General features: G+C 34.8%; 3 protein-coding genes across 5 annotated transcripts; 2 read left to right on the plus strand and 1 right to left on the minus strand.

The window, feature by feature from the left end:
* Positions 1–3,060: 3,060 nt before the first annotated feature.
* On the plus strand, positions 3,061–4,709 carry LOC128181690 (galectin-3-like). 2 transcript variants are annotated; one of them, XM_052850177.1, is made up of 3 exons: positions 3,061–3,199; positions 3,828–4,346; positions 4,645–4,709. In XM_052850177.1, the coding sequence occupies exon 2, from the start codon at positions 3,830–3,832 to the stop codon at positions 4,319–4,321; it is 492 nt and encodes a 163-aa protein (XP_052706137.1). In that variant the 5' UTR covers positions 3,061–3,199; positions 3,828–3,829; the 3' UTR covers positions 4,322–4,346; positions 4,645–4,709. The 2 variants fall into 2 exon arrangements, with proteins under 2 accessions (XP_052706137.1, XP_052706138.1); XM_052850178.1 differs by having other exon boundaries at positions 4,650–4,709.
* Positions 4,710–8,933: 4,224 nt separating this feature from the next.
* On the plus strand, positions 8,934–12,389 carry LOC128180788 (uncharacterized). Its single transcript, XM_052848935.1, has 7 exons — positions 8,934–9,061; positions 10,232–10,406; positions 10,648–10,684; positions 10,932–11,101; positions 11,347–11,483; positions 11,750–11,942; positions 12,237–12,389. Exons 2-7 carry the CDS (start codon positions 10,232–10,234, stop codon positions 12,311–12,313), a joined length of 789 nt encoding a protein of 262 aa, XP_052704895.1. The 5' UTR covers positions 8,934–9,061; the 3' UTR covers positions 12,314–12,389.
* A 219-nt stretch (positions 12,390–12,608) lies between these two features.
* On the minus strand, positions 12,609–39,421 carry LOC128180787 (endothelin-converting enzyme homolog). Of its 2 annotated transcripts, none has more exons than XM_052848934.1 (21): positions 39,183–39,421; positions 28,965–29,025; positions 26,680–26,869; positions 25,465–25,677; positions 24,580–24,836; positions 23,816–23,995; positions 23,108–23,227; positions 22,772–22,858; positions 22,279–22,427; positions 21,932–22,029; positions 21,594–21,712; positions 17,014–17,112; positions 16,744–16,821; positions 16,359–16,459; positions 15,615–15,725; positions 15,435–15,502; positions 14,889–15,013; positions 14,624–14,689; positions 14,323–14,418; positions 14,161–14,237; positions 12,609–13,978 (listed from the first exon to the last, which is right to left on the minus strand). In XM_052848934.1, exons 1-21 carry the CDS (start codon positions 39,209–39,211, stop codon positions 13,879–13,881), a joined length of 2,424 nt encoding a protein of 807 aa, XP_052704894.1. In that variant the 5' UTR covers positions 39,212–39,421; the 3' UTR covers positions 12,609–13,878. The 2 variants fall into 2 exon arrangements, with proteins under 2 accessions (XP_052704894.1, XP_052704893.1); XM_052848933.1 differs by lacking the exon at positions 39,183–39,421 and adding an exon at positions 38,543–38,880.
* Between the last annotated feature and the right edge of the window lie 11,502 nt (positions 39,422–50,923).

A 50,923-nucleotide genomic window follows, 5' to 3' on the forward strand; every position in this document is an offset into this window, starting at 1 on the left:
TTTTGTCAGCTCAGCTTATGTTTTCTTCGGCTTTCAATCAAATCGAATACAGTCTCTACCCAAGCAATTTCTTTGTTATATTAGTATATTGTCCAACATTCCAAAATTGCGTAGGAATAGCTCTCTCTCTCTCTCTCTCTCTCTCTCTCTCTCTCTCTCTCTCCACTAAATCTTACATCATCCAGTGATAATACATGCATGTATGATTGATAACGTAGGTTTCATTTGTTTTCATGTATTTTGGATTGTATTCCGATCCTTTTTATTTCGAGTTTCAATTGCTGACACGCAATTGTATAATTGTGCATACATATACTGCGCATTTGCCCCACCCACGTTGTTTAAATGTACTAAAAAATCTTTTGAAATTTGTAATATACGGGTTCGGTGAGAATTGACATGGTTCAAAGCAAATTCTGCAACAGAAATGAATGATTGCTGTTTACAAACTACGTATTTTGAAAGTCTTGCGAGACAATTTTTGTATATTCACTTTTTCAGTTTTCGGCGTTTTTCCTTTTTGAACTAGAACTAAAAATTAAAATCTGAATTTGAATTTATTATAATTCTTTTTATATATTAAAAAAAAATCCAATGGTTACGTATCAGTTACTCTTTCCATGATTTTGAGTTAATCAGTACTCTATCTACGGTTTATCATAAGTTAATCACCAGCCACTGTCAAACCTCTTTTCAATTATGATAAATCGTATATGTATAAGTATATGATTTTCATGAATCACAGTAGGTGAAATAGTGGTGTATCTGTCTATCACCGAAGTACCACACCCCTTCACCGGTCCCATCACGTTTTGGCACTACCATTCACTCGGCTAACCTCGGCCGATTCGTATCTCATATGTTTGATGTAGGTAAGGGAATTATCCGAGGGTTGCCGAATGCTTTCCTTTTACACAAAATTCTATGGTAGAATTATTTTGTTCTGATACGGGCACGTAGCATCAAGGAAAGAAGAGTCCTTAAAACACATCAACCCCCCCCCCCGACTTTTTTTCGCAGCAGACATATTTCTTGAACTTATAAAAAAAATGTATCGATTCATGGGGTTGGTCCCCACTTTTTTAGGAGTAACAAATTGAAGTGAATAAGGAAATCAACAGTGAAAGTGAAGCTAAAGGAACTATACGCACGCCCCCCCCCCTTCCGGATTAGGATTTTTATGATTTTGAGAAATTCCTTCTTTCTTTTTTTTTGCTTGCCAGGAATTTTTGGATGAGGCTGTCTTTCAATGCTACGTGCATATAGTGGACGCATTCTTACCTTTTCTGTGTTAATGAATGGGGGCATGCCATGCCACGGAAACAGCGTTTATCATTCTTTAATTTTCTTTTCCCTTTTTTTCACAAAGCTTGAATATTAAAGATATTTCAATGAAAGTTCGAAAGTGTAATTATATGTACATTTACATTTTAACTTTTAATGTTTCATATCGGTTTCCAGTACAATCGTATTTTATAGTTCTAGAAAATGATTACAACAAACATATTAAGATGTATTGTCATTGAATGGAATACAGTTGTTTTGGTGATGAAATGGCTCGCTTTTCTGCAATCAATCAAATTAAATAATTACCTGTTAGAAAGGTAAAAAAAAAAGTGCAATCATGATTTGAATAATATACAAAGTACTTGTCACGTCAACAGTTTTTTTTTTGGTTTGTTCTTTTTACCTTTATTGTATTTTACGAAACTTTGGGAAGGAATTGCTTACATTTGAATATTTCCTAGACATTTTTTAAGTCGTATCTAAGAATGTATTCCAGAACATGTCTTTGGACAGTCTTAAGATATTCTTATAGTGGGTATGTAGAAGGAAAATGTTTAAATGAGTAAAAAAAAAATTAAGGATACACTTTGTGTCCGCCTAAGCTCTCTTTATTTATTTTTATTTTTTTATTATTGTTTATTGAAATTTGTTCTAAAAACAAAAGCAAAAGTACTTACTTTATAATTTTTCCACATAGTTGTATATGATCTTTAAATATAAGTAGACATGCACATTTTCATACAGCTCTCTTTATTTTGATTGTGTGTGCGTGTGTGTGTGTTGAGGGAAGGGGAGTAGTACATTTCAAAATTAAGTTATTTATTTTGAATTTTTTTTCTTCACACTAATATACTAATTGGTTTATAACTTTGTAGAATTATCATAAAAAATTATATTTCCAATTCATTTATTCGTTATTCTATCTATTCCCCGAATAGTACACAAGCGCACCAATTTTCATAGACGCGCAAGGTAACACATTTTGTTGTTCGTTCTCTATGATTTATTTAAGGAGTAATTAAATCGGAATGACTATTCATTTTTGCAAACTTTGAATACTTATATTACATAATGAAAGAAATTTTGATAATATACGATGCAATTTGTGGTTTTTTTTATTTTAAACCACACAGAAAAGCACACTTTTTTTAAACTAAATCCTCATATGATTCAATGGGACACCCCCCCCCCCACCACCACACACACACACATATTTTCATAGTAAAGAATTATATATTTACAATTTCAACTGTTTTTGTCTGTGATAACATTACCAATTAATTTTAAAGCCTATAGCCCAACAATTTAATAAAAGATGAGCGACACAAAAAGGGTGTGTCTTGAATCATATCCGAAAAAGGCATTGGCTGCGCCGCGTAGTAATACATAAGATGTGCTACATGAAGAAATAGTGGTTTTAAAATGTTGTTTTGAAGTACTCAAGTTGGAAATAATATGAATTTACGTAATAAAAAATCATTCTTTGAATACTATGAAGTGATAATTTCGATCAGGGCGTGGTCAAATCTATCATAAACTTTATTGGATTTGACCACGCCCCGACCGAAATTATCACCTCATAATATTCAAAGAATGATTCCTTATTACTTAAATAAAGCTCCGTCTCTTATTGAAAAAGTTGTTCGCAAAAGAAAACAAAAGTTAAATTTAAAATCTCCTGGTTTATACAACCTCAATTAATAATCATGAATAGTATAACAAGGGTTCCGGAAGCACAACTTGGTCATAGGAGCTGAATGGATTGTTATGAATGCAAAATTTGTCTTGATGAATCGTGCGTCATCCATCACAGCGCGCCGTTCCAGGGTGCACACACCGCCCTCGTATAAAACCTCATCGCTCTTTTAACGGTTGTTCTTTGGGCCGAGGGATTTGTTCACAAAGCTGTCAGGTAGGTAAAACGATTGAATTTTGATTTCTATCATTCAGCGATGTAAGAAATTATGAAGATTATTATGATTTTATTACTGATATTAATACTAATTCCTTTTTGTGAAAAAAAAATGATTTCCATTCGGAACACTATAGTTATTTCTTACTCTGTTGTATTTTAAAGCGATCAAGAACAACTAATGAGCGTTTTTTAAGACACATTGTTGTATATTATCATGTGAATTTTGTATATTCTGCCACCCAGTAAATTTAAAACTTGTAGGCAATTTTTATCATTCACACAATTTTTGCCCGAATTTGCTTGGTATACCCATTACTTAAATATCATTTTCACAACAAAAATTTTCACCCTTCATGTAATGAAAACTTACATTCAAAATGTCCTGAGTAAACGTTTTGCTTGTTGGCATTTGTAAACACCATCTGAAACCAGTGAAAATCCCCTTCAAATTCAATACAACCGTAATGTATGAAACGATCTTATATCATTGCCCTGCATGTTGCTACGAAATAAAAGTCAGTGATCAAAAGCATTTAGGTATGAAATCCATGCATCTAAAAGAAAAATACCAAAGACTGGTATTCTAGTGAGATCCCTTCTTTGTTTAACGTATATACTTCCACAGGTATGGCAAGCAGTTCTTTCCTCGCTCTGCTGTTCGCAGTTTTGGCGACGGCGAAGGGACAAAGATATCCAGACGGCTATCCAGATAGCTATCCTGGAGAAGTAGGCCCATATCAAGGGGATGGTCTAAATCCAGTTGATGGCCCATATCCAGGTGATGGCCCATATCTAGGTGATGGTCCAGTTGTCGGTGGAGCAGGTTTATATCCTGGAGACGGTCCATATCCTGATCCATATCCTGGAGACGGTCCATATCCTGATGGTGAGGGTGTGTATCCAGGTCCCGACATCTATCCAACAGATGGATACCCCACGGATTACGAGGGAGGTTACAACGTCAGATACGGAAATCCCTACAAAGATCCCCATGTGAGAGATCCTCGAAAATACAGACATGGATATCAATATGGCCTCTCTCCAGAGGATATTGCTTTCATTATCAGAGAGAAGGCTTTCCCAGCAAACATGCACATTGTGCCGAGAACATTATACTGAACAACAGGCTACGGTATGACACTAAGTGAGTATAATACTCTCTCTCTCTCTCTCTCTCCCCCTCTCTCTCTCTCTCTCTCTCTCTCTCTCTCAATATTTATTTAATGACATTTCAGCGTTGTTGGTATCATTTACTTTAATTAATATCTAGTAGAGTTTCAAATTTAATTTAAATTTCAAATTCATTTAATGACATTTCAGCGTTGTTGGTATCATTTACTTTAATCAATATCTAGTAGAGTTTCAAATTACAATTAATATTAAACATTTTCCATTAACATTTTCGGTTCTTCATCCATCTTTAATTTTTTTCTTTTTTCCAGAGTAGACGTCCAAAGAAAATTGTTTATTGGTGATTTTTTGTCAAATAAACTTATTTATATTGCCATGTAAGTTTGTCATTTTTAAAACTGAACTTTTAACCCGAGAATTAAACTTGGGTCTTTTAGGACTTAAAATTCAGTAGAAAATTTAATAAAGCTATTTTACCCTCTCATATTTGCCTTATTTGGCTAAAAATCTTCACTACCTTTTATTACTTTGACAATTTTGAAATTTAATTTTTTTTATAATAATCAAATCAATTTCATGTGTGTCATATTGAATATGGACGTAATAATTCTGCCAAGGTGTGTCTAATACAGATATTTGTCCATATTTTGAGAACTACGCCGTATTAGTAGGATGTCGGTAATTGTGTTAATTGATTACTAAGATCATTAGTAAAGTCACAAATAAATTATCTGTTATCCGGACCGCACAACCGCCGAAGTGCATCGCTACGTCTCGAAGAAATGGATCACGTGCGGAATGAACTGTTTTTTGTTAATTTGTCTCTTGTTGTTTTTTAAAATAGCAACAGAGAATTCTTAGGTCAGTGCTTTGATAAACAAAGTCACACTACTACATACAAACTGTGTCTTAAACAATTATTTTTATTGTTTAGGTGCGTTTTTTTGTATGTAAACAATTAAAGAGTTTTTGCCAGTGTTAAAATAGCTGTCCTTATATTTAATTATTTCAAACATTGCAAATTTTATAAGAAAAACAAGAAAAAACCCCTCCAAAACCGATAATTTTGAGGCATAAATTACATTTTTGAAAATTATACCCACCATCTTATAATTGCGTTGAAGACACGATTCAATAGACTTCAGTTTAAACAATATTTATTCATTATAAATTCAAATACATTAACATGGTGATAAATACAATTGTTAGTTTGAGAAACAAGCTATATTAATCCATTTCTTGCATACACTGCAGAAATGAGAGGTGTAATTGAGACCTAAATACAAGGAATAAAAATAGAAAATTTGTCAAAATTGGAAACACTTTTTAATGAGATTATGAAAAAGTCAACAAAATATCACATGAACAGAATATTATAATATATGATTGGTGTAACATCATAACAGAAATGTAATATTATATACAATCATGTGTTTATGTTACCAGGCTGCAGCTAGCAGCCACTAACCCCGTAGAAGCTTGCAGCCAATAAGGAAATCCATCAAAGTACTGAAAGTACTCGAACAGAAAAATTATATTTTACTTTATCATCGGCACATTTTAATTAATATCAAGAAAATTTATGCATGAACATTTTGAGCATTGACAACTTCGAAGGCAGTAAAGCTCGCCTTGATAAAATTATCAATGCGTTTGTGTCTAATGAATTCAATTGAGTATTGGTATTTGTCTATACGTATGCTTAAAAATTGATCCCCAAGTCTGTTTACTTTTCTCCAAAAATAACATGCAAACCAAAACATTAGAAATCCTAGAATGAATTTGGGATTATGTTGTATCAGCCATGTTTTGACGTGAACCTTCGAAAAAAATTACAAGAGAATATTTAGCTACCTGGTGTTTATGTTCATACATTTCCATACAGAAGGAAAGGTGCCTTATTTTTTTTTTTACACAAGTACTGTGTACATTTTCCGTTAACACATTGATTTTATTTTTGTGGAAAGGTTTAATTCAAAACATAACTAGCACATCATAACAATACCATCAGATTTTTGGCCGAATTACAAAAGTCATTGTCATAAGTATAAATGGTGGAAATAAGATACACAGACAATTGAAAAAAGGTGTTAATAAATATTAATCCATTACAATATATTTCAAAGTTTTGGGTAATACGTCAATATCTTTGTATTAATCGAGTATTTCTTATCACAAAAATATTTACAAGGAAAATAGCAACATCATACGTGATATTATGGTTGCTGAATTTTTTACTCTCATTGAGAAGTATAAACCTTTGTACGGAATGGAAAATGTTGATTTTCTACAATACTATTAAAATTAGATACTTAAAGTAATAAGTTAGGATCTGTAGAATTTGCGAGTGCGTTTTCTACTATTGTTATTTTTCGTACTGTAGCATATTTTGGACAACGTAGAAGATAATGATCAATGTTTTTTACTGACCCACACAAACAAAAAAAGGGATGGACAGATGTTTCTGTTTAACATGTGGAGTTTTAAAGTACTACATTCTAAACGTAGTGGAGAGTGGATAATTTGACATATTCAAGACCCTTTATGATAGTATACGGGAATAGTTATGTTGTTTTTGTTTAGATATTTTTAAAGTTTCTTTTGGAAGGATTGTTTTAAAAATCACACGAAGAATGCAAATTCATGAACCATTTATCAACACTGAAGGCAGCCCCATGGCAGTCGAGACAGTTATATTAAAGTACGTGTATTTGTACATCAAAACTTCCAATACCCTCTCTAGCCTTGCACATCTGAAAGAGGGCTGGTGGTCGTGGACGCATTTAGAATCTATGGTCTCCTTGAGATGATGAGTCCTGTATTAGGACATAGGAAGACATTCAAATTTCTGAATGGATAGGATTTTTTCATGTTAAATAATTATTCATACTTGAAAATCATTCCTTAAAGAATTTGATCATGACTCCTGGTGAATAATTACTAAACTGGGTACTCTTCAGTAGAAGGTGTTGTTAAAATAAGATCTTACTCTGCAGTTTAAGCAAATAAATATAATCACTATCAAAAAAATAAATATAAATTTCTTTTAAAAATTAGAAATTAGTTAACAATGAATACCGAAATTGCAACAAAACATACATGTAATATGATTCGAAAATCAATTCATACATGCATATGAAAAGGGTCAAGACAAAATTCGACACTGATACTATCGGCGATCGTCTTATCTTCAGAATAGGTTCTCTAAATCATAATTCCCTCTCTCAGTGCAGTCGTCCTTCTCTGTGAATCATGTGCACCTTATCTTGTCCGTGGTGTTGTTGTTGACCTTGTATACATGTAAGCATTATATCAAGGCCATTCACAGTAACTGGTAATTCCAAAAACGTCAAAAATATAAAATAATCACGATGGGAAAAAAAACCGCTGCTATTTCACCAAAAAAATCATCCCCCCTTTACAACGCAGACCAGCAAAATTTGAATGACATCATGAAGATTAAGCTTTAAAAGTAAGAAAAAAGGAATAATTATATTGAGATAAAATTAACGTTGAGATGACAGGTACATGATAATCTGGCGACAAGGATAGGACTTTATTTGATTTGATAGTTTACAGTGTTTTGTAAAATATAGACCATAGATCACCGGTAGGTTTCGATGTGACCAGTGCTGGAGTGTGGAGATTAACCTTTCAAGATGTCTAAAGTAATGTTGCATCATCATTTTAAAACAATTCTGATGAGTTCAATTCAGTCACTTTTATTAAATGTCAATGAAGTGCAAACGTTTGGATCATTTGGGCGGACTTATGAGGAAAACAAGTGTTAAAAAAGCGAAATATTTGTGATTGTTGAAAAAACATTAATTTTTAAGAAGTCTTATGGTGGCATATTTCTTCCTCTTGTCTGCAAATTATTTTTTTTATCAACTATGTCGACATACAAGATAAATATGTTGACATGATAGATAGTTATATATGTTAACATGCAACATAACTACATGTTTGTTGACATGCAAGAAAATTGCAATCAATTACTAATTATTTAAAAAAAAATACTTCAAAAAGCTCAAATAGCGCCCAAAGGAACATCAAACATGCTAGATGCTTTTTATTTATGTCGACATGCAAGTTATTTCAATGTGTATGTTAACATGCGAGATAGATATTGGATATAGATAGATATTGGCATGCAAGTTATTTGAAGCAAGTCAACATATTTATTTTGGATGTCGACTTATTATATACAAAAATAACATGAATACAAGGGGCAGAACTATGCTACTATAAAGTCTCTATGGTAAACAATACATTTTCCCATATCTTATTTTTCCTTGCAATTTCAATTCAAAATTATTCACATAATATCGCATTTACATATCTTGACCAAAGTAAATAAATAAAAATGAACACACAAAATTAACATCGAGCCAATTGAAATACTAAAACTTTGCTTTTGATGCCAATAATTCATTATTCAATACCATTCAATATCAAAGACAATTAATATAAACTCAAATACCCATTTCAATAAATGACATTAGGAAATAGAAATAATGATAAATTCAGAAATTAATACAGATCATTTCCCCTGATAAGTATTCTTGCATTCCAAAGAACTATTCTCGATAATCTGTAGGAATCACACAGTCTGTCGATGCACCGAGAAAGTATTTCTTATCAGACATTACATCACACCAATAAATTGTGAGATAGGAACAGCGGTCCCCCCGTCCCCTGGTCATTCTCCGACAGAAGTCAAACAAGGTAGGTTGTACGCAACAGTTGGTGCCACAAAGACAGTCTGAAAACTACGTGTTGTGCATGATTAAATACATTGTTTAATTGAGTATAAAAAAGTTCGAAAAGCAACATATAATACATCTTGAAATTTGACTTTGAAGTACGAAATCATTGGAAAATGACGTGATCGAGAATATAATAATCATGTTTTAAAATTAATAAAAATGTGTTTTGTATTCCAAAACAAAATTTTGGAAGTTACACCTTTAATGTAGAATCATACACTTAGTTGTTTTTGAAATGTACTGGTGCGTTTTTAGTTTTAACATTAGCCGAGTAAAAACAAGGTTACATTAGGACAGTATGGGCACTGACATTGATAATATTGTTTTGAACTAGCTTTCATATCATATAAGTATTGTCCTATCATAGTAATTAGTGCCACATTAGAAACTATCTTTCATTGCAGTTAAAAATGTCACAATTATTATATTTATTTGAACATGATGATTTTGTACTCTTGTAGCTTTTATTTAGAAGAGCGGATACAATAAATTTTTCTTTCTGAACACGCAAATGATTGGTTACAGAGTAAATAAAAAACTAATTTATATATCAAAATATATCAAAAGTACAAACTATATAACTTGCTTTTTAAATCAAATTCAAGCTCAATTTTAATCCACCAAACATCCAGTGCTACATGTGTTTTCATTTTACACATCCTCCCGATGTTTAGGTACCTGGGCGTGATGCGTTTATTGCTCATTTATATATTTAATTTCATGCATGACTTGGTTTACACCGAGATGTTGAAGTACCTGAGAGTGATCTGTATACGGTTTTTTGTTCATTTACATATTATCTTAAATCTTATGCACGACTTGGTTTACACGCAGATATTTTAGTATATACAGGTATACATGTACCGGTATATGGATACAATTCAACTTTACAATAGTGGGTGGAATGCCAGGCAAAAAGTTAATCACATGACAGAAAATAATAACGAATCAATATAGCTTATCATATGTAATATTTATGCAAACTATTTGCAATTTATAGAGGAGCGTGATCTGTTGGCGGTTTTTTTCTTCTCATTTACACGTTTTATTTTATACATAACATGATTTACACATGGATGTTTAAGTTCCTTGTTTATATTCATATTTTGCATGATTGTTTTACACGCAGATGTTCAAGTACCTGGGAGTGTTCTGCATGTGTTTCTTGCTCAGTGGCGTTCGGGGTAACTTCCTGGACGACCTGAAACACTTTGGGGACCAGGCCCTCCACTCGGCCCTGGATTCTCTGTCCACTGATGGCGTCAAAACCCTCGTGTCCAGCGCCGTCAGCGCTGCCGGAACAGGTGAGCAGATAATACCGACAACAATTATATGGAAAATAGTCTGTTGAAAATTTCTTTTCTTTACGATGAATAAACTTTGTGGTACTGTACTCCATTGTGCAAGTGAAAAACAAATATTCGTATCCGTAGTACCACGATGTTTCTAGATCATTTCCGCTTCTAAAATTTTTAAATAAATCTTGCAGATAATGCAATAATACAATGTTACTGACTTTAACTGCTCTTTTTTCTTTGATTTCAGCTCTCCTCTCCTCTCTGCTCGGAAAAAGAACGACCGCGTAAGTAATGACGTATTAAGGGATACTTTATGCATTAGGAAAAAAATCACATATCTTTGGTTTGTTTCAAACATCGTATCATTGCCTTATGGTCTTTTGGTAGCAAGAGCTTTATTCATTTTCCTTGATAAAATAAATAGTGCAGTTGCAATTTCTGGATGTACTCACAAAAATGACCTTGCGCACTCTGAAATCAATATAAGAACAATTTGCTACTCGCAGAAATATAACCCTGCATTTTTTACAGCGATGAGATGAACCAAGCCTTGGAGATCCTGAAACAGGATGCGGAAACAGTTCGTCAGATCCTTCATACTTACGGCGGTCGTCTGCAGACTGTGTACGACAAAATCAAGGACCTGAGCTTCCTGGATCAGAACGCCCCCGAGTTCCTGAACGAGATTACCAGACTCAAGGGTACCAAATCAAATCAAACCATTCTAAAATAACATTCATTGTTAACTAAACGACATTTTTTTATTTATTCCCTTGATACGGTTTTAAGTGTAGTTGTACTCTAGATATCTTTTGTTTTTGCCTTTATACTAGTATTTAATATAATCTTATGATATAATAGTATAGAGTTTTAGTATAGATTAGTAAAGCTATATAGGATATGACAAGCACTATTGTAACAAAAATCTGTGGTACTTTTTAAACAGGCCAGTACAATGCCGTTCTGGACGCCGTTGTAAGTAAGTTCATGCAGAAGATGAGCCAGCTTCAGCACTCCAGAAAGAGGGCTCTACTGGACGGGTTCGCCCAGGCTTTCCAAGGCACCGTTGAGCAGCTTAAACAGGTGAATTATTGTACAATTGCAAAGACATATCTAAAATGGGAAACACTCCGTGCGCTTGATGAATTGTTGCTTCTTTACAAAAAATCCTCGCCTTTGTTTTCCAAATTTTCTTCTAATGAGATATTATGTGTAAAAAAATACCAGTAAAAAAAATACCAATCAAATTTTGATGTTAGGAAGGATTTCTAATTTTTTTTATTTTTAATGATTACTGATTATCTCATCAAACAAAGTCAATGCTTTATAATTAACATTTCCTCGGACAGACATTCGGTGGAGTTGCTGACTTGTTACACGGAAGTGGAAGTGGTCTTCTGGGACAGCTCACCCAGCATCTGAGTGGAGCAACTGGATCTCTGGCCACTCAACTGTCAGGTCTGAAGGAAACCGCCTCTCAGCTGTTGGCTTCCGGTCAGGAGGCATTAGCTGGAGTGCATGAAACAGGGGCCGCCGCTGTCGGTGAGCTAAGTTGCAATTGCAATACTATTCTTTTAGCAATATTTTAGAATAATTAGCGCAAGCTTTTTTCAATCAAACACAAAACAGCACAAAGCAAAACAAATCGGAACGTTTCCTATGTGTAAACTCTCCCAAAAGTCATGGATTTTTTTTCGCCCAATGTTAAAAAACGTAAAAATCAAAAGGTCTGTTGAAAGTTGGATCATCTGTAGAAAATAGTAAATTTTCAATCATAACAAATATGTTGTGTGACAATACGAGTCTTCATGTATTTGTACTTATGTACACCTACAGATCAACTCCACACTGGACTGACCGGAGCCGGATCTCAACTCATTGATCAACTGCTGCATCCCGCAGGAACCAAGTGAACATCTACATCACAATTATAATGTATCACGTTATAAATTCGATTAAAAATCCAAAATAAACATTTACCATAAATCACCACAGAATGATTTTGAGAAATTAAAGTATAGTACATGTACGTAGAGTAATCGTATCTAAAAATAGTATATTGAGTGTTAGCTAATTAGTTTTTAATTATTATCCTCCATTAAACTTTCACGGGACTAACTAATGTTTAATATACTCTACTTATTTTTAATATGTTTCCTTGTCAACGAGTGTATAACCCATCTCCATTTGAAAAAAAAGAAGACAAAATATCTTCATCATTCTTTAATTATTTCCAACAAACTCTATTGCATAGGCAGCATTTCCAATCCACCAATTCTTAAATATTAAAAATAACCCAACCACAGATCGGTTTATCTACACATAGATAACAAATCTCTATAAATGTAGACATTCTTCCAGGGATACGTGTACAAAAATAGGCGTAAAAATCTAGAACCACAAGTTCTGAAATCTCTAGCACATCACAACATTCAACAACTACTACCAAAATGAGGATAGCAGTGCTAAAAAAAAGTGAACAAATACTCGAAGGGTTATGATATACAGTCAATAGTAACATCGTAACATTCATAAACAGTCATTTGTTAAAATATGAAAACAAGAATACATACATTTTACAACTGGAAAATGCATTTCAAAAAAATCAACATGGAATGTTTTATCTTGTGACGTCACAATAACAAAATACGATAAATATGACACTTTAAATAACAAATATCAGTAATTATTATAGTTTCAATCTTAAGATAAGTTATTAACGAAATACAAATTAATTTTTAAGATTGATTGGCCATTACTCATAATACTGCAAGCTTTTATCCAGTCCAATAAAACTGGTAAGCAAGGAAGAAAGCAAATATCACAACATAATTATCTAAGAAAAATCACAGCTATTTTGATGAACAAGCAATTCTATTGAAGATAAATCACAGCTTTAATGGAAACAACCATCTGCAAAATATGGCGCAAGAAATCACTTCTTGATCAGCAAGCAAAATAATTTTGCATAGCGCTACAAAACATACAAAGGCCGAGACACATTGAGCACGTGCAAAACACGTGATTTCCTTTCACCTTCATACACAAAGGTATGTGAAAATGGGTAAAGAAAATCAACTCAGGTTTAATCCTCATACAATCCGCGGACTTAACGAATGAAGGATGTTTTTTATTCACAGAGCAAGCATTGTGGTCACAGGCACTTGTCTTCATAAGATAACAATTTCTATTTTAAAAAATGTAGAGCTATGTAAAAATTTAAAAGTTTAAAAGGTGTGCCAAAAAGATATACGAGTGCTATGTGACATACGCAAGAAAAATTCATTCAGGTATGAATGAAACACTCGTCATGGAACCTCTTGAATATTTTATGTGAACAAATTGTTCAATAACACGGCTGCCCATATTTGTTTGTTTTTTTCTTGTCTCTTTTGATATTTCTGGAATTTGACAACAAAAGCCGAGTTGTCCGCCCTCCTTCATGTAATGCCCAGTCAGCGGTCAGCGTTCGGTGCCATCACCACACCTCGCACTTGACCTGTGGACTGTACTCGTTGATAAACGGACAGTCAAAGGCCTTACCGAACGTGTTGGAGTTCTGCAGGCTTCCCTTTACTCTGTAAAAACGAAAATCAGATTGATTGTGAAGTCAAAGCTGTTTCCATTCCTAAGTATTTAAGTTTCTATCACCAAATATTCACAATATAACATATTATTTGTATCAAACTTTGGAAGAAAATAAATCTCTTCAAAATTCTTCAGTTAACATGTGTTAATCCAGTGAATGCTGTATGCTCACCTAAGGGGACCCGGGGCATGTCTGTCGCTGAGTAGATAATTTCTAAGACCGGATTGTTTCCACTTGGTGCAAAACATCTAAAATTATTTTTATAAACCAAATTAGTGTCAATGAAGAGCTTGACTTTGATAATATCAGTGGTGTTGTAGAGGCAAAACGTACCTGTGCATGACTCACAAAAAACATCTGTTTGTCAGTCAAGCCCACACCCGGAAGGGGCGGGGTTTCCCCGTGTTGTTTCTCCCATATTTGGAAGGCCTACAATAGTTTTAAATGTGAGTATAAAATATCTTCCATACATATTTGTCAAGTGTACGACATAATGTATCAATTCACAACGGTATCACAACGGTATCAAATTATGTAAGAGCACATCACAGAAGGTAAAACGTGTATTACAACATCAAAGTACAATTATAAAGAATACCCTACAAAATATCGGGGTATGTAGATAGTGCCTTACAATATAAGCAGCTCTTAGTCCACCATTGTCCGCTATGTTTTCATCTAGAGTCTTCTCGCCATTAACCTGAAATTGTTCAAGGATACTTACAGTATGGAAACTAAATACAGTAAAACTCGGTTAGTTCGAACAAGGAGGCATGTATATACATAGTGTAATTAAGGATAAGTCGATGATTTGTTACCCCATCTTCTTAGCAGTTCATTGTAAATGTTCCCGATGATAAAGAATTGTATAACGATTTCACAGACCCGGCAACTGATACCTGTAGTCCTTCCAGCTTGAAGCCATTGTACTGGTCTTTCATACATGTTGTGGTTTCCCGGAAAAGTTCGACCGTGTATGGTTCCCACCAATCCTTCAACTTCCCCTTACTGTCGTACTGGCGACCTACAATAACACATATTAATCAAAATCGGGGGGGGGGGGTGCTCTTTAGAAAAACTTGAAATTCTTCGACGGGAGAATTTTTTTTTTAGATTGTCAAGATTTTCGAGTAGGTATGTCTTCTTTCAAAAACGACGATTCATGTCTGCATAATATATACGTCGAGTTATAGAATAAAAAGTAACTAACCAAATACTTAAGTAAAATACATTTTTATACCTGTCTTGGCAAACCCATATTATCACCAACTTAGGTTTGAAAACTTTTTAAAATTATCTCTTTTTATTAAAAGTGCACACAACAGCTAAAAAAGACCTTTTAGAGTACACACTCAAAACATTTGTGAAACATAACCCTGTTGTACAAAAAATGACAATGTCCATAATACTGTTAACAGTACATCAGTGCGTTATTAACTGTTTACCTGTAATGTCAAACGCATGCGTGATTTCATGTCCTATAACCGCTCCCATTGCTCCAAAGTTTAACGCCCTACAAAAGATGAATTTGTAGAGAGTGAAAATTTAATACCAAAAAAGAAATATATTCTCACAGATTTTAATTCTTATTGATGTAGTGAGATATTGGGAAAGTTAGAACGTACTGAGGCCCGTTGGGCGAGTAGAAGGGCAGGTGAAACATGGCGATAGGGAACAGGATGTCGTTCTTCTCGGGTGAGTAGTCCGCCTCCACCGTCACGGGTGGCTGAATCCAGCTGTAATGTCCACAAACACATAACATGAGCCAACATTCAATGTGTGAATATTGTTAAAATCTAGGTTTACGTCACGGCTTGTATGCATTTTAGATACTGACAACTGCCTGGTCCCACAGAAACAAAGACTGTCTTATAATAGGATTGACAGTATGTTCCAAATTCGATATTATCATTTAAAGTCGTCATCTAAAATGACGTTAATTTGAAACCTTCTACCGGACAATCCATTCCTCATAACACCCAAACGAATGTTTATTTGGATAAGTTTCCTGATAGTTTAAGTTCTTTAATCCAAAAAAAAAATCATAATCTTTTTTTATATGAAGTTGCGTTGCAGATGGCAAAACAAGATAATCATTGCATTGCTATGTATGGGGTAGCTCCAGTTTATACAATCTTTTCTTATCCATTTCGCAGTTTTGATGAACAACACATTTCCGTTTGAGTGATGCTTTTCAACTTATCATTTCTTTGAATGTTTCTCTTTGTTTACGCCTATCTTTCAACCAGACTGATTTCTGAATTTATTCCTGGTAATAATCATTTACAACCGTAATGCGCATTGAAAGGTAAGAACAAACGATACCTGGTAACTGATTAATTTTAGAAAGTTTCCCTCTTTATTCTCACCTGTGTCTGTCCACCGCTTTATCATACATTTCCACGCTCTTGGTCACGCGGAAAGACTTCATATTCCTTATGTTGATGAACCAATCATCGCTCACCTCAAACTACAAAAGATTCGCCCTCTTGCGTGTAGAATTTTGCGTTATGTACAGCTTTATCAATTACACACTTCACTTCTGAATACAAATGTTGGTCATTGTAATTGCTTCTGTGTGATTGTACGTGGGGTTTATCGGTGAATTGTTATTAAATATATATTTCTAAACTTCAATTTACGCAATGTAATTTTCATTCATTTACATTTTGAAATAATAGCAAAGGTATTTTTTAACCTTAAAAGTATTCATATATACCGATAGAATAAAACTTTGAGTGTATCTTGGTTTACCTGGCTGTAATATTGGTCCAAGAAGTGAGATTTCAAAATTTCTGTGGGATAACTGATCTTTTCCAACATGTCCGACACCTACTCATACGCAATGAAATATACACTTAATATTGGCAAAAAAAAAGCATAATCATGATATAAGTATGCAATTTACTGTCTAAATTTTAAAAAAAAATGGTGTGAAAAATGTCTTTATAAAAAAGACTAACATAAACGTGATTATATTATACAAAAATAAAATATATACAACAAACCGGAATGTACATTTACCTTTTCTTCCGCATGCTTTCTTGTTGTCTCGTCCATCCATATCTTGTTTAACAGGTAATCTTTAAAAGCTAACTTAATGTCTTTTACCAAAGTTTGTATCTGAAATACAGCATAAAAAATAATTATTACCATACATTATACTAGTAATTAATGATTATCATATGTGTGGCACTGGGTATGAGTAATTTGTTGCACTTTTTTCTGTTTTGTTTTCTAAGGCAACATTTTTCTTCTGCTAAGAAAACTAACTCTTTTTTGATAACAAGAGGCCCATGGGCCACATCGCTCACCTGAGGAACAATAGGTATGATAAAATCGGCTTAATGGAGTCATAATACAAACAATCTGGACAATGTACAATAATACATGTAGATCCTGTATAAATAAAATCCATTTTTTCCACCTGGATATTCGTATGTTTATAATCATTAGTCCCTTTTCTAACAGGATGATTTTATAGTCATATCACATGTTGAGTATTGCAGTCCTCAAAAAGATCCCTTACAATTGTTTATATATGGGATATTAAGCCACATCAAACTCTGAACCTTCTTGTGAGGCCAAAGAATTGTCCTGGAGCCAAAGTCTTAACAATCATAAAGAATCATCTGGCTGATTAGTTTCTGAGAAGAAGATTTTAAAAGATTTACTCTATATATTCCTAGGTAAAACTTTAACACAACCCCCCCCCCCTAATGTGGGCTCACCCTACCCCCAGGGATCATGTTTTCACAACTTTGAATCTACACTACCTGAGGATACTTCCACACAAGTTTCAGCTTTCCTGGCTGATTAGTTTCTGAGAAGAAGATTTTTAATGATTTACTCTATATATTCCTATGTAAAACTTCGACCCCCCATTGTGGCCCCACCCTACCCCCGGGGCTCATGATTTTCACAACTTTGAATCTACACTGCCTGAGGATGCTTCCACACAAGTTTCAGCTTTCCTGGCTGATTAGTTTCTGAGAAGAAGATTTTCAAAGATTTACTCTATATATTCCTATGTAAAACTTCGACCCCCCATTGTGGCCCCACCCTACCTCCGGGGGTCATGATTTTCACAACTTTGAATCTACACTGCCTGAGAATACTTCCACACGTTTCAGCTTTCCTGGCTGATCAGTTTCTGAGAAGAAGATTTTTAAAGATTTACTCTATATATTCCTATGTAAAACTTCGACCCCCCATTGTGGCCCCAACCTACCCCCAGGGATCGTGAATTTCACAACTTTGAATCTACACTGCCTGAGGATGCTTCCACACGAGTTTCAGCTTTCCTGGCTGATTAGTTTCTGAGAAGAAGATTTTCAAAGATTTACTCTATATATTCCTATGTAAAACTTTGACCCCCCCCCCATTGTGGCCCCACCCTTCCCCCGGGGGTCATGATTTTCACAACTTTGAATCTACACTACCTGAGGATGCTTGCACACAAGTTTCAGCTTCCTGGCTGATTAGTTTCTGAGAAGAAGATTTTAAAAGATTTACAATATATTCAAATGTAAAACTTTAACACCCCCAATGTGGCCTCACCCTACCCCCAGGGCTCATGATTTTCACAACTTTGAATGTACTCTGCCTGAGGATGCTTCCACACGAGTTTCAGCTTTCCTGGCTGATTAGTTTCTGAGAAGAAGATTTTCAAAGATTTACTCTATACATTCCTATGTAAAACTTTGACCCCCCATTGTGGCCCCACCCTACCCCCGGGGGTCATGAATTTCACAACTTTGAATCTACACTACCTGAGGATACTTCCACATAAGTTTCAGCTTTCCTGGCTGATTAGTTTCTGAGAAGAAGATTTTTAAATATTTACTCTATGTATTCCTATGTTAAACTTTGACCCCCCATTGTGGCCCCACCCTACCCCCGGGGGTCATGATTTTCACAACTTTGAATTTACACTACCTGAGGATGCTTCCACACAAGTTTCAGCTTTCCTGGCTGATTAGTTTCTGAGAAGAAGATTTTCAAAGATTTACTATATATTCCAATGTAAAAATTTAACACCCCCCAATGTGGCCTCACCCTACCCCCAGGGGTCATGATTTTCACAACTTTGAATCTACACTGCCTGAAGATACTTCCACACAAGTTTCAGCTTTCCTGGCTGATTAGTTTCTGAGAAGAAGAATTTGAAAGATTTACTCTATATATTCCTATGTAAAACTTCGACCCTCCATTGTCCCCCACCCTACCCCCAGGGATCATGAATTTCACAACTTTGAATCTACACTACCTGAGGATGCTTCCACACAAGTTTCAGCTTTCCTGGCTGATTAGTTTCTGAGAAGAAGATTTTCAAAGATTTACTATATATATTCCTATGTTAAACTTTGACCCCCCATTGTCGCACCTACCTACCCCCAGGGATCATAATTTTCACAACTTTGAATCTACACTACCTGAGGATGCTTTCACACAAGTTTCAGCTTTCCTGGCTGATTAGTTTCTGAGAAGAAAATTTTCAAAGATTTACTTTATATTCCTATGTAAAACTTTGAACCCCCATTGTGGCCCCACCCTACCCCCGGGGGTCATGAATTGGACAAACTTGAATCTACACTACCTGAGGATGCTTCCATTCTAATTTGAGCTTTTCTGGCCTAAAAGTTTTTGAGAAGAAGATTTTTAAAGATTTACTCTATTTATTCCTATGTAAAACTTCGACCACCCCATTGTGGCCCCACACTACCCCCGGGGGTCATGATTTTCACAACTTTGAATCTGCACTACCTGAGGATACTTCCACACAAGTTTCAGCTTTCCTGGCTGATTAGTTTCTGAGAAGAAGATTTTCAAAGATCTACTATATATTCCAATGTAAAACTTTAACACCCCCGAATGTGGCCTCACCCTACTCCCAGGGGTCATGATTTTCACAACTTTGAATCTACACTGCCTGAGGATACCTCCACACAAGTTTCAGCTTTCCTGGCTGATTATTTTCTGAGAAGAAGATTTTCAAAGATTTACTCTATTTATTCCTATGTAAAACTTTGACCCCCCATTGTCGCACCTACCTACCCCCAGGGATCATAATTTTCACAACTTTGAATCTACACTGCCTGAGGATGCTTCCACACGAGTTTCAGCTTTCCTGGCTGATTAGTTTCTGAGAAGAAAATTTTCAAAGATTTACTTTATATTCCTATGTAAAACTTTGAACCCCCATTGTGGCCCCACCCTACCCCCGGGGGTCATGAATTGGACAAACTTGAATCTACACTACCTGAGGATGCTTCCATTCTAATTTGAGCTTTTCTGGCCTAAAAGTTTTTGAGAAGAAGATTTTTAAAGATTTACTCTATTTATTCCTATGTAAAACTTCGACCACCCCATTGTGGCCCCACACTACCCCCGGGGGTCATGATTTTCACAACTTTGAATCTGCACTACCTGAGGATACTTCCACACAAGTTTCAGCTTTCCTGGCTGATTAGTTTCTGAGAAGAAGATTTTCAAAGATCTACTATATATTCCAATGTAAAACTTTAACACCCCCGAATGTGGCCTCACCCTACTCCCAGGGGTCATGATTTTCACAACTTTGAATCTACACTGCCTGAGGATACCTCCACACAAGTTTCAGCTTTCCTGGCTGATTATTTTCTGAGAAGAAGATTTTCAAAGATTTACTCTATATATTCCTATGTAAAACTTCGACCACCCCATTGTGGCCCCACCCTACCCTCGGGGGTCATGATTTTCACAACTTTGAATCTGCACTACCTGAGGATACTTCCACACAAGTTTCAGCTTTCCTGGCTGATTAGTTTCTGAGAAGAAGATTTTTAAAGATTTACTCTATATATTCCTATGTAAAACTTCGACCCCCCATTGTGGCCCCACCCTACCCCCGGGGGGTCATGATTTTCACAACTTTGAATCTACACTACCTGAGGATGCTTCCACAAAAGTTTCAGCTTTCCTGGCTGATTAGTTTCTGAGAAGAAGATTTTTAAAGATTTACTCTATATATTCCTATGTAAAACTTTGACCCCCCATTGTGGCCCCTCCCTACCCCCGGGGGTCATGAATTTCACAACTTTGAATCTACACTACCTGAGGATGCTTCCACACAAGTTTCAGCTTTCCTGGCTTTTTGGTTCTTGAGAAGAAGATTTTTGAAAATTTCTCGAAATTTTTCATTAATTTTTCATTATCTCCCCTTGAAAACAAGTGTGGCCCTTAATTTTCACAACTTTGAATCCCCTTTGCCTAAGGATGATTTGTGCCAAGTTTAGTTGAAATTGGCCCAGTAGTTCTTGAGAAGATGTTGAAAATGTGAAAAGTTTACGGACAGACGGACAGACAGACAGACGGACAGACAGACAGACGGACAGACGGACGACAGACAAAATGTGATCAGAATAGCTCACTTGAGCTTTCAGCTCAGGTGAGCTAAAAAACCGTTTCACAAAAAAGTACCGGTTTCACTGATGCAGAAATGAGCCGTGTACTTTAATTACAATTAAAGTCGCCCTTTGATAAATCACCACCGAAGAAAAATTAATTTTTGGTGACTAATTATATTAGAAATCTCCATCTCTCTCTTTCTCTCTCTCTCTTACCTGTGTGACTGTCGCCCCTCTCTCTGTCTCGTTGACATACATGGCGCCCGTTACAAAGCCGAAAGCTTTATTTGTATAGAAGGCACATCTCCTCCAGTGCTCCCCTTCATTCTCAATCTCTGCAATGTAAATTTCTTGCTTTATATTGGTGTGTATATATATGTGATGAATTAGTGTCTTTAGCAATATTTGCACTGCATTTAAACCTTCGTTTGATAAAATTAATACTTTCCGAGGTATTAAAATCTTGCAATGTACATGTTTTCTCCAATAACTCTATTGCAATTCCTGGATGATATAAAGTTTATTTTTGGATTTGGTATATTATTGAGACCCACCTTCTTCAATTTCGACAACATCGTCATCGAAAGTGCTGACGTCAAAGAAAGGCATGAATGACCTCACCAGATGCACTAGTAGGTAATGTTGTAAGATACTGTAAAAAAGGAATTAAATGAAATGTTTTGCCACTAAAATGTGTACTGTAGAATAATTTTTCAATACATTCTAGTATTTATTTGCATAGAGTCATGATAGTGTATGAGTGTTTCAGTTTATAAGGGGAGGAAGCGTTTGTCCTTCTTTTTCAGAGACAGTATTATTGTTTTCTTATGTTTGAAAATAATTAAATTCTTGAAGGTGACACTTTCAACTACCTATGCCTGTATGTACTAATGGCAGATACCTGGATTTTGCGTGGTCCTTGTTATAGGACTGTACAAGAGAACACAGCTGGGCGAGTCCTGTCTCATGTAGCACCATCACTTCTGTGTCGGCAGTGACTGTCACGTGAGATTGGAAAAGAACTCTGGACAGGTACATGTCCCAGGACAGCTAGAATCAAAGTACTGAACATCCTGAACACAAACTCAAAGATCAAAGTATTAAAGAGCCTGCATGGTTATCTTTCCACACTAAAGTACTAAAGAGGTGGACTTTTGATAATCAAAGCACTAAAAGCCTGAATATTCTGACCACGAACTTAATAATCAAAGTACTGAATAGCCTGAATATCCGTAAACAAACTCAAGAATCAAAGTACTAAAAAGCCTGAATATCCTACACACGAAATCATTAATCTGAATATCATAAACACGAAATCATTAATCAAAGTACTAAAGAGTTTAAATATTCGTAACATTTTCTGTTATGTGATACTTATAAGTCATTCAACTCACCATGGGACATTTGATCTGAAGTTCCTTGACCTTTATGGTGTTGTATGCTGCCGATCTGTTATGGGCGTCCTGTTCACTGTTTCGTGCCTAGGATAATGTTGTTTTCAGAGGATTTAAAACAAACACAAAGTTATTCATTGATTTTTTTGCTTTCTTTCTCATATTTTTATTTCGCTTCATCCCAATAAATATCAATAAAAATATGAATTTGTTTTCTAGAACCATTTAAGTTCTTTGCAATACCCGGATTCTATAATTTCTTAAACTGTTGCTTAAACTTACAAGACTTGCAGAACATTAACGTTACACTCGAATAAAGTGAGTTTTTGCAGTTACCCATCCGATTTGCTTCTCCAGTTCCAAGAGTTTCTCTGATAGTAACTCTGCTGCTTGATCAGTCTTGTTGAACACGACCTTCAATATCCTCTTTGTCTCCTTCTTATAGTTCCTAACTATCTGCAAACAATAATAAACACCAATATTGAGCTAACATACTAGAATACTCGTCTGTTCCCTATTTAAAGTAAGTAAGTTAGTACCGATAAAAACGTTTACATGTATATGAGATTCGTTGTTTAATTGTTACGGTTGAAATAACACTTGTTAACAATAGGTTTAATGCTAGTTAAATATCCTGCCATATATTATACAAGTCCGATTACCAATAAACGATCATCCTACACCTCAATATATTAAGTTTTACACATATTTGTATTTATTTCCAGTGCTTTTCAAAGAAATACTATACTTCTTTATTTTGATATTTAGAATCCTATCTCCCGTATGCAAAATCATTACTCTATCGAAATAGTTTAACCATTAACTTCATTGATATAATGATCTCTTAAACGGATGAAGTAGTGTATAAGGGCTGATTGTATATGATAATTATATAACGCAATGCAATGGTCAATGACCAATACCCTGATTCTATAAGATAATAGTTATCAGAACATGAAAAGGTGGGAGAAGGTTTTATTTAGACAATAGTTTAACAGTACCATTGTAAATTACGAATTTACTCTCAAGAAATGTCATATATACCTGGTCTAGGTCCCAGCTGAGATAGGTGGGCGTGGCTCTCTGTACTCGTTTAGTTGAGGGGGTGGCGGGGGAGGCGGGGATGGTTTCGTTGTTTGACGGGGCCGTAATGACGACGGTGGCAGGAGGGTTGGACGGCTTGGGGAAACTCTGGAAGGGGTATTGGGCATACCCATAATCTATCTGTAAAATGTAGAAAAGTACTGTTTATTATTTAGACAGGACACATTCATCTGCATAGTGCGATAATTATTGTTAAGGTGTTGGGATTGTTTTCGCACACTAGTTTGGTGGGAGTATATTAATAAAATTCACTAACTGGCAAGATAATGCATCCTGCTAAGTAGGATTTGTAGTACATTGTAAACTTTATTCAAAATTCTATTCCGTATTAATGAAATCAATTTATCGTCCAAATTTTTGTCTAACAGCGTAGCTCAGGTGGTTCAAAAGGTTTCCTTGATAATTGCTACCCGTTTGTTCCAAGTCTGCCTAAGGTTTTAAACACTTTCACCATTCCCAGGATTTTAATTCTAATTAATTTCAAAACCGTGTCCTTACATGTAATAATATTGACACTCAAAGTTTCCATATTTTCCTCAAAATTATCAATGAATTACAATGACTTTTTCCTGACTTAAAAAAATTGCAATAAAATGCCTGTAAAATAATGCATGTATTTGCAATAAATCTGATATCGGGTGGCTGTTTAAGGGCTCGAAAGAACAGCATTTCATACACGCTTAAAGTAGGTACAGACTAATTACCCTAGCAACATTAATATCCTGAGCTGACTTTTCATTGGGGCCTACAGACACCGTGAATAACGGCCATGCGTCCAGGAGGTGCACCTTCTCCAGCACCACGGCGAAGTTGAAACTATCCCCGGAGGATACGTTCCGGATGAGATCGGTGAAGTCGGCAAGCGTCTGATCTCTCCTCTGCCGACTCTCTGACATACAACTTTGGTAAAACTTCCGGGTCTTCTTTCCGGAGTCATAATTAACCGGATGCTGTGGTTTTTCTGTTGAAAAAGTAATACATGAAGGCCATCTTTGTTTGAAGGATGCTAACCCCTTTCAATAATAAAATATGAGGAGTTCATTTCAGTTGCAGTAATAACGATTCATACTCTTGAAATGAAAAAAATGTAGTATGCAAGCTATTTTTAACAGTAAAGAAATAACCAATCATTTGCAGTTATATTGAAAAATCGAAAAGAGGGTTCATAAAGTGTTTTTTAATTTCTTTTTTGGATATTTCGTTGACTTTTCCAAGCTATGATAATTCGTTCTTGCACTATTTCGCAAGGGAAAATTACACATGCTTTTCAAATGATTGTGTGTGCGCGTACATGATAACTTCCGTTTGTCAAAAACTAGCCCAACAGTTTTTTCACTGATATGAACTTGGAATACCGGTAAGCTTAAAACACGGCTATCAACACAAAATATTTTCACTGTAAGAATGCACTTTTCAAAAATAAAAAACAATCTTAGCATGAGTATATTCAGCGAGAAAAAAAAATTTGAAGGGGAAAGCAGGCATCGCGAATACAACCTGGTTGAACCAAAATTGGTGTACAGGTAAATACAAAAGTTGATTCCACGCTGATTACAGGTAAATACAAAAGTTGATTCCACGCTGGTTACCTAGTATGTCTTTGAGATGATGGAGATTTGTGTATGACAATTCCTGAATCCTGTCCCACATTGAATAACCTGGGGGGATGGGTGTGTCTCGCTCCCAGCCCCCGCATGCGTACTTGTAGAAATCAGTGCACGGATCAACCGTTTGGTCCATGGCTTTAAGAATGGAACTTGCTGCAAGAATACATTCTTTGGTTTCGCAGACTTGTCGAGATTCTGAACAAAAATGAAAAAAAATATAAACACGTACTTGTTTAATGGTATCTACTACATGTATGACAAAACGATGCAATGAAAAATAATCAGAAATTCGTTTGTTACAATATCCCACGCATCCAAAAAATTTATTATAAATTGAAGGAATTTACATAATCATAATTATATACATGTATAATGTACACATGGCCAGAAATAGCCATTGCTCACAATATTTAACCATGTAAAAATATCTTTCATTAATATAAAATCCTCATGCAAAATCAATTTTCCTACAAATAATCAATTAACAAAATTAAAAAATACACGCTTTTTGTTAATAGACTAATTCTCATGCGAACTAAGTAAGGAATTTATCAATTAATTAATCAATTAATCAATTAATTGGGTCAGGAAAACTTGTGGGTTGCTTGATTTAAAAAACCTGATTTGAGATGCTACTCCAAAGGAACGAAAAAGGATCAGAAGATTTTTATTTTAGTCTGCCTTAAAGGTTTAAAGAGTTCGATCAATTTTTCCTATATTTGAGTGGGACTAGATGTCATCACGACCCGTTATAGCGGATGAATATCTACAAAACATCACACACCGCCCGAAATAACCAGACACGATATATCAAACAGAGCAAGGACACGCTTACCGAGCAAGAAAAGTGGTAATGAGATTAATCAACATTATCAATTAGGCAAATGAAAGAGATAAACTTGTTTATTGTGTAATCTCAAATTGATTTGACTACAAACGAAGCTTAATAACATTGTTTATGTATTTAATGTCTGTCTTATGGGCATAAAAAAGGATACACAATCAAGATGCTTGATCATCATGTTGTTTTTCTCTTTTAATTCGTTAGATTTTCGTTAGAAATCTGTGTTCTGTCAATTGTTGTGCAATAAATACAAAATTCACTCTTCACTGTATATTCACAAATTCAAATTAAGTAATTAGTTGTTTTGTAATTGGTCAATTAATTAATGATTAATATTTTATGTACTCTCTCACCTGGTCCACTTTTTCGTTGTGCTAACGCGATGATTAAGGCAAGAGTGAGAATCAAAAGGACGACGATACACCCCCCAAAACACTTCTCCAGCCCCGTCCTTTTCCGCAAACATCCGGTTCCGATTTTACATTCCTCTCGATACTCCCCCATTATGTCATCTTCCGAGTCCACACGATCAAACTCCTTGATCTGAAATTGCAGTTAAATAAATTGATAAATTTAAGCAATGTTAAGACTAATAACGAACAAATTCATCCATGTTTAAACATACATACATCTTATCATCATTTTTTTTAAAAAGAACTAAAAAAAAAAAAGATAAATCTTTCGAAAAAAAAAAGGCAATGTAGAAACGTCTTTTTCGATGACGTTATTTTGTTTTTGATAACTTTGTAGTCAAACCTTTGTTAACATATTGTACATTATGATCCCCCTCTTTTTAACGTGCTTGCATATACATTTTGTAAATGTACGAGAGAATGCACAAACAATCAAACGGACCAAGATTGTTTTAAAAAATTGAGTTACCCATTAAAGTCTTTTATTACTGATTTTTTCTTTTGGAAAAAAATAACTGTATTCTGATTTCTTCTAAAATTGAAAAATTGGCCAAAAGAGACGCAGAGAGGGAGATGGTTAGGTGGCCGACTATATATATATTGATAATTTACGACATCCTCTCGCGAAATTAATCTATTGAAAATACCGGGGGGAAACCACACAATACTATCATCGAAAAGAATTGATTCATTTATTTCAACTTCATTTAGATGTAAGATTAGATTAATTTCTTCTTATAACGATCGGGCTTTTGAACCAAATCGCAGTTAGAACTTTACGTCTAATGCTAACGATGTATTTTGCGTGCACTAGAGCCACTGTTTCTCTCATGGGGACACTATCACAACTGTGACATGTGATTCTATAATGGTTGTTTGGGTTCACAAAAAATAAAATGCCATGGTAGGCAATTGACAGAAAAGCATATAAATTATGCTTTTTTACTAAGACAAAAATGGATCAAAATTTTGCTGCTAAATCAGGGTTATAGTTTTTTTCTTTTTAATTAGTTGTTTGAAGAGGGGCACTAGTAACAATAAATTGGATTAAAAGGAACAAAGACTTATCTAATTTCACAATAATCCAATTATAAGGCAATAAAATGTACAAAGTGAAAGGTTCACCAAATGATAGTCATAATAACAGTGATGACTAGCCCACGACTAGTATATTACTTGATAAAGACAGTAAAGTAATTGTTAGTTAGTGCTCCCCTTCAATTTTGTACAAAAAATTCCTCCGCGTAGCTGAGAGAGAGAGAGAGAGAGAGAGAGAGAGAGAGAGAGAGAGAGAGTTTTCTAAAATAATTTAAAACATATACAGTAGATAGCCAACAATCACTAAATTATTATACCTTGTTATCGACGAGAACGTATGACACCATTATCATCCAAAATTAGTTTTTGTCCATAGAAAACCGAACTTAAAGTTTTTCCTTTCACATACACATGTATATACCAGTGAAGAAAATGTTGCAGCAGAGCAATACATACAGCCACAACTTCCTTTACACACCAAAGTCAGACATAATATTCACAGAAAAAAGAAACCAGCTGTAGCATGACCAAGATCCCGGTTGTTGACAGAAATAGGGGTCTCCAGAGATGATGGACAGGTCAAAAGAGTCTGCGGCAACATACAGTTTGATTGACACTTCCAGTCCCCTTGTCCCTAACCCTGTTCTGAAGTCTAATATCGCTTCTGCTATCTCGATTTTTCTTGTTATAATATTTTCACACACTCGCTCGCCTTCTTTTTTCTTTTTACAAGGGATATTAATCGATCAGATGGAAAAATATCACAGTTGAAGAGATATTGCTAGGTAATATCTCCAAGACCTCTATTAACATCTTACGGAGAAATGGAAAATAAGGGAGATGGAAAAATCAGTTTGATCAGTATATCGCACCGTTCGTCTTTCCAGTCACATTGCTGAGCCACTCTTACAACATGAAGGAAGTACTCTAAAAGTTCCCTGCCATCATATCGATATTTCCCTATATCTGTGATCGTAATTCGGTGTCTTTCACACCTTATTAACGCACAAATTATCGTTATCAAAATAAATGAGAAATTGTCCGATTGTCCTCTCCCTGACACCGAGCGAACTGTCCCTGCAACAAGTTCACTATGCTACCACAATAAAAGTATGATGCTCGGAAGGTCCTATATATTGTTTCCCCCCTTCTGTACAATATAGATACACTCGATGATAAAGACTTACCATTGTGTGTTCCGAATGGCCTTGAGACAGCAATTCATTGGATTCAGTGACGCCATTGCTCCTGTAAAAAGTGAAGAACTCATTTGGTTAAAGCAACCAGAGACATATTGGATGTTGTTTTCGTGCAGAAATTGTTTTGTTCTGTTTATTATTGTTTGTCTGTGCATATTTTCTTTGAAGTTGCAGAGAAAAATTATTTAATATGAGATTTTTTTCAACGGAGCATATGGCTATAAAGGCACGCAATAGAAAAGCCATTTGGTTTTGCAACGCTGCGTGTAGTCAGCTGGTTAGAAAGTAATGGCGGGGGTCAGTGGGTGTAATGGCGGCCAAACACCTACGATCGGCGGTAATAAACATGGATATAACAAATTGATCACGGTTTTAATATCTCCGATATTCACGACAGAAAATTACATAACCCATAAATACAAATATCGACAAAACGGGACGTTTTGAAAAGCAGTTCCCTGCAAAATCGACAGATTTCAAACAAATTAAATGCTTCAACACTTTCAATTAACGAAAAATAACGATGGAAATCCATAGCTTAATTAAAACGAGTGTTTATAGTGTAGTTCAGATTGAATGGATTGAATGGGAGTTTGGTGTGCCAGAAAAATCGTAATCACATATTAATTACCGCATGCTTTCGCTGCACAGAAGACAACTATATTTCACTACAGCGCAGATCTGCTTGTTAAGCTATTGACAGACGATGTTTCTGATTGCAATTTGCGCAATATGATATGGATTTGTGGCTTAATACCAAAATGGCTGATATTAAATTGAGCTGAGCAAGCTGTTAACACTGTGCTGTATTTCAAGATGAGACTTGTTACTTTATTACGGCATAAATACGTATTGTTTCAATTCATTTTGTATCATTTAAAGATACTGAATGATCTAACTTAAAACTTGAAAAAATATAATATATTTGTCCATAAACTATTATTTAGTCAAGAAAAATTGAATTATTTTAACTGAATATTTCCTATCTTTATACATCGCTCTTTGTTTAGAGAAGACTATAATGTAGTTTAAAATCAAGCCCTTGTCTTAACAATTTAAATAATATAGATCAATTTTCTTTAATTAAAACCTTCATATGCAATACGATTTATTTTCACGTCATTTTTTTATATGAAAAGAGGGGAAAATTATCACGTGCGAAAGGTTTTTCCTCATGTTTCTAAAATTCAGCTGAGAAACAATTACTAGTAATCAGCTGTGGTGTAAAGAAGGAAGGAATCGAACGATATACTTTAGACATTGTTATTGGGTATCCGAATCTCTCTCTCTCTCTCTCTCTCTCTCTCTCTCTCTCTTTCTCTCTCTCTCTCTCTCTCTCTCTCTCTCTCTCTCTCTCTCTGTGGCTGACTGTATCTTTCTTTTTCAATGCATTGTTCCATTATGTAATTTAAATGACACTGAAAAGATCATAACATCTCCACAGCGAAACTTAGTGAAGAGAGCAATCATAAAACATGTATCGTTCAATGTTTTGTAGTCAATAAATCAATCGAAATAGAAAAAAAATCTAATTTTTCACATAAGAAAACCGGAACAAATGGCAACAATGCAGGTCTTAAACAAGACGTGTTTAAATATTCCATGGTCTTTATTTATTCATTAACCTCCATATATTTCATATACTGGAACGATCAATAATTCTTGCAGAATTTTTTCCTTCGCTGCAAGAGTATAATGTTTGAATGCATATAGACCCATAAATCATTCAACAAGGACTGTATTGCGTACTGTCTTTTGTATCAGTTGTTTCATTACGCAATGCATTTGTAGGTTAATAAGACAAAGCCAAATTTTGATGTCAGAGTCAAGTGAGCTCTAATAATAATTAGTGTCGTTACTCATAGAGAGAATGATTTAATACTTTGTACTTAATAATCTTATACAGGCGTTTGCATTTATTGCGATAAGTTTAAAACGAGAGCAAATATTATTTTTCGTAGATGCGCAGGTCCTCAAAGACTAGAGAAATTCGAACTGTAATTCCTTTTCTGTAATCTATTTTTGAGCTCACACTAGACTGACAAACAAGAGGCCCACGGGCCACATCGTTCACCTGAGCAACAAAATGCATGATAAAATCAGCTTCATGGAGTCATAATACAAATATCTGGACAATGTGGTGTAATACATGTAGATCCTATACAAAAAAAATCTGTTTCCCCCTGGATATTCTTATATTTATAATCAAATCCCTTTTCTAACTGGATGATTTTATGGTCATATCACATTAAGCATTGCAGTTCTGAAAAAGACCCTTAACAACTGTTTATATACAGGATATAAACCTATATCAAACCCTGAACCCCTTGTGAGGCCCAATAATTGTCCAGGGGCCAAAGTTTAAAAAATTTTAAAGAATCAGCAATATATAAAAATTGCTTGCATATAAGTAAAAGCATATACATGTATAATAACATTTCAGTTTTTGTGAATAATTAAAACGGTTTCCTTTGTACAACTGAATCCCCAATATAGCCTCAGAGTACTCCTAAAGATTGTGATTTGAACAAATTTGAATCTTCACTTTCTGAAATTGCTTTCACTAAAGTTACAGCTTTTCTAGGCAAATGTTTTTATAGAAAAAGCTTTAAAGATATTTTTCTATATATTCCTATGTAAAAATTAGTCCCCTCCCCCCTTGTGACCCAACCTACCTCCCGGGAGTCATGATTTGATTAAACCTAAAATCTCACAACCTGAGGATGCTTCCAAACAAGTTTCAGCTTTCCTGCCCAAATGGTTCTTGAGAAGAAGATCGTTAAAGAAATACTTTTAATATTCCTATGTAAAAGGTCGACCCCCCCATTGTGGCCCCACCAAACCCCCGAGGGTCATGCTTTTCACAACTTTGAATTTTCACTACCTTAGGATGCTTCCATACAAGTTTCAGTTTTCCTGGCATAATGGTTTCAGAGAAGAAGATTTTAAAGATTTTTTATTCTATATATTCATATGTAAAAATTCGTCCCCCCATTGTGGCCCCACCCTACCCCCGAGGGTCATGATTTTCACAACTTTGAATCTACACTACCTGAGGATGCTTCTACACAAGTTTCAGCTTTACTGTCCAAATGGTTTTGAGAAGAAGATTTTCAAAGATTTACTCTTTATATTCTAATGTAAAAATTTGACCCCCCCCCCCCATTGTGGCCCAACCCTACCCCCGAGGGTCATGATTTTCACAGCCTTGAATTTACGCCAGCTAAGGATTCTTCCACATAAGTTTCAACTTTCGTTGCCAAATGGTTCTTGAGAAGAAGATTTACTCTATATATTCCTATGTAAAAAGTTGACCCCGAATGTGGCCCCACCCTACCTCCTAGGGTCATGATTTTCACAACTTTGAATCTACACTACCCGAGGATGCTACCACAAAAGTTTCCGCTTTCCTGGCTGATTGCTTTCTGAGAAGAAGATTGTTAAAGATTTACTCTAAATATTCCTATGTAAAAAGTCGACCCCTAATGTGGCCCCACCCTACCCTCAAGGGTCATGATTTTCACAACTTTGAATCTACACTACCTGATAATGCTTCCACAAAAGTTTCAGCTTTCCTGGCCAAATGTTTCGTAAGAAGAAGATTTTTTTTTAAAAAATTCGAAAATTTTCAATAATTCCTAATTATCTCCCTTTGCAAAAGAACTCGGTCCAAAATTTTCACAACTTTGAATCCCTTTAGTCTAAGGATGCTTTGTGCCAAGTTTGGTTGAAATTGGCCAATTGGCTCTTGAGAACATGTTGAAAATGTGAAAAGTTTACAGACAGACGGACGGACGACAGACAAAATGTGATCAGAATAGCTCACTTAGGCTTTCAGCTCAGGTGAGCTAAAAAACGAATAAAGATAAATTATTAGATGTTGTTTTACGAAACTGTTTACCAAGAATTTAATTCTACATAGATCCCTTCAGGGTTTTTTTTCTTCAAAGTGTTATTAAAACTGTACAATTTTGGAGGTTAAAGATCAACAAATATATGCATATTTCCTAGCCTCTATTCATATGTACATACATTTTTAGAATCTATGATTCTGATACAGATGAAACAGAAACTAATTCAAGTGTAATACTATACTTTATTAGTATAAACACTTAATGTAATGCTAAAATCGAATACCCCCTCTCTCTAATCCATCTAATACCAAATAAAAATATCAATCACTCGCTGTATATTCAAAAGCACAATCAGCGGATTAATTTAGCCGATATGATCTTTCTTGAGTGCTGAGAGATGAACTTGGCCGGTAAAGACATTCTCCAATTTCCTATTCCGGACAATGACATATTGGCCATCATCGAGAACTTGAAGCTTAAACCATTCGTCAGAGCCCAAAGTCTTGCTGCCATGCTTTGGCCTTGTTCTGTCGATCCTCTTCGGTGATTGGTCTGTAGAGCCACGTGATTCCATTACTGTATGCGTTGAGAAACGTGACGCGATGATGGACAGAAAATACGATGTTGCGCTCTCCTCTTATTTTTTTATTTCTCATTCACCATTTTATTTCTGGACAAAATGACCGATTTAGTCAGTAGTTAATAGTCGAGCAGTGCGGATTTGGTGATTAATTCGATTTTCTTATGGAAATAAAAGGGGGAAAGTAGTGGAACGAGCTATAGCTTGCACTGACGGGGCAGAGGAAACACAAAGGAGAAAGAACAAACGGCAAAGATCGTTTTTGCCAACACTTGGTGTAAAGTAGCTATGAAAAGTTTAAAAACACGTGAAATTGCAAAAGAGAAAACTTCACCATTGAAATATCCCGATTTCAATTATTTGATACCTTTTATGTCAGCTATAGTTAATTAATGTCGCTAAACATCCATTCTTAATGAACACCAATTTGCTCTAATGGTGACTTTGTATATAGTGATCACACTGTGTCTCTTCGTCTCCTCTAAGCCTGGCACATTACTCACTACAAAGAATTGCATAATGTCCAATGACGTGACGAGCTTCCTTTCATTATTTGGTAAAATATCGACATTCCACGGTGTGATCAACCAAAGTATGCACAATTTTACCTGCAAATGGTCTATTTTCTGATGACTATTGCCGTATTACGCAATCTACCTTGCATAAAAATGTACTTTGTCAAATCTGATTAAAAGAAACTAAGAGTATTAGAGCTTTGATTTATGGGGGGAAAAGAGAGAAAAAATGTATGTATAATTAATAACGGGTAGGCGACCCTAAGAGTTCCATAATCCGTCGCATGGCTTGCATGACTGTACGTCCTAACAAGATATAGTACATGTATGATGTCCTTTGCTCTCTGCAAGAGTTAAATCTTGTAAAATAATTCATCAGCTTCCGAACATACGCTAGATTTAACGCTAACCAAACATGAAACTCAGAAAAGCGCCCTCTATTTTAAGGAGGCTGTGTGGTCAACAAAGCAATCATCAGATCTGCCTTAAATTGTTATATGTGATTTGATTGGCTATATCAAACTATCAGTTAACAGAAAAAAAATATCCATTAATTTTAGCTCTGAAATTTGAATATTTAAATACTATAAAAACATTTTACAGAGCTCTTAAATTCAGAGATGTTTTCACGGATTGAAGAAAAATGGTTTTTCGTAAAATTCTCAAGAACATGACCATCGACGGAAAAACTTAACCACTTCATGGATGTTATTTCAGCACGACAAGTTGAATCTCCTATTATACTTATTTGCTATGCCGGACCGGATCCTACAGCGCTGTCGCACACAAATAAATCGCCATTTCTAATCAGCATTTGATGTTTTTTTCCAAAGCTCCGGGCCAAAAGTGACCGATAGAAAACGGAGGGAAACAGATTGTTTTGTAGCCGCCTTCCCGTGGGTTTTCTTAATTACAAGTCCCTGAGTAGAGCGGCCGGAATTGATGCCTTGTTGTCTTCCCTCTCTCTCTCCGTCTGTAATTATTGAGTTAGTGTGTATCTCTGGCTGCGTAAGGAGACCGTCAGCACAGTCTTATTGAACTCATCTTTTTCAGTGCCCAGTCAATTTTGACCAGTACAACTTTTAATTGGTCAATACTAGTGCGAAACCAGACAGTTTTTTCCCCCAAGTTTTTTCTGGGTCTGTCAGAAAAGTTTAACGGAAATTGTACAGAGTGTTCTATACAATTTGTTTTAATTTAATGAAAATAGAAAGATCAATATAAAAGTATTTCTTTTAAGTTGACTAAAGGAGGTTAGGTGGTCACATATTATCAACCAGATCCACCTTAAATCTTTAGAACTCTTTTTTTTTTGAAGGAGATCAATATATTCTTAAAAGGGACCAAGACCATTCAGCCCTCTTAACATATGTTCAAGGTACATTATATAATATACCTTTACAGATACTGATATACTGAAAAATATACAGGAAAATTATATTGAGATAAAAATCAAATCCCAACATACTAACCCAAAAGTCGACAAATCACAAACCATACGCTTTATCATCGATAAAAAATCATGTCGGAATAAACCGAGGATGTAAAAAGGTAACGATTATCGGACTCAATCCTATTAATCTCACTTAACACTAGAATAGACGTAACCATTACATGTACCTACGTTAAACTACCAGCCACCCACTAAAGACTCGATTCCTTCATGCCATTTGCTACGTACTTCTTGGAAGAGAAAAAATTTCATTCACAGCTAGGCAAAAATTCGCAGGAAAAAGCGTTTTTGCATGACACTGGCACTGCCAGGAACATTAGAGATTTCGGTTTCCATGGTTAATTGTTGCATCAACTATAACAGTATAGTTAATTTGTTATTAGATTAACGTTTACCAATCTTGGCACATCCTATTGATTAGCCACAGGGATTAAAGAAACGGTAAGGGAATTGATGGCGAATTTCAGCTTTAATTTAATGCCAATGTGTATTTTATTTGGATAAGCACTTGTATTCTATTTAAAATTCAATTTTTCTGTTTGAGGTTGTCGTAAAATTCTATGATATAGCACTCAAAAAGAAATATGATAAAAGTACCGTTGGAATAACCTGCTTAAAATTGCTAAACACTTACTCCTGCATTGAAACGCATTGTTGACTGAACAATCTGTGGTCCCTTGGCCTTTGTCAAATTGTAAAAAAATCAATAAAACAATCACTTTCCACTTTCGACGTTGAAAATACTGTTGATAAATTAAACTCTTAATTCTTACGAACATTTTAACGCACTCATCAATATCAGGAACAAAATCGGCCCTCTAAACAAACAGAACTATACACGTCTCAACATTTTTGGAGGAAGGGGAGGGGGTTATGGAATGAGGGGGGGGGGGGTGGTGTGCTAAAAGTGTCGGACCGGAAGCGGGGACTATTGCGCGGTTTACAGTCATGGATCGTTGCTACTTCATTTCCTTGCCTGCCTAGACTGCCATATAGCGGGCCTTGACTCGACAGGCAGTCACGGGAGACGAAATATGGTTCTCGTTACCAAGCCAAATAAAATATTTATCATTTTCCATGCCTCCCCTGTGTGTTTTCTCTCATTGATTAAAAAATATATTTTGCGAAGCGTTAGATATCAGGGGAATTGGAGCAATTTTTGCAGAATTACGCACGCAGCTGCTATGTTGACATCTGTTTATGGCAATTTATAAATAAGTAATCGGCAGAGGACGGTGAAAAATTTCCCTGTCTGAGTTACATAATGAGAATGTATCACTGATATCTCATTAAACAAATACTAATAGAAGAAAAACCCCTGCAGAACTTGGAAGAGAGCCTTTGAGGCTTTATTATTTGATTTCAGTGCTCGTCTAATTGGTTTCACATCTTTTGCAGGGCATTATTTCATTTTTAGTCATCCAGCAATATAATATTTGGAAGTTTCTGTTAGATGTCCAAAGCGATGACGGACATTATCAGTTTGTTAAAAATAACAGCAACAAAATCAATCCCGCCTTAATATCTATAAGATAATTGGCGCCCGGGGGTTCTTTATGTGCCAAAATAAGATTTCGTTCCAATGCGCACGAGAGGCAAGGCATGTGACTAGCAGTCAATAGGCTTGATATAATATTAATTGACAGACCCTTAAGTAAACCCCGAAGTGTCGTTAAGACGTACAGCATTTTTAGCTGTAAATGAAACCTCTATGGTAGACAAATGCTTTATTGGTTTTTTGTGCTTTCGTTGCATGCGCATCTTTTGTCTAATTGCTGGAAACCGTTGAAGGTATATGTCAGAAAAATATTCGTTTGTTAAAAAGTATTTTTGGATGCAAATTTCGTGTACATGAATGAAAACATCCCCTCCCTATTTTTCATATATACTGTCCGGCTAAAAATATATTTGTATAAAAAAAAAAGTATTATAAATTATATTAGACACCATTATTGGGTGAAAGACTAGTTATTACATGTATTTTAATGACGATTTGATTTCTACAGCTACATGTAGAGCGCGGAAGTGGTGTGTGAAAAATTAATTTAATGTTAGATCAAATATGTGCTTTTGGTTCCTATGGATTATCTGGTATTCCTGGATAACAAACAAAAACCCCAAAAACCAACAAATCTTATCTGGAGAAAATCTGTCGAGATAAAGAAAGTTTATTGCAAAAAGGGCGAAAAAAGAATCGATTTTTAATACATCACTTGTCGCAAAAATGAACATGTTGACTCCGTATCTACAAACAAATGAATGTTTGGTAAAGTTATTTAGGTGCGCAGTTGTTGTATTTTTTTAAATTAAAACCGAGAAAGGAATGTTATAATCCTTAGTTTTCAAAAAGTTTGATTCTTGGTTATCAAACAAATACTTGATCGCGAGGAATCAAATTGTTGTATAGATATTAAGATGAAAAATTAATACAGTACAAGAAAAACCTTTGACGCGACAGGATATCCGATAAAAACGTTTTTAGTCTTGATATTAAAAAATTATATTTAACAATGTGAACGAATAAAGAAGGAGGGGGGGGGGCAAGGGTTTTTGGCCATTAGCTAAAGTGTATCATGTAAAAAACCAAAAATGGAAAAACAAAAAGCGTCTGGTTTTTGTTACACAGTTCAATTCAATTTCTGTAAATATGTTGCTTGAAGGCATGCAATTTAATTGACATTAAAGAAAAGAAAAAAACCATATTTTTAGAAAGCACTTGTCTTATATGTGGAAGTCTTACCCAAGAAGATATGTAATAAAGGGAGCAAAATTAGTTGTTTATCTCCTACTTATTAAAACAAAGGAAAGCAGACGATGAAATGTTTCAACTGCTAGACACTTTGACCGCATAATCACGGAAATATTTGAAAACGTCTTGCTCTTTAAAACTGTTACCTGTGTAAAAATACGTGGAGGTAACAATGATGTTTTGTACAAACCCTTCGTTTTGTTGAGAGCTGTATTAAACTAAATTAATTCTAATTGTGTTTACTGTGTGTAAATTACAACCAAACTGAATAATAGTCTATTAAATTCAAATCCAAACATTGGAGTTGAAGTTGACTGGAATTTAAATAAAAATTTACATTCAATTCAAATGACGTTCTTAACTTTGACATGAGCTACCTTTGACCCCCCCCCCCCCCCACTCCCCAGTCTTTTACCTTTGCTTTCCTGGGTTGACCACGATAACGGGGGGTACCTCCGCTAGATTGCTTTCTGTGGTTCCGTAATTTGTAGTCATATTTCACAGAGTGCCACCACGTGCTTAAGTCCCCATAATGCACAGGCAACCAATGCACCACATAACTCTCCTAATTCTGAATTACGACATGTCGTAAGATGTCTTATTTCCTGTTCTGACATTTACATTTCACAACACAGACAGACAAGTGTTGAAGTGCACCGATCTACAGGACAATTCCCCTTACAACCAATCGAATGACTGGTAGAGAATTGACAGCTCTGGATATATATACTGCAACCTGAGATTTCGTGTTTATCTTTTGCATTTTTAGTTAGTTTTTTTTAAATACTAGGTAGCACAGGCATTTGTGCAATTGATTTTCAACAGTTCAGTTCGGATTTTTTCCTTTATACTTTATATATATAACGAACTCAACACGGATCGAACATGTGCTAGCTCAGACTGTATTATTTACACTGACGGAGATCAGCGATTGCTAAAAATAAACTTCCGAAAAAGGTTTGTTTACGTGCATATTCATAAGTAAAAATCAACCGACAAGTCCTCGCTGGCAAACCAGATTAACAACAAACAGGTGTATATAAAATTTTACTTACGTTTCGTGATCTCTGAAATTCCGATTCATCTTTATGTGATTTTAAGAATCCAGATTATCCTAAGGAGTGATTTTCGGACATGAATTCAATACATAAGTCAGGTATCACATGGAATCTACCTGTAATTCGTGCCCGTTCGCTATCAGGTGGACGTCCGGATCGTTCGAGCGTGAAGTACTCCCTCTACCCCTGTAATGCGCTAACAACGTTATCACAAATGGCCAATGTCTGCTGATCGGACCTTTTTTTTTTTTTGGTGAACTAATCTTTTAAATTACCATCTGAAGAGAGATTCTATCACGACCAGAAAGAGATTAATGATCTATCAACACATACTGTTTACAATGAAATGCAGATTGCTGGCGGATTAATTTTTATCGGTCCAAACGATTCACAGAATACATTATAAATGCAATTCCCGACCATTATTAAAGTGCAATAGAACTTTTTTTACAGGTTTTCATGGCGACATCTTGATATTGTTCACGTATATTGATTTTTAGCATTGTCATAGGGAAATTCCATGATCGCTACCTTCCTACTTTATATTGTGTCACTTTCAAGATGAAGCAGACTTTTTTTTCAAATGGAATGTAACACCAACCAAGTGATGGGAAAGGTATTTGTCAGAGACAGAGACAATGGTCAAACACACTATTATCCTAGATGCATGTGTGGCACACTTAGCCAATTTTATTACCTGATCCCCTTAAAACAATTAAAAAGCCACTTCTTTCGATAGCTAGTACACTGTAAGTAGAACTAACCGACTCAATTCAATGCGCCTGTTTCATCACGGATCGAATTTCTTAACATCAAGATGTAAGAAACAGTAACTAGGTTTAGCATTGGTGAGAGACAATTGTCATGTTGTAAATTTTGAATTTACTGGGTGGGTGTAAATACAAAATTTACAACATGACAATAGTTGTCATGTTGTAAATTTTGTATTTACACCCACCCAGTAAATTCAAAATTTACAACATGACACAATACACAAGATACATTTTTGTACCCCAAGATTTAAAATCATACAGTCTCGATACAAATCTTTCGGTCTGGGAATTCTACCTGCAGATTAAAATAACAAGATGAGCTAAAATGTATTATTTTTAACAAATTTTAAACATCCTGTACGGATGTATGTGTTTAATTATTGTTAATGATGTATTTTTATAATCTATCAATAGAGAAAACGAGAGAGAGAGAGAGAGAGAGAGAGAGAGAGAGAGAGAGAGAAGAAAGAGATTTGGACAAGGTAGGACTATACGGGTGCTTGAGGGCAGGACCCCCTCCCCTCCCCTATATACCCTTGATACGGTCTCCCATATTCCGCTATCTTATTTCAAGATCTTGGGAGAAATATCATAAAAAGATAACGAAATTCCCTTTTTCTGTTTCATCAGTCTCTGTAAACTTTTTCATTTATTTACCGTTTTGGAATTGCTCATAGGAATCCTTCGCAAACAGATAAAGCCGGGTTTCCGTGGCGAGGGAGATTGTTTTGATTACACGATTGAAAAAGGATGTCAAGCAGATAAGCTTTTTCCTGTTCGGGAATTAAACATGTTGTCACCTTTACAAGTTACCTTTACAACTGAATTCTAATTCTTTTATGTCAGTTTGTATAGAACCATATACATTTACCTGATTATTAACCTTCAAAAGTCAAATTTTAAGCTCCGTAAGGAATGCGCGATATTTTCTTCTCCACAAAAATTAGGAAGTGCTCATGAAACCAGAAAATTATTCTGTGGTATACTTTTAATTGCTGAATGATACACTGTAAACGTATTATATTTGGCATGTATGATATTTGGCGGAAATTAGTTTTTGAACAAGTTGATGTAGATTTGAATTAGCGTATTCCTGAATGTGACTATTCTTTAACATGGTGATATGTATTGCATTTGGCGATATGATGTACTTGATTTAGCGGAAGCCCTTTCCGCCAAAAGCGCTAAATAGAATACACAGCCAAATGTTATATGTTTACACTACTGTAGCTAATAATTCACAAATTTTGATCACATTGAAATATATGGTATCAAAATCTTTATGTTCGAATATGTAGGTTTTTTCTTTAAAGTATGTTTGGTAAAGAGAACCTTAAAAAGACTTTCAGTCAAATAATTAATCTTTTATTTTATTAATGACGTAAACTAAAAAACTAACTTAAAAGCTTTCATATCTTTGTAAATTTTTTCGTACAGTTAGCTTTAGCTCACATGCAGCAGAAATTTTGACACAAATAAAAGTGATCTCATATCCTTAATAGAATTATAAATCAAAACAATTTGTGTTGGATAATAACCCTTTGTGGAGATGGAAATTAGAATGGTTTTGAATATTTTTGACAGAAAGTATCAAAAACTGATTTTTATCTGCGCATTACCCTCTAAAAAAATCAATGAAAGATTTTCTGATAAATATTCAGTATACAAGCTATATTTCCTTAACCAACACTGGAAGTGACATCTTGTCAAAGCTTTCAGAATTGTAAAAAGTAGCAATGAAGTAAATACAATCAATTCAATTCAATTTCTTTATTGCAAAAGACATACGTTTTATAGCACTTATAAGGTGAACATTAAAAAAATATAGGCAAAAATGGACGGTCAGTCCTTGCAAATCCTGTAGTTTGCGTACACTAATATGTTTACATAATAATTTGTATTTGGAGAATGACATACAGGTTACTGAAAAATATACACACAAAAATAACACATATATTATATATATATATATATGTATATATATTGATAGTAATAACAATTGAAATCAGCAAATGGCACAATATAGTTCAAACCATTCTGAGTGTGAGGGCTTTGTAAATGAATATTCCTAAATTACACAATTCTTTGATATTATTAACACTTAGTAATTTGTACATGGATGGTTTACACTAGTAAAACTTTTTATAAGCTTTGATCGTAATGCTAAATACATTGGACATACAAATATAAAATGATATTCGTCTTCAATGTCCGTGTTACAAGTTTTACAAAATCTTTTGTCTCTTGGTATGTTTCTATGTCGTCCTGTTTCAATAAGCAGATTATGTGAGGACAACCTCATTTTGGAAATACATTTTTTGTGCAACTTTGGTATTGACTTTTCTAAATAATATTGTAAGCAAAAATTATCAACTAAGTGCTTGTAAGTAAAACATTTTGTTTCTATTTGCATCTTGCCATGCAACGATTGAATTAAGTTGTCTTTAAGTCTTTTCTGAATAATTGGTAGACAAATACGACTGTTTAAATTACTTTGACCATTCCACATGTAGCCAAGTCCCAGGGTATATAAGTGGTTAATAAATTTTGCCCACTGGCAGCTTTGATAATTTTGCTTTTCGTTTTCACAAATACAATATGACCAGCCATAAGCAGTCTCGAAATCAAAATGAAAAAAATAAATCAAAATGAGATTTTGAATTTTGCATGGTCGGAAAGTCCTGCCTCTACCCCTTCAGTTACGATAAATGTTCTCGTTTCTTTTTTGGGGGGGCTCGACCGCCTTTTTGCCATTAAAAAAATTATTCACATATACAATTGGTTTTCTGTCTCATCTAACTAGCCACAGAAAGTTCCTGGTCGCTATAAAATCCGTATGCGAAAAAAACATGGCTCTACCTTAAATATAATTTAAAATTAAGGAAAGTTTAAAATAAAAAAGTCTTCGACTTGCATCAAGTTACTATGGTTTACTGTGATTTAAAGGTCATTCAAATGTGAACGAATTGGAATTGAAGCAAATGTTTTCATTTAAAGAGAATTAATCAAACATAGGTGGAGAAGAGTTCACAAATATAGTGATGCAGGACTTTGTTACTTACTTTAAACTTACTTGTACATGTATGGTATTGACTAGATCAAAAAAGAGTAAAACTTAGGTGCAAGATTTTCTTTTCTTGTTTGGGGTATCTAATAGCTGCAATAATGTAGCCCTCTCCCGATTTTTTTTTTGATTTTTTTTTTGGGGGGGGGGCTTCAACTCCATAGGATCTCCGTAATGGTGCTAGTGCGGGAGTGAATCACTCCCGCAACGATTTCGGCTCAAATCGTATATAAATGACAATAACATTTGCATTTTTTACCTTAACTCAAACGTTGTAGTTGTGTATGGCATAAATTAATCCAAAATTATTAAGTATAGTCCATATATCGGTTATTTTTCGTTTATGTCAACAACGCAGGTTGAATTTGTCCGCCATGTTTACTGACCTTGATCGGTTTTATTTTGGGACAGCCAATGAGAATTCAGGAGCGGATCTTGAATTGAATATAGGAATTACCCTATTTTAAACATAATTAATGCGGTAAATATGAATTTTCCATTATATACAATATCCTTGAATGATTTTTTAGTGATAAAACGAAGTAAGATCGCTTATTTACACTGACATTCACATTATCAAGCCCATCAAAACTTCAAGCGTAAATCCCATTAAATCACGCGAGAACTGTTATGGCTGCTGAAAAAGACGATGGTAAATATGCTGATGTGTTTTATCTGGTTTCGATTTACATGTATATACGGTTAATTTGATCAACCTGAATAAAAAAATAATAACATTTTAATTATCTCAAAGAAGTCAAATATGAAAATGATCATTTCAGAACGAAGTCAACCGCATGAAAAAATTAATTTTGCACCATTACGGAGATCTTACAATCGCAACTTCTCGGGCCTTTCCGGCAGGCTCGGAAAAACACCTCGAATGTATTACCTAGGCGTCCATGACAACCCCCCTTTTTATAAAACTTGATATAAATACAACACATTTTACGATCTGTTGAGATGTAAGCTAGACTTCATTAAAGTAAATGATATACCCTAATATATAACACAGAAGCGACTTATAAGGCCCGTCTAGCCGATAGCTATTTTAATGGGAAGCGACTCCATTTTGTATAAAATTCTAACATCCGGTGATGTTAATACATTCGAGGTGTTTTTCCGAGCTTGCCGGAAAGGCCCGAGAAGTTGCGATTGGGAGATCTTATAGAATTGTAGCCTTCTCCAGTAAACATCAGAATAAAAATCGGAGGGGACTACATTATTCCAGCTAGGTGTCTGCAAGTCCTGTTTTCATAATAACTTATTTCTGTTATTGAAACTCTTTGTACATTCAAATGAATTGAATACTGAACAATGTTATACAAATATTGATTTCTCGTAATATGCATAATAATACAGGCTTTGCGATATGTTATAACGTGCACAAAAAGAAACATCGCGACATTTTTCAAAGTTGATATTTGTATGTATGTTTATTCACCAATCAAGAGCCCTCAGGGGACATATGCATTGTAACAATAAAACAACATGATTATAACAAATAATGGATGAAATATGTAAACATTGTACTTTTAAGTAAGCATAGTAAGTTACAATGGGAGGTACATTTGATATAACACACATCAAGTTGTCATACACATACATGTATTTGCAAGTCCACAATGCCTCAAAGCAATGTGTTATTATTGATTCAAACACATTATATACAGCCCCACATATGTATTTGTATTCTATATACAATTGTATGTAGACATATTATATAATTATGCATTTGTGATATATTTTCAAGGTAGGACAGTTAGTGGAAGGATAGTATTTTATATAGAGGAGTGAAAACTGTAATTTTGTTGACCTGCCCACATAGGGCACCAAGGGACAATGCCTATTGCAGCATATGGCTATGCATTTCGTCAGAGCCATATCTGTGCGGTCTTGTACCCTAAGCACTCAGGCCAGCTTAAAGAAGCAAACGTCTTTGACTTGTTGTCTTGACTACAATGGGCACCAAGGGACAATGTCTATTGAACAGTCAGTGCATTGTTGGCAACTTGACTGTCAGTCTTGTACCCCATGCAGTCAACACAGATATATTGTCTGATGACCAAAGATTGATCAAATTGATGATGGGGTATACATGTGCAAATCTTTGATACGTATTTAAACAAAACCATTAGCAACATGCAGTTTGCAAAGTCGAGTCGACATATTCATTTTTCCGTTTTAACCCCCTCTACAAACATATGAATTACAATATGACTTTGATAAGAAACGTGCATGCTAATTGGTTGCGTTCTCCCTACGGTCTGTGGTTGTGACGTCATCAAATGATGTGTGTGGATTGGGTCCGGACCTGAAAATGATGAATTCCTCTCCGACTCCAGAAGTTGCTCTGTCTTAACATGGTTAGGGTAAGCGCAGAATTCGGAGTGTTCGTGTAATTATCAGTAATTTGCGTGTGTTCCACGGCAGTTCATCTCGTTTGTATCGATTTTCCTGGATTAGAAAGATTTCAGCCAGTTGATGAATCTTTCTTTTTTTCTCTCTTATTTACATCCGCCATTTTCTACTAGGGTGTTTTTATCTTTAATATTATTTAACTCTTGATAAATTGAGATAAATCGTTTGATTTATGAAAAAAATACTGCACATTTAAGGTAATTTGTAATACAATACCAATGGTATTTGAAGCGAGTCAGTCCTGCAAGGTGTAAATCTATTGCATTTACTTCCATTATGTTGCCATAGACATATATTTGGGGAAAAACAATTAATATTACGCAATCAATTCAATATCAATTTATTTTTTAGAAGGATCGGTAAAATATATAAATTCATACAAAGACATCCTGTTTGGGCATTGGTATTTAAAGTACATTTTTGCTACGTTATTTCCCCTTTTCTATAAATGAATTTTCAATGACAAAAATATTCAAGGTTATTAATGATATCAATACTACGTGTAATTCTAGCAATAAAATCAATTTGGTACTTTTAACAAAGTGTTTTACATGTAGAATTGAAAGGAACGTTTGTATCTTTGAACAGTAGTAATCATAGTGCATATAGATTATCAAAAATAGTTTAAAAAAAAATCAGATCGTTTTATTACCCACCCACCCCCCCACCCCCCCATTTCAAAATAAAATCCTGTTGGATTTTGCTACTTTTGCTGTTTGTCCTTCAGTTAAAATCGACCGCTCTATAGACTTAACTCATTCCGGGAATTGCTCTTTGATCAAAACTGTTTTATCACCAGAGGGAAAAGGAACAATTAAGGTGTGTTTGTTGGCAATTAAAATAAAATGAAAATATCAATCATTAAATTGTGGAAAATACAGAGCTTTAGGTGTGGGTTCGTTCGCAGTGTACATTTACTAGGCGCTGGAGTCGTTTGTGACTCATAAAGTTGTTTAATTGTTCACAAGGGTATATTCTCGCAGGATAATGCCGTATTGATTTGCAGACCTGGTTTTGAATAAATTTCAATAATACATGTACAATTAAACTTACCAGCATATCTTGTTTATTCAATATGATACGAATTACATAACATTTAATTTCCGTTCTGTATTATTAACCAGATATCTTTAATGGAATTAAGTGAAGGTCAATTGGATTCTCAAGGCCACTGCCCCCTTTTAAAATGAGGATATAGGTCTAAATCATAAAAAGTTGATAGTGGTTGGGAATTCTTAAATTACAAGAATAGGTATACCCCCTCCTCGGCAGCTTACCCAGGAAGTAAGAGGTTAGAGAGCAACATCAGCCACTGACCCTGTGATAATGTTGTTTGCGCGCGCGCGCGCGAGAGAGAGAGAGAGAGAGAGAGAGAGAGAGTGAGAGAGAGTTGTGTATCAGTTAATTTTCCTGACATTTTTAAAATATTCTTAATTTGACTGGTCATTATTGTATTTTTTTTATATGAATAGAAAACCGCTTAGAAAAATCTAGCGCAGATGAAAAGTCTTAGACAGTCTTCCATTCGAAGATCAATATTCGGGAGGGGGTCTGTGTGTTTTTCCCTCGCCATTGCTGAACTTCTTGGGAAAAGTATTCATATTGTTATATGACAGACTTCCTAAGCATTTAATAATAAGTTGATTAAAGTTAATCATCTTTTATATTTAAACCATTTTGCCACGATTGATTTACATTGATGCTTGCTTTAGAGGACCATTGCTATGTACTAATAAGCCACCCCCCCCCCCCGAAAAAAAACAAAAAAATAAAACAAAACAAAACTTAATTAAGTAAATTAATATGTATCATTTATTTCAAGGCGTTTAAATTCTTAGCTAGTTCTTTATTCTTGATTTGATTCTTGAAAATCCTTCTTTGAATCGATACAGCGCGTGATAATTTTATTGTTCCAAATTTCTTATCAATTAATATAATCCCCATCGTCTGTGTTTCCTCCCTCTGAACGAACATAACCACCTTAAAGTGGTAAAATACCGGTCATTACTACAAGAGATGGAAATCAGCCGGACTAGACACATCAGTTCGCCCCTACCCTATTACACACATCTCAAGAACCTATAATTTCCAACGCCAAAAGCCATAAATATGCATTAATCACTCGTCAGCTCCCAGTCAGAACCATGCCTACTGGATCGAGACAAGATTACAGATACCGTACTTAGCATCCAGCAAAATGCTATCATTTAGGGACCACTCAAAACCCTGGGGTTTAGAATCCGTTGTGATCTTTCCTTCTTTTTTTTTTTTTTGATGTGTGTCTGTGGTTTATATATATATATTTTTGGCTTGTCTTATTGTTGTTTTTTTGGGGGGTGACGTTGTTGTTTAAGGGGTGTTTTGTTTTTTATTTGGGGGTGGGGGTGGTACTTTTGAATTGATTTGGGGGTCGGGGTGGGGGGTTCGAGTGAAGGTGGGAAAATCATGTTTCGTATTTCCGTTATGCCACCAATGATTGCCAGAATAATTCCTATTATATTTTGATTATTATTACTTGATATTTACTCCATAGATCCATGTATGAACTGCTAATTGAGTTCGTGGTTAGTTCTGAGCGCCATTTTAGAAAGTGGGAAAAAAAAAACGAAATATATATATATATATATATATATATATATATATATATATATATATATATATATATATATATATATATATATATATATGAATAATTACAACCTCTTGATGTGTGTCTACAATCCTTGACTTATTTCGAGCTAGTCTGCTTACTTTTTACCATGAATATATATAGATTATATACTAGTATATTATGTATATACATGTAGATAAAGATAAATAGATATAGAAATATATATTTATTTCATAGCTAGAATAGACGTGATCTAAATAACAAATCTGTAGGTATGGGCAAAGAACCGTAACCAAACGAAGTGCGGTAACCTAGATCCGAGTTATCTCTCTTAGAAAGATCTAACGGGTCATCTAACAGAGATGACAAATGACCTTGAGCCGAAGTCAAAACTTGTTGTTCCTTTTTTCTGATGACTCAGCGGACCAATTTTTAATATATACACGGCACGCAATTCCATTTTTGTTTAGTTCATAAAGAGACAGTTTGAAAATAAATTCTCTTTTTCAAGCATTTTTACGTTGCTTCGTAGAATCAAAGCATATAAATTAGAATACAATGTCGAGAATTGAACGAAGGATCCACATATATCAAGTTATTACGTACACTACCTGTTATCAATGCAATGCACAGTTGTCAAAAAATAAATCCTTGCTATTCAAGATTCACAGACATATTTGTAGCGTTAGGTACCCTAAGCCTATACCCCACAGAACTGTAAGCTTTTGGTTTCATCCATCATCTTGGATCACGATTTTCAGACCGAAACAGATATACACGCCTTTTTTTACCATCTAAACATGATTTCATTATTGGAGGTGGTGCGGTTTTTGGGAGTTGATTTTAATCAACTCTCCTATGCAGTTACTCAGACAAACCGAAAGTGAAACAGTGTTTGGACCTCAGCACAAATCATCGCTGCTGACAAGACTTAGTTCTTGAAAATGATTGATGAATTCGATGTAATGTATGCTAAAGCATTGTTTTTCAAGGAAACTTATTTATAAAAACCTTGAAAATAATCAGATTTTAAATGGTACGAACAATTTAAATATTTTTTGTAGTCGTATGTAATCCTACGCCAGAGTTCAATATAGTCTCGTTCAACTCGACGCTCGGCTGTCTCCGTAAATGCTTGTCGGAGATTTACTGTGTCAGCCGAGCGTTTGGTTGAACGAGACTAGAGTTCAATATTGCTTGGATCCATACAATTTTCGAGAAATATTTTGTATTGTTATACTTTCATGTTAAATACTGAAATCTGATTGGTTAAGACGCAGTTAATAATATTTACTATTACCCTCAGCGTTAGCAACGCACTTGGCAACGGGTAACATTAAAAAATGTTACATGCGCGAAAATTATGCGCGTACGGTTCGCTGTAGAATTCACGTTATTCCTATATAAAAGCAGTAAAATTTTCTTAAAAATTTTAAAAAAGACATTCAGTATAACAAAATAAATAGTGCCTGTTTGGGAGGATAACAGTTGAAATTGACACCCCTCGAAAACCATTGTCAACCTCCGCTTCGCGTCGGTTGACAATGGTTTTCTCGGGGTGTCAATTTCAACTGTTACCCTCCCAAACAGGCACTATTTATATATTACTGATACATAGTTTGATTGAATTAATTCTACTCTATATATTATTTAACATGATTCATATGGGGGATTCTCGACATTCTTGTCGAAAAAGTCCAAAAATTCATATTATAAAAATGTGCGTAATTCAAATACAAATTAGAAACTACATGTACTTGTCATGCAAAATGACATATCATTGATATTAAAATAAACAAACATCGACAAAATCAACTCCCGTCAGTTCTTCAGTACTTTGATTTTTATTATATTCTTAGTTTTCTCATCAAATTTTATATCATTGTTGTAGATCATGTACATGACGCATGTTGTCACTTAAATGCATGAATGTGCTAGATTATTCTAATAGCGTGCGCGGATCAAGCCCCCCCCCCCCCCCTAACCTATGCAATCCCCCCTCCTCTCCGGAAAATTTTCTGGATCCGTTCATGATACATGTAATGCTACATAGAATAGACAAATACGAGAGGATTATTAATAACAAGGCAAATTATTAACAATGACCATATGAGAATTTTATTCCAGGTACACATATGCACAATAAAACGCATGTTGTCTCAACTAACTTTGTCCTTGATATTAAGAATTTCTTCATTTTCAGTTTTGTCAAATAATGAAAAGTGGTTTCTCAGTGTCTTAACCTACAAAATCTGGATTTCCTTTGATTAAACTGAAAAATGCCTTTACTTTGGTTATAACTTTCTTACATTTAATCATAAATTATATGATAATCATTTATAGCATTTTCTCAGGGATATTGGTAAACCTATTCTCTTAAATCTTAACTCTTGAGGCGATATTTTTAATTCACTGATATTCTGCGATCAAAACTTATTTTTCCTTACTTGATCTCTTACTTACACATCAAATGAATATAGAATTCACACGGACTTTAAGTACATATAATATAAATGTCATTTGGACTTAATGGATGTAGTATTAGATTTCTCCCCCGACAATCCATCAAAATTGCTCAGCTGACCCAAGCTCCTACCACATTTTCTCTGTATAACCTAGATACTCCTGGATTTTTTTTATCGACCTTGTTCAAGTTTTACACACACGCAGTTCAAAATCCCGAGTTTTGCAATAAAAATATTAAAATTGAAATAAATTGAATCATCAAGTTAAGTCAAAAATATTTATTTCGATTTTATATTTACATACATTACCTGTGAAAATCCAAATATGGTACATTAAGATACTATCTGTCAGTTTATTCCCACCTAATGTGAACTATGCAGTCGATTTTTTATGGCGGAGGCGC

The sequence above is a fragment of the Crassostrea angulata genome, chromosome 4 (genome assembly GCF_025612915.1).
Source record: "Crassostrea angulata isolate pt1a10 chromosome 4, ASM2561291v2, whole genome shotgun sequence".
In the NCBI taxonomy this organism is placed as follows: Eukaryota; Metazoa; Mollusca; class Bivalvia; order Ostreida; family Ostreidae; genus Magallana; species Magallana angulata.

What these genes read in the sequence shown, in the direction of transcription:
- LOC128181690 (XM_052850177.1), top strand. Translation starts at nt 3,830, where the DNA reads ATGGCAAGCAGTTCTTTCCTCGCTCTGCTGTTCGCAGTTTTGGCGACG.
- LOC128180788 (XM_052848935.1), top strand. Translation starts at nt 10,232, where the DNA reads ATGTTCAAGTACCTGGGAGTGTTCTGCATGTGTTTCTTGCTCAGTGGC. An exon ending in CGAGATTACCAGACTCAAGG is followed by an intron (nt 11,102 to 11,346) that starts GTACCAAATCAA and finishes CTTTTTAAACAG; the next exon opens with GCCAGTACAATGCCGTTCTG. An exon ending in CCGTTGAGCAGCTTAAACAG is followed by an intron (nt 11,484 to 11,749) that starts GTGAATTATTGT and finishes TTCCTCGGACAG; the next exon opens with ACATTCGGTGGAGTTGCTGA.
- LOC128180787 (XM_052848933.1), bottom strand. Translation starts at nt 38,622, where the DNA reads ATGACTACAAATTACGGAACCACAGAAAGCAATCTAGCGGAGGTACCC. An exon ending in GAAAGCATGCGGAAGAAAAG is followed by an intron (nt 16,822 to 17,013) that starts GTAAATGTACAT and finishes GCGTATGAGTAG; the next exon opens with GTGTCGGACATGTTGGAAAA. An exon ending in CATGCCCCGGGTCCCCTTAG is followed by an intron (nt 13,979 to 14,160) that starts GTGAGCATACAG and finishes TCGTTTTTACAG; the next exon opens with AGTAAAGGGAAGCCTGCAGA.